At 41.9% G+C, this 71,697-nt stretch overlaps 1 protein-coding gene and 1 long non-coding RNA gene across 3 annotated transcripts; one reads left to right on the forward strand and one right to left on the reverse strand.

Annotated features, from left to right (window-relative positions):
* The first annotated feature begins 386 nt into the window (after positions 1-386).
* On the forward strand, positions 387-23,901 carry HSPH1 (heat shock protein family H (Hsp110) member 1). 2 transcript variants are annotated; one of them, XM_054627692.2, is made up of 18 exons: positions 388-670; positions 1,577-1,634; positions 7,408-7,548; positions 9,190-9,312; positions 10,552-10,651; positions 11,401-11,534; positions 12,015-12,259; positions 13,129-13,357; positions 14,249-14,355; positions 15,587-15,720; positions 17,742-17,947; positions 18,763-18,894; positions 19,643-19,780; positions 20,199-20,324; positions 20,858-20,965; positions 21,073-21,192; positions 22,395-22,556; positions 23,043-23,901. In XM_054627692.2, the coding sequence occupies exons 1-18, from the start codon at positions 564-566 to the stop codon at positions 23,238-23,240; spliced, it is 2,568 nt and encodes an 855-aa protein (XP_054483667.2). In that variant the 5' UTR covers positions 388-563; the 3' UTR covers positions 23,241-23,901. The 2 variants fall into 2 exon arrangements, with proteins under 2 accessions (XP_054483668.2, XP_054483667.2); XM_054627693.2 differs by lacking the exon at positions 18,763-18,894 and having other exon boundaries at positions 387-670.
* Positions 23,902-29,304: 5,403 nt separating this feature from the next.
* On the reverse strand, positions 29,305-52,617 carry LOC143693361 (uncharacterized). The gene is made up of 3 exons (XR_013180945.1): positions 52,400-52,617; positions 31,922-32,010; positions 29,305-30,517 (listed from the first exon to the last, which is right to left on the reverse strand). It is a non-coding gene; the product is annotated as an uncharacterized LOC143693361 (long non-coding RNA).
* Positions 52,618-71,697: the final 19,080 nt, after the last annotated feature.

A 71,697-nucleotide genomic window follows, 5' to 3' on the forward strand; every position in this document is an offset into this window, starting at 1 on the left:
AGACAAAAGCCCTTTGCAGAGAGCCAGTAATGCGTACAATTAGAGTATTTCGCCTGCCAGCGCGGGAGGGAGATACCCACAACAACGTGACAAAGAGCTCCAGAGAGGTTACCCAGTGCACTGAAGTGGGGGCACGGACGGGGAAAGCGGCTCGTATCCCTTTCTCCCGCACATTCCGGGGCCGCGGATCCCCCGCCTTCCCCGGCCCCCGCCCCCGCCACCACCTCCGCACGGCCCCGCCCCGCGCGCCTGGCCCCACCCTCGGGGGGCCGGCGGCGTCCGCGGTCGCCGTGGAAACGGTCTACGTCATCGCGCCCGGCGCCACCGATTGGCGGGAATTGTTCGAGAAGGCAGCCGAGGGCGGAAGCGGAAGCCGCACGTGGAGCCGGTGAGTGGCTGCCGCAGTTTCTGGAAACTTCGCCTCATTGTCATATTTAAAGCGGCGGCGGCGCCGCTGCGTCCCCTCCCCGCCCGCCCGCCCGCGCACGCTACGGGGACCGGCGGCCGCAGCAGTACCAGGAGCGAGCCGGGCAGAGCGGGGGCCTCCCTTTGGCGCCGGGGCCATGGCCGTGGTGGGCTTTGATCTGGGCTTCCAGAGCTGCTACATCGCCGTGGCGCGGGCCGGCGGCATCGAGACCGTCGCCAACGAGTTCAGCGACCGGTGCACGCCGTGAGTGGGGGGGGATGGCGGGCGGGGGCCGGTCCGTGCCCGGCGGAGCGCCCGCCGTGGAGAAGCTGCTGGAAGTTTCGCGGTGGGGCGTGGGGGGGGGGGGTTCCCGCTGTGCGGGGCCAGCGCGTTCCCCGGTACTCGCCGGCTCCGAGGGCTGGCGGGGGGTCGGTACAGGGTGGCGGGGCCGGGCGGCAGCCCTCTGTGTGTCCCTCCGATCCGCTGTGTGCCCCCGTGCTCCCCTTCCCGCCCCAACCCGCTGTGTGCCTCCATCCCCTCAGCCGCTGGATCCCGCTGTGCCCCCCGCCCCGATCCCCGCCCGCGTTGTTCCCCTGTATTCCCCGGTCCCGGCCCGTTCTGTGCCGCGGAGCCGGAGCGCGTCCCGCGGGCAGTGCCCGGGGCTGCGGGGCCGTGCGGAGCCCGCTCGGGCCGTGCTGCGGCGGGCGGGGAGCGCCGGGGGCGGCAGGAGGATCCCCGGGGGGCAGCCCGGGGTAAGTGGGACACGGGCGGACACGCTCCCACTCGTGCTGCGGAGGATGGGCTCTGCCAGCTGCTCCAGGGCAGCTCTCCCTTAGTCAGAGGTTAGATATAGAAAGCCTCTGGCTCCAAGCAAGAGTTAGTTGACAAGTTGGAAGCAGCCATGCACAGACGGGTAGGGTGTAGTCCGGCTGTGAGCTCTGAATTGCGATCATCCTGTTTTACCGTTCGGATAAGCCATTGTGAAAAGTCCTGGACTCGGGCCAAGGCTTTAAGACGGAGAAAAGTCTTCCTCTAGTTTTTTACTACAGGAATGACACTTTGATAGAAAGACTTAAGTGTTTTATCTGCAGTAGTAGAAAACGAATCCGTGACAGTTCTCAGTCGTGTTTGTTGTCAGGACTGAGTTAATTAGCCTGTTGTTCTTTCCAGGTCGGTGGTTTCATTTGGATCCAAAAACAGAGCTATTGGTGTGGCAGCTAAAAACCAGGTAGGTAATTGCCTGCTGCTAACTGTTGAAGTACCCGTGTGTGTAAAGAGAGTTGGCTGTGTGTATTTAAAGCCAAACAGCCTCAGTTTCTTGTTGAGTCTTTTATTTTAGAAATGCTGCACTATGCTGCCAGGCTTTCTTTGGAGAAATGTGGGATGTTTTTGCTAGAATGCTCTCTCCTTCATTAATGTAATACTTTCCAGTGGAATATGTTCATATTCTGACAAGTTAAGGTCACTGGGTTTCTTTTCCTAATGATTGTATACAGGATTTTCCTGGTACTTGAAGGAAAACATTTTAAATTCTGTATATAGTCTCTTAAAATGAGATGTAAGGGGAGAGGTTTGGCTCAGATTCTTAAAGCTATTTAGGGTACCTTACTACCCTTGCATTTGCTGTAAATTAAATGCTGCTGGTTTTGAAGGTGCAAGTCCTTATTTTGGTTTTTTTTGTTGTTTTTGGTTTTGTTGTTTTTTTTTATTATTATTGAGGTGCTTTGAAAGATTGAATGTTTTCTTTATTAAAGTAGTATTTTCAGTTTAGAAGGAGAACTTGATTCCAACAAGTCTCAGAATAACAAACTGTAATGATGAAACAAATCCTTAGGTATTGTGTGTTGTTACATAACTGCTGCTGGGAGATCAAGCATGCAGCCTCGGCTGGCCTGTGCATCTCTCTCATGTAGCAAAGGACTGCAGTGGGTTTCCATGGAGAGAGCACTAAAGGAGACTTTATTCCACTGTAACAGCACTCCTCTTAATTTTAAATAGCCGAAGCAATACAAATACTTCACATGTTAACAAGCACATGCACATTCAGTTACAGGTTAGCATTCGGAGTAATGAAGTAAATACATGTGTTTGTGTTTCTTTCTTAAATTTCATTTCAGCATTGCTGAGTTGACTGCTGACATTGTTGCAAGTCAGAAACTAGTGTGATTCATTAGTGTGCAAAAATGAATTGTTACTCAAAATGAGAAATGATCTGAACCCAATGTACTCTCAAGCATCTTTCAGTATTGTTAGATTGTTCCAGTAGGTGCTGTGGAACAAGAAGTAAGCTGCAAGTGAGGCAGATTCTCTCTTAGATTGCATTTGCAAGTGTGTATTTGCAGTGATGAACACCTGTGACTTCAGACTAACCTGTATGCTGTTACTTGATTGTTTCATGCTTGGCTCTCCTAGAAGTTAAGGCTAAATATTTTTGCCAGGAAAAAAGAATGTAATACTTTAAATGATAAAAGATGACAGATCATTTATTTTTGTAGTTGTAAGTGGTCCAGTTTGGCTGATGATCTGAGATGTGAATTGTTTCTTTTGTAAATGTGAAAGTTTCCTGACATGGGCTACTGAGAGTTACATTTTTGGTGTCTTAGGGTGTAGTAGCTACTTAAATCAAGGAGTACAATGATTGTTTTCATTTGAAAAATAAAAAAAAAAACCAAAAAATCCCACAAAATAAAAAGGAGTTTTGACTGGTGACTTCTACTGTGTGATTTTGTGAGAGAGCTCAAAATACTTTAAGGTGCTGTCTTTAATATTTGAGAAATTGCTACTGGAGCAAATTTTCAGTGAATTTCTGTAACCTTTAGATAAGCATGGCAGCACTGGAGTTGAGAACAGTACATTAGTTAACAGATCATAATTCTCAGCTTTCTTAATTGTGACTAAGCAGGAAGATATTAAAACATGCTACAGACCTAATGGCATACAATTACTCTAAAAATATCTTAAGATTGTTCTCTTAGAAAAGGCTTTGAGGTTAATTCTAAATTAGGCTATAAAAGCTGCCAGAGTGTTTGTGCTTCTCTCCCCACTACATGGTAATAATTCCTGCTGCTACGTTCTTCAGCCATACAGCTGGGAAATACGTAGCATTCAAGCACTCTGAAGTTGTGGCTATACAAATAAATAAAACCATGCTGGGCAACGATCTTCAACATAGGAACCTAACTACTCAATCACATTTAAGTACTGGAATAGTTCCTGGCATGATTTTTGGCCTGTGTTAACTTGTGCTTGTACTATTAATTGCTGAGCACTGTTTGGTGATGAGAATAAACCAAGGATGACTCTCAGCAGGCAGTCCAAGTGTGACATCTTTCCACAGACACAGCTGTCTGAAAGTTACTGATTGTTAGTGGGAGTATGGCCTCCTTTTTTTGTCAGGGAGCTTTTCTGTAGGAGAACTGTCCTAGTTGAGTAGCTTTTTAATAAAGATGTAGCTCAAATTCTTCTGTCTCATGGTGGAAAATTTTTAATGCAACCAGGAATTGATGCTTTTCTTTGAGGGTAGTGAATGCTAGAAATATTCCTTGGTATGCTCAGCATTTGAGTTGCTATCATGCAGTCTGTTGGTGCCTGCCTAAATCTGTTTTGTAGATAATAACACACTTCTATAATTTCTCTCTAATAAAATAGAATTAAGTCTACTCTGAGATACTTGCATTATCTCTTTGGCTGCTCTAGTTGTCTGTTTTCTGTTGTGCTTTGCATTTCTGATAACGAATGCTTCTTTATGTCACTTGTTTGCTCTGGGGAGCTTGCATTGTAGTTTAGCACATAGTTCAAGCTGATGTTAGCAAAAAAAGTTTCAAGTTGTCTAAGCACTGTATTCTTCTTTGGTCTAGTGCAGCAATTTGAGTTGCTGCTAGGTGAGTGTGAACAAGGGAATGAAGTGATTTCAAAGTAGCTCAGGGAGAAAAAAGTAGCTATTGAAATATACGGGGACACTTAAGCTTGACACTTAGTAACTAGGAAAGCCCTTGCTTGTGCTAAATGTAATAATGTTTAAAGTGGAGGTGGTGTGGCTTGGGCTGGAGGGCCAGTTTACAGACAGAGAAGCCAGCTTCATATGTAGTTGCAATCTTTAAACATTTGAATTTGGTCTAAGTTCTGTCACCCAGGGTGGCAGAAGTGAGGTGCAAGGTGAGTGGCTCTGTTTGCCAGCACAATCAGCAGCAGAGTGCTCCAGTGCAGTGCACGGGGGGTTTCCTGAACTGGAGGAGTGTCACGGGGAGACAAGAGCTGCCAGAGGCCTGCAGCTTGAGTGGCAGTGGCTGATGGGACCTGGGTGGGGCCAGGAGCAGCAACAGCCGTTTCCCCCAAATATAAAAGAAGCCCTTAGGGAGCATGGGTGAGCAGGGTGTGGCACAGCAGTGTGCAGGAAGGTGCAGAGGCAGCACCAGCCCAGCCAAGGAGCAGTGGTACCCACCTGGCAGAAAGCCACGGCCTCGCTCAGCTTCACACCCGGCACAGCTGGCACAGCTGCCCAGACAGCTCTGGCAGGGACACACTGGGTGGCACTGCAGGGTGAGCCCTGCTCTCAGTACCAGTAGTGGGTGGCACTTGTAAGCACAGATGTGGGAATGTGCCCAGGTACTCTTCCACTTAGTGAAGAACTCTGGTGGGAGGTGAGTAGGTTGAGGACTATAAGGGAGTGTGAGAGAGAGAGATGATATATTGGAATTGCACCCTGCCTTCCCTGGGACATGCCTGGGAGGCAGACAGGACACACAGAGGATTCCTTTCTCTCTCCTCCACCTGCTGGAAAGCACTGACTTGAAGGGATAGGGAGCAATCTGTCACCAAGGTTAAGTTGGCCTATGTCAAAACTGCTTCCCTGGAGAAAAAGACGACAGTACCATAGGAGACTCCCTTTGGAAGGGAGCAGGAGGCCCAATATGCTGGCAGGAACCACTTCTTAGGAAAGTCTGCTGCCTCTCTGGGGTCCAAGTTCCTACCCTGGTATGGCTGTCAGATAATTATCCATTATTGGTTTCTCAGGTTGGCACTGATGAGGTGACCAGGAAGTCCAAGGGCAATCAGGAGAGATTTCATAGCCTTGGAATGACTGCTTAAGGGATCAGGAGCACAAATAGTGCTATCATGTGTTCTCTATCCTTCCAGTTGCAGGAAATAAAGGAGGAAACAGAAAAAGCCAGCAGACCAATATCTGAGCTTGGTGCCATTGGCAGAATTTGGGGGTTTTGATCATGGGTCAGTTTACATGACAGCAGGACTGCTAGCAACAGGCAGGGTACACCTGTCTCAGAGGGGGAAAAGGATCTTTGCACAGGAGCTAGCAGGGATCACTGAGAGCTTTAAACCAGATTTGGAGGGGGAAAGACATACAACTAAGTTTGCTAGAGATAAGCCTGGGGGGCACCACAGCAGTGTTTGAGAGAGAGTGAGGTCCTTCACTCTGCTGCCTTGGTGGAGATGGGATGGAGATCCATGCAGCAGTGGTGGCACAAGGGTTATTATTGATGTGTTTTAAAGCTGTGGAAGCTCCTGAGAATGGTCACATAGGAGCTGGGGCTTCTCCTCTGCAAAAATGTGGCAGGATCGATAGCCCAGCTGAATTGCCGGCCAGCAGGTATCAATGCCTGCAGCACAGGCCATAAAGAGGAGGAGCTGGACACCACTGTGCAGCAGTAAAACTGACACAGTTGCCATTATGGCAACATGGGAGTATGAGTGGCAGAACTGGGGTGTTACTTCTAACTGGTTTAAAACTGGCTGGTTAACCAGGCCCAGAGTGTTATGGTGAATGGAGTTAAATCTGGCTGGCAGCGTATCACCAATCGTGTCCCCAAGGCTCAGTACTGGGGGCCAGCCCTATCTGGTATTTTATTCAGTGATCTGGAAAAGGGGATCGAGTGCAGCTTCAGTCACTTTGGAGGTGAGGCCATATTGGACTGGAGTGTTGATCTGCTGGAGGGCAGGATGGCTTTACAAAAGAATGTAGACAGGCTGGATTGAAGGGTTGAGGGCCACTGTGTGAGGTTTAACGAGTGCAGTGTCCTGCACTTGAGACACAACAACCTCATGTAACACTACAGGGTGGGAGCAGGGTGGCTGGGGAGCTGCCTGATAGAAAAAGACCTGGGAGTGCTGTTTGGCAGTGGTTGAACATGAGCCTGCTGTGCCCAGGTGGCCAAGAAGGCCAATGGTGCCTTTGCCTGTGTCAGCAGTAGTGTGGCCAGCAGGACCAGGGCAGTGATTGTGCCCCTGCACTTGATACTGGTGAGGCCACACCTCAGATCCTGGGTTCAGTTTTGGGCCCCTCACTACAAGAAGGATGCTGAGGTGCTGGAGTGAATCCAGAAAAGGACAGTGGAGCTGGGGAAGGGTCTGGAGTGCAAGTCTGATGAGGAGCAGCTGAGGGAGCTGGGGGTGTTTAGCCTGGAGAAAAGGAAGCTCAGGTGTGTCCTTATCACTGTCTATAATAACCTAAAAGGAGCACAAAATTGTACCAGGAGAAGTTTAGATTAGCTGTTAGGAAAAGATTTTTTTCACTGAATGGTTTATAAACACCTGAACAGGCTGCCCAGGGAAGTGGTGGGGTCACTGTCCTGGGAGGTATGTAAAAGGTGTGTGGGTGTGGCTTTTGGGGACATTGGTGGACTTGGCTGTGTTAGGTAAATAGCTGGACTTGATCTGAAAGGCCTTTTTCAATTTAAGCAGTTCTATCATTCTAAATTAGTTGACTAAAGTAGTAGACTCTGTTGATCATGTTATTGTTCACTCAGTTGTCTCAAGGTTTCAGAGATAGATAGTTTTATAATCCTTAATAAGTAATGGTCTGTGTCTAACTTATTAATGAGCTGATAAAAAGTACCAGACAGTAATTACCAGTGTTAAGTAAAGCTGTGACAAGGGAGTGAGCAGTAGTCTGAAAACTTGACCTGTGCTTGGGAGCCTACAGAAGAGCACTGAACGTTGCAGGCTGATTAAGAGTGGATTTCTAAGTATCCTGTATTTCTTTACAGCAAATTACTCATGCCCACAACACTGTATCTAACTTCAAGAGATTCCATGGCCGTGCATTTAATGATCCTTTTGTTCAGAAGGAAAAAGAAAAGTTGAGCTATGATTTGGTTCCCATGAAGAATGGTGGAGTTGGAGTGAAGGTAAATCTGCAGTTTGTCTTTCTGGGTTGTATGGGTAAATCTGAAGTCTTACATTTCAGCACCTGAAATGAAAATATGGCTTTCTTTTAATTACCCTAAAGGTAGGTTGTTTTAATCTCTCTGTTAAAGAAGAGCTCTTCTATGAATAGACAGCTTTATCTTTAAATAGTGGATATTAACCTTCAAATTAAGGTTCATTTACAAATAATTGCTGAAATGCAAGTTTCCCTCTTGGCAAATTGCACCTCTAGCTCAAACACACTGGCAGAAAAACTGCTAAGATAATTACAAGGTTGTATGGTTTTACTTCAAAGTATGACTTTCTGCCACTTGTGTGGAATGCATTGCAGCTGACTTATTATGTGTTTTATAAACGCTTTAGAAAATAGTCAGAACTCTTCTTTAGAATGATGGCCTTAAATGAGTGGCAAGTGTGTCTTTAGTGGACTGCCTGGAGTCAGTTACTTGCAAAAAGGTGTTCAAAACCAGTTCCTATCACATTGCAGGTTTGGCTCTTGCTTACATTTCAAGGACTTCACTGATGCAATGTCAGTTTTTCATAGAATAGGTGCAGTTTACATTGTATCCATTTACAGAAATATGTACAATTACTGATAATGAAGCCCTGCTGGCATAACAATCAGTGTTGCTTCACTGTTGAAGACTTTAGCTTGAACTGGTCCCTCACAACTTCAGTATAGATCCTAAGTAGTGAATAGATCACAGAAAAAAAGGGAAGATCCTTTTTCTTTTGCTGTTTGTGATTTGTGAGGTTAACAGATAAATTCAGACAGAAATTATTGGTTTCCTTTAATCTGTGTGTAGGAGTCTTGTACTATGAGAGTCTAGTATTGGGAGAACTCTACTACTTGGTATTTTTCCTTATTTTCTTAGGCTGATTGGAGAACAAATTAGTATTTATTTGTATTTAACTATGGTTAAAAAGTTTTAATAATTGATTCAGTAAAATTCAATAAGACTGGGAGGTTTAGAGAACAATTTTTCTATTAAAACCAAAATGCCTCATTTTTCCCCAAAACATACTGAGTGAATAAAAGTGTTACTTTCAAGCATCAGCTGTAACATATTACTTCACTTCATCATTGTCATGTGTCCTATTGCATGATAAAAATGGTGCTTCAAGAATAATTTTTGCTAAGAGAGCAATAAATAAACTTTTTGTTAAGGTTTATCTTAAGCTTTTAGTTGCTTCATATGCATAGGTGAACTGTTGTTGCACAGTTATTCCTTTCAGAGACGCCTCACATATTTGAGTAGAGGGATAAAAATGCCAAGGAAAAATATATAGCAAGTACTTCTGTACATTTTTTGCATTTGGCATCAGTTTGAAAAATGATGGCTGTTTTTACTTAATGGTGTGCCACATTTTAAACGTGTCATTTTTGGCAATTTCCTTAATCTATGGAGTTGATACAGTTCTTGATGTTTTAAGACAGAATGGAATTATTGCTTCTATAAGCACTCAGCTGGGAAATTAAATTGTAAACTGAAGTTCTATAATGAAATAATGAAGCATGTTGTGATTCATAGAGTATTAGCCAGCAGTGTATCAAAGAACATTAAATGTATGCAATTTTCTATCAGTTGAACTAATGGAATTATTTTACCTATTCTGTCCAGGTCATGTACATGGATGAGGAGCACATCTTCAGTGTGGAACAGATTTCAGCTATGCTGTTGACTAAATTGAAGGAGACTGCAGAGAGTAACCTGAAAAAGCCAGTAACAGACTGTGTTATTTCTGTAAGTAATTGTAGTGCGCAGGAACATTATGTCTTTTAACTTCAGCTATTGAGGGCATTTTGTTTCTATTCATGCAGAGTGAAAAAGAACTCTGTTAAGCACTTACAAAGGGATTAATCCAAACTAGGTTTAGAGCTTCTGACTTAAAGAAATCCCAGGGCTGCTGCCATATTCCAGGCCCTGACTAACTTAATGAACTCATTCTCTTGGAAATGTCTGGTCCTTTGGACCCAAAATGTTTCTGGATCCAGGTATAAATCCTTCTGGAACAGCTTGCTTTCATGACTAAGCATACTAATTACTCATTGAAGTAAATACATATGTTGGTGTTTTTCTTGGATTTAAAACAATTTGATAACAGCTTTGAACAATTTCCTTTGTTTATGAAGATTTGCCCTCTGTCAGCTGAAAATTTTAGTTTCTGCTGTGTTTATCTTCATCCTTTCAGCAAACTTTGTTTTGTTTCTTTCACTGTTATGACTGCACAGAAAATGACCTCAGATCAAGATCAGTCATTCCATTGCAAAGCCCCAGTATAAAATAACACCTGCCTCTCTGTTCTCAATGACTCTGAACAAGTCTGTCTTATGTTGCATCTAGGAATATTTAGCTCTGTTATTATTAGAAATGTTGATTCTCCAGTTGAACCTGGAAAGCTAGTTCTTCATGTGGCCCTGGAGGGGGGACATCAGAAGGCACTGTCCAATGCCAGTGCTAGAGATCTGTAGAAAATTTTCAGCAGCCTATTCCTTCAGAATTTCTTAGCACTTCTTGCCCAAAGTAATTTCTGCCAAAATAGATTCTCTTCATTTGTTATCCCCTATTTCTTTGCATCTCTCACATCTGTAGTATTGCTGTGTGCTTTTAGTTCCCTCTTTCCTTGTTTGGACAGGAGTCTACCTGCTAGCTCTGATTAAGGTATTCCATGTCACTCTCTTCATAATATCCAGTTTCACATTTTGAGCCAGCACTTACTGTTATTAGCATTTGTATACAAATAACTCATTTGTTTCTTGCTAGTGTGTGCTCATGTAAACTAGCTGATGCTGTTTTAATTCCATGTCTGACTAGAATATTTGAAGTGTCAATTCAGTATGGTAGTTGCATTTTAGAGGCTTGCAGTAAGTATCTTCCTCAAAGAGGAGGAATAGATACAATTTTTAAATTAATACTTTCAAATAAGTGGTGTAATGTCTCATTTTCTGGAAATAACTTTGTATTCTCACCTACTTTCTTCAGGTTCCATCATTTTTCACAGATGCTGAAAGGAGGTCCCTTCTGGATGCAGCTCAGATTGTTGGTCTAAATTGTCTTAGATTAATGAATGACATGACAGCAGGTAAGTAGGATAAAATAGCAGTTCCTGCAATTGACAGGCGGGATAGAGGGTCCATTTAATTACTTTAAGAAAAAGGACTGACTTGAAAAGGCAAATATAAGACATAAATATTTGAAAAACTTGTGTTCTTTTCTTGGTTTAATGTCTTCTGTGTGAATGGGTAGATGAGATCAAGCTTAATTGATAATTATTTCCCTGAGCACTTATTTAGGAGTCACTACATGTGCCTGGACTACTTGTTCATTTAGTGTACTGCCCAGATCCACAGTTGCAGGAGTTAGACAGTCCTAAAGGAAGTTCCTTGATTAAACATCAACACATCATAACTTCCAAGGCTTTTTTTTCAGTATAGTCAGGATTTTAAGCAGACACATGGCTCTGCTGACCATTTATACAACACTCAGACAAAACTTCCCAGCTTGGAAGATACTCACTGGAAATACAAAACTGGGTTTGGGTTTTGTTGTTAAGATGTTCTATGTTTTTGATTACTTTGCAAGGCAAAAAGAAACAAGCCCAAACAAATGCTTAGGGAGCATATACATGACTAAGGGAGTAAGTTCTGCTTTTCAGGTCCTACAGCTTAGATTAATGGGACAAAGCTTCCATGAAGATAGTGTATGTTCACAGGTGTATGTCTGGATTTGTCTTTATGCTTTTGATCTTATAGCTTAATGTTCACAGGGTTGTTGTGGTATGCCACTGGAAATTAGAGATTGTGTGGATAATACCTGACACTTCTTTTGCAGTGGCTCTGAATTATGGAATTTATAAACAAGACCTTCCAGCTCCTGAAGAGAAGCCACGGATAGTTGTGTTTGTTGATACGGGACATTCTGCATTTCAAGTATCAGCCTGTGCATTCAACAAGAGTAAACTGAAGGTAGTAAGATTAAATGGAAATAAAAGGGTTTACCAGCAATTAGAATCAAATAGCCTGCCAATCTGCCTTCTTTTTTAAATTCTGAAATAATTTAATGCATGGAAAGTGGCAACGAGTCAAAAGGCAAAGGTTTTCATCAGTGTCCTTCATTTCATTAGAATTGTTTCAAACAGGCTGTAAATTTCTTGCAATACACAAATGTAAGATAACTAATACTAGTGCTATAATTTATTTTGCTTTATCTAAATGAGTGTGTGTATGGATGAAAATTTTGAATACTTAGGATTGTCACTTCGTTACTTAGTCTTATTTCCTCTGTAAAAGTGAAGATCAATTTTTGGCGGATGTGATTGTGCATTGGAAGATAGGCTGACCTGTCCCCAACAGTATTTTGAAGCAAGGACTTGCTGATACTGGAAGACTGCTATTCCCTGTGATTTTATTAGTGTTAAACTAAATAATTGTGTTCTTTTAAACCAGGTACTTGGGACTGCATTTGACCCTTTCCTTGGTGGGAGAAACTTTGATGGAAAGCTGGTAGATTACTTTTGTGCAGAAATAAAATCAAAGTACAAACTAGATCCAAAAACCAAAGTTCGGGCTCTTCTTCGTCTGTATCAGGAATGTGAGAAACTGAAGAAACTGATGAGTTCAAATAGCACAGACATTCCCCTAAATATTGAGTGTTTCATGAATGATACTGATGTATCTGGAAAAATGAACAGGTGAGTTCTGTACCAGACAGGCATTTGCTTTAGTGGCCATTTTTTCAAGCAGTGTTTCTTTCAGTGTTTGAAAGAAACTTAATGTGCTAAAATTAAGTGTAAGTGCCGAATAGCTGTGGCATTTTGTAATGCTAGAATAGCTAAGGCTGGGAAATGGGATGTTCAGCTACCTGAGTAATGTTTCAGTGCAATAAAGCATACATAAAAATTTAGATTCTTTTTGTAGAATATGGTCTTAAAACCATGGATTGATGCTTGCAAACCAGAAGGTTGGTTGCATATTTTGACTTTCTGCATATTTTAGGTAACTTAAATCCCATACTCTCTTAAGATAGGAACAATTTAAGCTTTGTTTCTTTTTTTCTGTTCTTAGTGTACTGTGGAATTGATAGAGAAATGGAGGGCAGAAACAATGCTTAGAGGTGATGAATTGATTATGGTCCAAGTGTAAATGAAGTCTCTCTCTCTTGCACATGTTCACAGGCATGGCTTCATTTGTTCTGTAGCTACTGCTAAGAGTGGTGGGTTGTTTTTCTTCCAGTATTTAGGCAACAGTTTTTCATCATAAAGGAAGTGTCAGTGTTTTCTGATTTATCTGTAACATCTGCTCTGAGGCAAATACATAGCAGCTGCCCAAACAAAACCTTTATCTTATTTAACTACATTGATAGTGGCTTAGGAAAATTTGAAAGCAGCTGTTTGTGTACTACCCTGTCTATGGTTGCCACTTTGGCCTACTCACAGGAGTTTAGCTTTAGATCTCTGCAGTGTAGTTAACCAACCTAGTCAGCATCGGTTTGGAAACAAATACCAGGCAAGGTTCTTGTGGGACAGACATTCTTTAGTTAATTCCATTTTTTTTTTCTTAGGTCACAATTTGAAGAATTGTGTGCTGACCTGCTGCAGAGGATAGAGATGCCTCTGCTTTCATTAATGGAACAAACACAGCTGAAAGTGGAAGATGTAAATGCTGTAGAGATTGTGGGAGGAGCAACCCGTATTCCTGCTGTCAAAGAGAGGATTGCTAAATTCTTTGGCAAGGATGTCAGTACAACACTGAATGCAGATGAAGCCATAGCTAGGGGCTGTGCTCTGCAGGTATAGTACTGGCAGCACTTGATGAAATTAAAAGATGTATTTCTTCCATGAAGAATAGGTCAAGCAGTTATGAAAAATTGTAGAAGTGGTCCATTTTAACGTACTCAAGGGAACATACATGTTCACTAGGTCTTTTTATGGGACTGTACTGTTTAAAAAGATCAGCGTAGTCCTCCCTGCTGCAGTACTCTATTGCAGGGTGCATTCTGTAAGCAGCCCACTCTGCTCTTCAGAAGAACACAATCTAGGGATCTTAATTGCCAAAAATTCAAGTTGTTGTCAAGCTGAAAGTTACTTTTACTCAACAAGATATAAGAAGTATTGATGGAGAGCCCAAACTACTGCAAGTTTGACTTTCCTGGTATCCAGCTTGCCATTAATGTGAAACAGGCTTTATTCTGTCTCCCTCCCATTTTTACTGTTTCCAGCTATATTTTACAAGCAAACCACACATTCTGTATTCTTCCTTTTCTCCTTTAACTTCTTGTCTTATTTCACCCTCTTCTCTTGGACTTGTTTCTTTACTCTGTCTCACTGACAGCTTCCCATTGCCAGCTATCAGTTGTGTTTGGGGAAAGAAGCAAGACCCTTTAGATAAACACTTCTTTTAGGAGTAAGCACTGCAGAATTTCCCTTTTTTATAGTCCTGCTATTTTCTTAGTGTTACCTTTACTCACAAGCTGCAAAAGACCTGCTAACACAGCACATAAACACTTGTGTGTGAGATTTCTCATACTGTGTTGAAATTGAGTATTGAAATAGTCCTGCCTGGTAAAATCAATACAGTTCTCACTTGTTTGAAAATTTTTTGCTGTCATGTGTAGTGGAGTAGAGGAGTTAACCAGCTTTAATGCAAGCTTTTTTGTTGTTTGTTTTTTATTATTTTTTCAGTGTGCCATTCTTTCTCCGGCTTTTAAAGTGAGAGAATTTTCTGTGACAGATGCTACGCCTTTTCCAATATCTCTGCTGTGGAACACAGAAGCAGAGGACACTGAAGGGTAGGTAGCTCAGACTGCCATTCCATGAAGCTTTTGACCTTCATAATTCAGGGGTCATGTTCTTGCTTGCATTTAAACTAGGATTTTGGCATTCACATGCAGAAAACCCATAGGCCATGTACCAGAGATGGTTGACAGAGAAGATCGTGAAGACATAGGTTGAAATTTGAACTGTAATTCCTCATTTGTAAAAACATAAAGATTTTTAAAAAGTAAGTGAAAGAGCTACCAACTAGTATCTTGTCTTGCCTTTATCTGGTTGTCAGGATTAGGAATATAAAATTAGATCAGTGCTTGGGTCCTGGTTCCACTTTGCCTTCTGGCTTTTCATTCTTTACTCAAGGTGTTCCTGACACCTAAGATTCTTGATTTATTAGTAATGTTAGGTACTATGGAAATATTGTGAACTTATATGGATGCTATTTATCTGGCTGCAGGAGGAATTTAACACCTAGCAGAAATTTAACATTTGTAAGAGTGATTTCTTGCTGCAGTCTCATATGACTGACATCTGTTTCTAATTGTGCCATGCCTGTGGGAAATGCAATTGTTTTCTAGGATGTAAAGAGCTCCAAGTTCAACCTGTGGAAAAATCATGGTTCTAGAGGGATCTATTCATACTTTTTTCATGTTCTTTGTAGTTTAGCTTTTTTTTCTTCCTGTCTGTTTTCTGTGGAGGTGCAGGGCCTAATTGTTCTGTCACCTATGAGAGCAGCCTGTGGGTTCATGTTCTAGGTAAAGCTCTCATTTTCTCACATCTAGGTTATTAGATGAGATCTTCCACAGTTAGGAGACAAAGCTTAGTTGGAAATTGGGATCAGGCTGGCATAATAGCGGGCACGCCATAGAACATGAAGTAAAGCTGGTTGTTTTTCTGTCATGTTGAGGAATGAATAATAATCTGGTGTCAGGGCTCTCAACTGAGCCATGCAACGTAAATGAGCAAGGAATTAACAGGGCTATAATTATCCCTTTGAGACTAAGGAAGGGTGCAAATTATGATTCAAAATACACCATTTCAAGCTCTAATAGTGGAATAGGACAAGTTCTCATCACAGTAGAGAACAGTAAATCCTTTTCCTTGCAGTACAGTAGTAAGGTGTCTTTATTGGAATTGTTCAGAAGGGTAAATGTTTCAAAGCATGATATTCCTCTAAAGAGTTCTGACCCTATATCAAAACTTTTCAGCTCAAATACACTGCTAAAAGTGATACTTTTCCCTTAATTACAGAGTTCATGAGGTCTTCAGCAGAAATCATGCAGCACCCTTTTCTAAGGTACTTACATTCTATAGGAAAGGTCCATTTGAGCTAGAAGCTTTTTATTCTGATCCTAATGGAGTCCCATATCCTGAGTCAAAAATTGGTAAGTAGTTGTCCTGGAAATAGTGTTGTCTCCAATAGAACAATTTGAAATCAAAGAGTAACTGTTGTGCAGTATGGTTATGATGTATATATTCAGGCTTTTGTCTCTGAAGGACTCAGAATGTTCCCATTCCTGAGACAACTGAATTGGTATTTTTTATTTTTCTTGCTTATAATGTTGCTTTGGCTGAATGAAGAAATGAGGGGGAACAAATCAATGCCTACAACTAAAATGTGGTTATGACTACTAAAGATAGCTTTTTAACTTTTTAAATCTTCTTTTCTGCTTATCACTGAAGCAAGCTAGGAATAATTGAATAATATCTCCTATATATAAAAAAAAGCATGTCTTGAATAACTAGTTGTTTTTACCTATGCCTTCTGGGACTGACATAATGCTGAGTAACTTCTAATCAAAGCAGTCTGAAATAGTGGCAGCTACAAGACTACAGTATTGATTTGTCTGTGTAACATTTCTAAGCAGTTCTTTCATACTTGTTGACAAATTGCAGCACTTGACAGTGTTGATACTTGCAAAGAGCTTACAACGTGGTTAGTTAGAAAAAGACTGATGGTAAAGACAGGCCAATTAAATAATTGTTCTTGAGTTGTAAGCATGCAATTAAATGTTGTTTGTTTGCATGCCATGTATTTTGAAAAACCAGCACAAGGGAGAGGGGCTTATTACAAGCACAAGTAGTGACAGTACAAGGGGGAATAGCTTTAAAAACTGCAAAAGAGCTGGTTTAGATTAGATATTTGGAGCAAAGTCTTTGCTGTGAGGGTGGTGAGGCACTGGAGTAGGTTTCCCATAGAAGTTGTGGATTCCCCATCCTTGGAGGTATTTAAGACCAGGTTGGATGAGGTCCTGAGCAACCTGGTCCAATGAAAGGCAGGGAGTTTGGAATGTAGTCTTTAAGGTCACTTCCAACCCAGGCCATTCTATGATTCTCTGACTGTATTCTGTAGTTACAGAAACATCACACTGCCTTTTGTGGCTAACTCTTACCATAAAGACTGATGGTGGGGTTTGGCAGTGTTCAATTAATTTGGCTTTGACAAATGAGAAACTGTTTATCTGCTGTTCTGAAAACTGGTAAGAACAGAACTGAAGATCAGATTTGTTTCAACTCAGTTGCCAGTTAATTCTTTGCTCAGAACAGAATTATTGGTATGACTAATGGGTGAAGTAGTAGTTCTAATGAGACTGGCAAAAGAGAGAACAGGTCACACAACTCCAGTATTATTGGATTTATAAGAGAGAGGATTATATTCCATAGCCTGTGAGAAAGGCAGGTAAAGGCTTGTGCATTTGTGATCTAGATCTGTTGCTGAAAGAATGGTGTGTGCAAATATGTATATTTGGCCTGTGAATTTGGGCAGCTTGTACTTTGCAGCTAAGTGAGCATTCTGGTCTCCAGGTCACTCTTTTGGTAATCCATGCATAAGGAAAAATGTCTGCAGTTAATGTCAAGGACATCTGATTGTTCATTTATTGTTGAATTAATTGTCAGTCTATTAGTTTTACAATGCTTGTTTCAAGTATTACAGTAGTTACAGAACAATTAGGTTCTGCCCAAGAATAAAAGGTAATGGCAGACTTGCATGGATGTTAGAAGCTGTAAGGAAAGCCTCTAGAAATACTGCTTCTGTGTTGGGCAGTAACTTGTATTAGAAAGGCACCACTTTATATTGGCATTAGACTAAGCCCTTCAGTAGTTTTCTTTCAGCCCACTAGTAACACAGAGAGCACCAGTTTTGTATTTACTCTGTATTAGTTGTGTCAGGAAAACCTACTCTTCGCTTTATAAGATGAAGGTAGCTGAAAAGCAGTGTACTTTGGTTTTGTTGGGGTTTTTTTTCTGGTAGTACTGATTTAATTTGAGGGACTGTGAGATTAGCATGGAGGCTTCATTAAATATTTAGAAAACAGTTTGTCTATGAAAAAGGGAGATGTTTTCTTGGCTCTGTAATATTACCTACTTAATTCCACTGTGTGAGTTTTGATTCTTTTGGTTTTAGGTAGGTATGTTATCCAGAATGTGGCAGCCCAGAAAGATGGAGAGAAGTCTAAAGTCAAAGTGAAAGTCCGTGTCAATACTCATGGCATTTTCAGTGTGTCCACTGCATCTATGGTAGAACCAGTTAAAAGTGAAGAGTGTGAAGATGTTAGTGTTGAGACTGAAGTGGAAGCTCAGGACCAGAGGTCTATTGAAAACTTCAGTGATGTAAGTTGACCTTTCTTGTGTGTGAATGTCCTTAATGATTGATGAAAGTGTGTTCTGCTGTTACATACTCTGGAAGAAAAATACCTTCCTCTACGGAAGCAAAAGGAGATTAATTTTAAGATGTGTGTAGCTGTCAGGAAATTGTCTTTACAAGAACAGGAGATAATTTGTGGTATCTTGAAAGCGTGTGGATTTCAAAATCAGTTATCGTGCGAAGTGCCAAATAGTGACAGGTTGAGGTTTGAGGGTGGGGTTGCTTACAGCTGCCATAGTTATCCAACTGTTCCAAACAGGAAAACTAGATTTGGATTGTTAATTATCCATGCACTTTGTGTTGAAAGAATTTGTATGTAATGGATTTGTACTGATCCCCTTTGTATCAGTAAAGTTTTTTGAAACTTTTTTTTTGAAAGGGAAAGCTGAATTGTTTTCTACAGCATTAAAGGAGAGGGGAGCACTGGGGAATAATGCACATTGTTATAGTCTACTTGATCTTTTAATAGTTTTGAGGGGGAAAAAGTAAACATTATGACTCAAGAAATTAAAAGCCCCTTTTTGTAAGAGAAAGTGGTAGCACGTGCACACACGCACACAAGTATTGTGCAGCAAGCCTGGCACTGGTAACATTTTCATGAACTCCTTCTGAACTTGCACCCAGTCTGTATCTCCATAGCTGAAGCGTGTGTGTTTCTGCGTGTGCACAGAATGCTGTGTAGGGCACTTTGTACCGTACGTGCGTCAGAAGTGACGTGCCCTATACTTAAATGCAAGTGCACATGCCTTCTACATCCTTTGTGCCTGGGCTTTCATTTCAGAAAAATATCCAGCAAGAGAACAGTGAGGCTGGAACACAGTCCCAGGTACAAACTGATGGTCAGCAAACGTCACAGTCTCCCCCTTCATCAGAACCTCCCTCTGAAGAAAACAAAATCCCAGATGTCAAGAAAGTGAGTGACCCTTTAACTCTGTTGAAAATGTTATCCTATATAATGGCTTTTAAAATGGTAATATATTTCAGGAAAAGTAGGAACTTGGTGTTGGAACCTTTTTCATTTTCACACCTTTACTATAGTGAAAAATAATATCTGTATCTTGTGATGATTTCTGTACAGAGTTTGCAAAAGGATTCCTGCAAGAAGCCTTTCTCTACCACTTCCATGTCTTCTTGCAGTGTTGTACAACTCGTTTATTTGGGTTGCAGACATTTCAATTTAACCAGCAGTTAAAGGCCAAGCTTATTAAGCCTGCTGAGGCAAGCTGGGATCAGGAATTCATAAACCTAAAAGGAAACAATCAGTGTGAAACATTTGTCTGCATGTTATTGATAGTGATTTCATTTTTTTCATCAGTATGAGATGAAAAATGCTTTGGGTTAAAATCTTAAGGCCTATCAGCATCATTAGTGAACTGCTACGTTACACATGAACACTTCTGGAAAATCTGCAAACACAGCATATATCTGAGAAATGTCCTTGCTGCAGCTCAGTGCTTACTGTCTCGAAACAGACTCCAAGGAGACTAGGATAGGAGGTGGAATCCCCAAAAGGAAAGTGCCTCATGAGCATATTTTGAAGATTTTAAAAGAACATAGAAAAACCTTTGTGTGTTCTTCCTCTGAATGTGTCTTTCATCATAGCAGTACTTCATCAGAAAGAAGTCAGGAAAATTATCTTATTTTTCTTCTTTCTAACTCAGACAAATGAGAAGAAAGGTGATCAGCCCCCAGAAGCTAAAAAACCCAAGATAAAAGTGAAGAATGTGGAACTGCCCATTGAAGCTAACTTGGTTTGGCAGTTAGGAAAAGATCTCCTCAATATGTATATTGAAACAGAGGTGAGTTAGTGTGGTTTAGACTGCTTTCTTGTGTGCAGTTATTAACCATTCACCTGCTTCTCAAGGCAACCTCTGTTCTTGTACTGTCACCCTGGAGTGTGGGCTCAATTAACAGTGAGCTAACATACTGTCTGCCTTCTAACACATAACTGACAAATGTTTATCAGAAAGACTGAAATGTCCTTTACAGCAATTACTATTGGAGCACTGATCCATGGAATGGCATCACAGATTCATTTAAACTGTTGTAATCCAGAGAAGTGCAACCCCTTTCTTCAGATGAGTCTACTGCATAATAATGAGAATTTCAACAGTTAGGTGAACAAAGGCCTCTGGGAGACTTTACAGGAGCTGTGCTTTGTAGAATGCTGTTTGAACATTGTTATTTTTTAATTAAAATATTTTCTGTGGTATACAGGGAAAGATGATTATGCAAGATAAACTGGAGAAAGAAAGAAATGATGCAAAGAATGCAGTGGAGGAATATGTATATGAGTTCAGGGACAAGTTGTCTGGACCATATGAAAAGTTTGTTTGTGAAAAGGTAGGTTATGGTTTCAGGAACTTCTTCAAAAATACCAAGTACCTGTTTTGTATACCTTGGTTAAACTTGCTCAAAGCCACCCTAAACGTAGCTGCAAAACCAGAACTTCATTTGAATGATGGCAGTGACTAACTCAGAATAAGCTTAGGTGTAACAAATACATATCCCTGAAAAAAAGTTTTGTCACAAATGGAGTAAAGTTTTGTTTCCAATTGGAACTGGTGACTGGAAGGGGAAACTGTGTTGCTTTATGTGTAACCAAAACCATGAATTAGAGTTACACCCCAAGCATAAGCCTAATCAAAGACAAAAGTCTGTAAATGCTACCTTTGTTGTAGATGTGTGTTTCTTAGTCCAGAAGCTGGCATGGTTTAAGTAACTAAATTAGGCAAAAGCTGCAGTAGAAATTAAATTTTTATAGAGGAGGCTAAGGATTCATGTGTATATTTACCTCTGTTATGTTCCTTCAAGACAAACATGGTTGATTGGTGTGTATTTCAGTGTTTGATGTGTTGAATTATATTGACACACAGGATCTGCAGGGATTCTCTGCCCTCCTAGCAGAGACAGAAGGCTGGCTGTATGAGGAGGGTGAAGATGAAGCAAAGCAGGTGTATGTAGAAAAATTAGAGAATTTAAAGGTAGGCCTGTTAATATGCCCGAAAAGCAAAATTTCCAAAAGACTGTGCTAAACAACATTAATGAATGTTAATGAATCACATAAACATGGAGAAATTGCTTTTTCTAGAAATTAGGTACTCCAATTGAAATGCGCTTCCAAGAAGCAGAGGAACGACCAAAGCTATTACAAGAATTGGGACACAGACTCCAGTATTATGCTACAATAGCTGGGGAATTCAGGAATAAAGTAAGTGGCCTTTTTTTAACCACAGTGCTTCCGTGAGGCTCATTGGCTGGAGGGCTTCAAATGCACTTTCAGATGAGCTGTGAACTACTGCTATATAGGTCACAAATTTAACACCACAAATGTTTCCCAGTACTCAAAAAAAATCTCATGCAGTGTGTCATATCTTCAGTTGCTTGATACTTCTGGATGTTTCCAGGCTGAAGAGGGTGTTCTAATAAAGAGTTTAGACTTGTGGTCTGATTCTTGACCTTTAAAAAACTGATCTGTTATTTAGAAATGCACTCCTCTTCCAGTTCTTTCAGGGACGAGAATTATTGTATGGTGAGCATTAGTGTAAAACCTAGCTGCAGCTAAAGTAAAAACCACAATTTTGTTACATGTGGGTATTTGAGGTTTGGTTTTTTGTGGGGTTTTTGTGTTTGGTTTGTTTTCCATTACTATTTGTAGATTATGTTCTTGATAACTTTGCAGTCTGAAAACTTGCTCCTTGAATTTCAGCTTAAAGAATTTTAATAGGATGGCTCACAACACTCAGACTAATTAATAATAAATAATAATAAATAATAAATAAATCTGAGACTTAACATCAGAAACAATTATGTCTTCACAGCTATAGATAAGAAAATTAAGTGAAATCATAGCAGTAGTAGTGTTGTATGTGAAATAACTAACATCATTGTAAATAGTATATTTAAAAACTTAGCTTTATTTAAGAATTCTAAATACGGATTCATTGGTTGTGTTGCTGTAAGTAGGTCCTTCTCCGGATAGTAGTTAATTGTGTAACTGTAGCATTGTAGGGAATGCTAAAGTTGAAAACTGTGGTCCTTTCCCTGTACATCAGAATCTCAATGTCTAAACTATCTTGGGTGCAGGTAGCTCCTCCAGAACGGGAGGGAACGTTTTTTTTATCAGCTTTGTTAAGAATGTTATATTTTTTGCATGACTTTTTTGTGAAGCTTCTATGCCCTCTGTGAAACAGATTGCTTGTTCATTTGGGTAAAGGAAGCTTTATATTCTCATCTGTATTTCCTGTTGTCTCTTGCTGTAATGGATCTCCCTTGTGGCTAACTTCTATTTGTTTTGACCATTGGAAGAGATTTACAAGTTATAAATAATTGAGATAGACTTGTTGGCATAAATTCATTACATTATTAACACTTGACATTATTAACTAATACAAAATGTTTGTATTTGGACAGGATGAGAAATACATCCATATCGATGAGATGGAAATGATGAAAGTCGAGAAGTGTGTTAGTGAAGTTGTAGAGTGGATGAACAATGCTGTGAGTGCACAGGCTAAGAAGAGCTTAGATCAGGATCCAGCTGTGCATTCAAGTGAAATTAAGGCAAAGCTACAAGTAAGTACCATAAGAAACTACCTTTAGAAGTTGGTGCTAAAAGTAGACTGGTATCTGTGCCTTTTGTCTTTCCCAGTTTCATCGTGCTGCTCTAGTGTTCTTGAAAGGTAGAAAGTACAGAAAGGAGGAGATCCAGCAGAAAGAAGAGGAGCTCTAGTGTACTGTATACAATTCTGTGGAGCTCATTGATATTTTGTCTTTCAGTCACCTTAAAAACTCATGTTGTTTTTCAGTATTCTACTGAGACAAAAGAGTATTGAAAAAAACCAATGTGAAATCCAAAATACTTAGTTGAACTTCGCCCACAGAACATCAGAAAGTATACCAATTTATTTCAGAGTACAATAAGTACTTTACTTTGGTCTCAGGGGAACAAATGCAGAATTTCCAATTTCAAACAGTTTTTTGGACACAGGACTTTTTGCACTAGTGAAGCTGGTGGCTCCTTAATGCACATTCTGCCCACATCTTTTCCATCTTTTTTAGGAGTTAAACAATGTCTGTGAGCCTGTTGTGACACAACCAAAACCAAAAGTTGACTCTCCTAAGGAGGAAAACCCATTAAGTGAGCAGAGTGATTATAAAACTGAAGACATGGGAGATGACAAAAATTCTGAAATGCCTCAGCAAAACGGTGAATGTCATCCAGGTGATCAAAACACCATTAACATGGATCTGGACTAAGCCACTGCACTTGCAGCAAATTATTTCATCCCATGACAGAAGATGTTTTGGCTGTCATATGTGATGGGGGTGGGAATGCATTGTTTTGGAAACTATTTATATTTTTTTTCTTAAGACTTGTCTGGGAATATGTTATGTTGTGGGAGGAAGAATAGTAAAAGTGTTGGTCATGACTATCCTAAAAGGAAAATTGCCTTGGTAACTTTCAGATTCCTGTGGAATTGTGAGTTCATACTAAGCTTCTGTGCAGTATTTAACCATTTGCATCACTAAAGATGAAAAGAAGCCCTTGCTTTGAAATGTACTGCTCCTTTAAAAGGTTGTAATCGAAACACTCGAGGCATTTGTAGATGCCAAGGTAGTTTTCTTTTGTCTGGACATCTAATTGGGTATGTCAGAAAAAGCCAGTGTCTGTCCCCTTCACAAGGACTTTGCAGAAGAACTCCTTCTGTCTGAGGTTTTTGATTGTTGCAGTCCAAAGTACTTATCAGGTAATGAGATGGTGAAATGTGTTAGTAGCATGCAGAAACGCTTACGTTTCATCTCTTGCTAAACAATGCATTTTTCATGTGGGGTACATAAAATGAAGGAAATGCTAATTCTGTTAGTGTTATTGTGAAGCTTTTTAAAGAGCTTTGAAATAAAGTTCATTTTACTGGTATCTCCTGACCTCTTGAGTTTAACTGCTCACAGTACTTCGGCTCCAAGTGTTGCCCTCCTCACAGTGTGACAGGCCATTGCTTTTTGTTCCTGTGCAGGAGTCATAAACACTTAAAACTCACACTTCGCACAGAACCAGTTGTACAGTGAGAAGAATGTAATTTAGCCCCTTAACAAGTAATGCCTCTTTCTTTTCTTTGGCCCAAGTGTTGTAAACACCTGAAAGAACCCGAAAACTTCACAGATGTTAGAGCATAGGACAGTGCTTGTAACTGATGCCTATATAATTTAGGTTACAAGGTGCTTATATAACTTGAATTATAAGATATCCATATAACCTAATGTATATGTATAACCTGATACCAATATAACCTGAATCATAACTTTTATACCTGTGTAACCTGATATAAATAACTTTCTATACAATGTAATGGCTAGTATGTGGTAAACTAGTTGCTTAATGCTGAATAGACAAAAAAGATGGAAAAACTCACCAGGTGGACAGTTTTAGAGATAGATAAGTATACTACTAATGAGAAATTGGCAAATGTAAAGGCAATTAGCCACAAAACAAAGAATTTAGGCCAGTTAAGACCAGACAGACCAAGGAACACTGCAACTACACACGCTCTGAAGACAAGGCTGAAATGTTCAGATGTGAAGACGATCTTGGAAACCTTCATCAAAGACCCCTGAAATGGGGAGGCACAGGTGCAGTGCAAAAGAACTATCTAATAACCATGAGATCATACATGTGATGATGCAGTGACATAGTGATACTAAGCAGTACTTACTCTTTAAGTACACCACAGCACTTGACAAAAGTGGGTGAGGTTGGTGGAGAAATCCCCTTCATCCCCAGTGCTGCAAGAAGCAAATACCTGCTGTGTAGACATTGGTCTGTGGGGATTTATTTCCAGCCTAATGGAACCATTTAACTTAGAAATTTTAATCCATGGTTCAGAGTAAGATGTTAAAACCTGGTTAAATACTGAGGCTAGGCTCTGTTTTTTGTTATAGACTAAACTGAAATAATGATATTTTCAGCCCATTCAAGTTGTTCTGATCAAATCTTAGTAAAGGTTTTAAAAACTAAGAATTCCTCTCAAGTAAATCTCTCTAGTCTATCGGAGAAGATCTTTTTGCATACTTGGTGCAGGGGAGGATGCTCTGTGTTAAACATCAAATTACACTAGGGAATATTAGGCACCTGAAATGCTGTGGGAAGAACTTATCTTGGAAGCATAGTCTGAAGGGTGTTAACTCTGCTGATGCACAGAAGCACAAATTCCATATGTAAGCATGTGGCACCAGATGCTTAAAGATAAGTGTCACTAAATGCAAAAGTGTTTTGGTTTGTTTTTTTAAATAAGGGTTTATTGTGGCTACAGCAGTATTTCATCTGGAGCAACACAACCTAATGGAGAAAAGACAAATTTGTGCAACTAGAGCTACCAAAGAAGGGAGTACAGATGAGAGGACTGGTGCTTTCAAGGGCCAGCTAATCCTATATAAGGCAAGTATTTTTCTTCTAGTTGGTGTTTTTAGCATCAGCCTTCCATAACTCTTCTCACAGCCAGGGGCAGGAGCTCTAATGCAGCGTGTGCAGTTTCCTGCAGTAGTGCCCAGTTTTCTGCTTTGACTATATTGACTGCATATAACCCATTTGATAACTGAGTTATTAAAATGCAGATCACTGTTATTGGCTGCTTTGAGCTGCCTGTTTTTCTCTTCTGCTGATCCATTAGACATAGGTGTACAGTTAGCAACAATAGAAATATTTTGATTTTTTCCTTTTCCTGGTGCTAAGGGAATTGAAGGACCAAACTTCAAAACCATGTCTGAGGTATGGAGAAATATTTCTGTGTTGGTACCAGTAGAGTGGTTTCATCAAGGGTTAACTGTTACTAACAGACTACTGTTTGCTTACATTATTGCTGAAATGGAAATTGACTTATATTGCAAAATCAGTAAGATGCCTTAGGAGAAAGCTTAGCTTAATCAGTGGAAAATTTTGTAGAGGCATTTGAAGTATAATTCTGTCAGAAAAACTAGTCCTGAATCTACAAAAAGCAGCTTTTCTGGTCCTGATGGATTGCCATGTATTGAGTTACCTCTATAGAAGGTACTGAATTTTCCCTCTAACTTTCCTCTAATGAGCCTTCATAAAAAGTCTGCACTGAGAACAGATGGATCTGGGCTGGATTTTTTTCTAGATTTCTGCACTGTTAACTATTTCATACCAGCTAATGGTGTGACAAGTGATGAATCCCTTATGATTAAGTGGCTTATTTAAATCTTTACACTGCTTGTGCTTTACCCTGAGAGAGGGAAGAAGGAAAACAAGAAGAGATCAGTGATACAACTTTACCTTCCCTCCCTTTGCCCCAGTTTAATGACTTTGCTTTCTAATTTTCCTTTTACCAGACACATGGGGAAATCCTGTGTGCCAGCTTCACTTTGATCTCAGTGTCAGTGACAGGGAGGTGAGGAGGTTCAGGATGGCAGCTCCCTTCATGCTGCAACATAGCACAAAAACAGCACCACAAGACAGAGATTACTGGCCAGCTGAATCTCACTAGTACAAGGGTGTAAGGGCCTTAATATTTTACTGACTGAATACTGCACAAAGGTTTGACTGTCCTTTTGGAAGGAGAGAGAAAGATAACTTGATTCCTCTAAAGCAAGTTTTTGCCATTCTTTTCAAAAAGCATTTTTGCTGCTGTGTATTGTTGCATTCACATATGTGTTTCTTAGAGTTCCCAATTTTACCCAAGTCTTTACAGCTGTTTTGCTATAGTGACATTGCTAATAGGGGAGAATTTACATCAGTATTCAGTGTGGTTTTATTTTTGAGGCACGGCCTTTCTCAAGCTGTATTCTGAAATGCTTGAGAGTCCTTTGACATATCAGAGAAAAGTGTCTTATAAGTACAAATGTTTGTTTGTTATTCAGAAAATGTGTGCTGTATACAAAAACCTCAAATGCCCCACTAAAAATGTTTAAGATCATATTAGGGGTAAACACTCAAACTGGACCTAATCAGATTGCCTTTTTGGATCATTATTAACCTTAATTACATATATAAGTATTCCTTAACCACCTTTATCTTCCCAGCATAACAGACTTGTGAGTTAACTCAGTCTTTAAAATTTATAAACTCACAGCACACATCAGGTTGCCTTAAATTTACTCTTTGTCCAATTTGGAGTCTTAGATGGCTAAAATTTATGTAAAATACATGGGACTTGTCATAACTGTTGTATTTCCCTTTGCCATTTTTTTTCCTGAAAGCTTTAGTGGAATGAAGAACTGTGAGATTATGCATAGTCGGAGAAACTGTATTTTTACATGAAATTTTAAAGTATTTTAAGCCAAGAAAAGCTTAGAGCCACAGAAAAGATATGGACAAAATAAGTAAAAAAAAGGGTAAAGTCCTAAAATTTATCTATTGTATAACCTCTTTCACACAGGTTTGATTTAGAGTGTTTTGGCAGACTACCACTACATACACTGGCTACAATTGAAGTCTAAGTGATACATTTTAATTCTTGGTCAGGTACCTTGCCCCTCAGTGAAATATCATTTTATTATTTACTGCTCCCATTTTGTAATAGGTTTGACTTTCCTGAGGGGGTGTGTGGTGCAAATGATAGAGCCCAAATAAGATAATTTCTCTGGAATATCAAATATACTTCTATCATTTATAATAAAGTTCTCAATTATCAGGTTGGCTCTTTATTCGTGTAAATTGGGAGTACTGGTAAACTCTGCAGGTGAAGTCACTGAAGTGGAAGAGTCACTGAGTTGCTAGATTTGAGTGGAGTTTTTAACTTTGTTGTTACAGCTGAGCATGATTGTCAGGGTGTCTACTGCTCTGGTGCAGATAATGTTTGTGTTCCATGCATATATTTATGCTTTGTGCCTCCCTGTGATTAAACCACAGCACAGCTCCTTGGAAAATATTCCAAAAAGAGAGATGTGTTTGTTTGTTCCATGGACCTTGATCAATTCCCCCAAACTGGTATTGATTTCAATGAGTTTTAATTCAGAGGGCTTTCAGCTGACTTTCAAAAGTGGTGAAGGAGACAAAACTGAACAGAACAAACAAGAACTTTAGCATAAAATTTCCATGTTTTGTTATCGTTAAAAAGGCATAGCAGGCATAATAAAACCTCTTAACATTTTAGATTTTGGATTGTCTTATAAACTGGTCTATAGTTACCCTGGCTAAGGGAAGTAAAAATTTTTGCCTATGTATTTCCTCCTCAGAATGAAAGTTGCATAGAAAAAATAGAAAAATCCCAAAGGCACCCCCTTGGGAATGAAGAAACCTTATCCTGTCAGCTGTAGGTCCTAGTGATTTAAAATACAGATGGAGACTAAAGCAGAAGAGACATGAGAAAAGTACAGGTCTAAACAGCAAGAGCAGTGCATGAATCTAAGATGTATGGGCTCACCCACCCATGGCTCCAGCAGGAGATTAGGATTAGGATTAGGAAAGGCCACACTGGCTTCCTGCAGGTTTTCCTTCCCTGTACACCTGCCATGTGCCACTTGCTCAGCCCTTAGCAATCTTACCCCAGTGTTCTCCAGGCAGACTCCAGAGATGAGCTGTGCCCTCCAAAGGCAGGGACAGCAGGACTCCGTCTTTGCACATGGACTCTGGTCTATCAAAGCAGAGGCAGAGCAGCACAGAGATCCACAGGTGCCTACCAGGAGCCCTGTGACAGCATCACTGCCTGGTACTGCCTGCTGTTAGGTCAGAGCTGAGGTTCCCGGGCTGCCAGGGGTGTGGTAGTTAAGTAACTTAGTCACACTGCCATTGAAAAGCAGCTGGCTACAGGCTTGTGTGCTTTGGATATTTCCAGCCCAAACTGAGCTATGCAAGACCATACCTACACAATAAGTGTTCCTGTGTGCTTGCCTGTGATTCCTATTTACAGCAAATCAGGGAATGAATGTGTGACATCCCATACAATTCCCAGTCATACACAAATAGAGGTCAGTAGAGAAGAATGTGTTGATGAATGCCATCTCAAAGAGGCCACGCTTTGTGCAGGGCCAAGCACAAAGCCTGACAAGTGAAAATTGAGTCCTGAGGCCTTCTCAGGACTTTAGCTCCTCAGAGTGACCCTGAGATACATCAGAAAGTCTCTTTTCCTAGCCTGGCACTTGAAGAAGGAGTCAGAGCTCTTCATTTCTTGGTCTCAAGGTTGTTTATTGTTTTTTATCTATAAAATTCTTTCTCCTGGCCTGCCCAGGTCTGCTCAACAAGACAGTCCAAGGCACTCTGCCCGCCTCAGAGGCAGTGTTATCTTTTTATACTAAGAACTACGTGTACAATATTTACAATTACTGTCCAATACCCATCAGCTATGTTAGACAGTGAGCTTCTACTCTAAACCAATCCAAAAGTGCCAGCATCACAGCAGAAGATGGAGACCAAGAAGAAGAAGGAGAAAGGCTGGACACACCCAGATTCCTCCATCTTGGCCCCTGAACCCCCATGCTAAAAACCCCAAAAATCTATTTTTCACCCCGTGATAAATTCACTATCATTCTACTTAAACTTTCGTGGCCTGTAATTCTTCATATAAGGTTGGTAATTGTTTTTTCCAAGGGCTAAATCAAAGGCACAGGGGTCTTGGGCTCTGTGCCAAGGTCTCTGAGTTGAGCCTCTGGGCAGGGGCTTGAGTCCTCCAGGGTAGCCAGAGGAATTTCCTGGGTTCCGACAGGGCCTCAGTAATGCTGTTTCAATGCAACAAAATTTTAAAACAGTTTTCATGCAGAGCATGGAAAAGCCCCACGTGGGTAAATAGCTCCCACTAAACTGCAAGGATGTGAGTGTCATGGGATGTTATGCCAAAATCCTTGCTGAGCTTATGCTCAGTCCTTACCTCCCACTCCATTCAAAGTAGGTTAGTCAGCATTTAGCCAATGGGCCATTAAATTGCTTTACTTGAAATGCTACACAGGGGCAAACTTTGCTATGCTGTAAACAAGCCACTGCAATACCAAGGACAGATTTGTGAGAATGAACAAGAGGAGAAAAGAGATTAATGTGTGGGGAGAAGAAGGGATTTTGATTTGTTTGGTTTATTGTTATACAGGGCAGGACATTGCTCATTTAAATCCTTATTTTCTCTTATCATGTTTGCTCAAATGTGCACACACACATACAAGCTCTCAGACAGTTTATCTAGGTCGGAGCAAGTTGTTCCACATTCATTGTGTGGCTCCTGCTCTGAATTCCCAAGGATGTGACACTTGGTGCTGTCAGCATGCACACATCCATTGCCATCAGTCACATGGAGAAGCTGAGCTTGGGCTGGGATGGACATCCAGGCTGGCTGTGTGATTAATCAGCAATTTACAGTCTGATAGCACAGCCCAGGCTGTTTAATGGACATACACTGCATCATGTGCAAGCCTGTATCAAAACCCAGAGTGGCTGGATGCATGTCAGCAGCAATTTTTCAGAGAGAAAATGCTTTTCCTCCTTCCTTTCACATGTCGCTTGTCTGGAGTTGCACACACAGTGCCAAGCTTGGCTCTATGTGGTGTACACACACTGAGAGGTGTGAAGCCAAGCAGGCTCCAGGAATGGAAGAAACCTGCAGGAAAACAAATGGTGATGGCAAAACCATTTCTCAGTAATGGCAGAATGCAGTAATGGCTGAAATTAGGGTTAGAAGCAGTGATTCCAAACCTCCCTCCACTGATCAGCATGCTTACAAGGTGTTTATTTACTAAATCTCCCTCGCACACTGCCTTTATCAGTCTTACCATCCACCTCAAGTATTCTCTGGGTGCCTTCTAAGAAATTAATTTTTTCATTCAAAACTTTATTATTTAAAAAAAGGAAGGGATTGATAAAATATACATATTTGATGAAAAAACTCTCAACCTTAAAATAGATAAAAGACATTAGAGCAAGTCCTGTTATCTGGGAAAAATCAGAGCTCTCTTGGATCACTGTGTCATGGCAGGGCCAGAGGTCCTGCAGATTTTGCCCCACAGGAGAGGTGTGTGGCACTGTCATGAAATGATGAGATTTGTTTCAAGATACTGCAAAATCAATAATCTGCATCTACATATTCACAAATTAAAAGCAGAGGGACAGGGAAGAATAATTATAACTGCAAACTGAGAAACAATTCACAGTTTTCAAGAAACACATAAGCATAGTCTTTTCTTTTAAAAAGCACCACATACAGCACACAGCTGTAACACATGCTGGGACATGGGCAATATTCTAATGTTAACTCCTGCCTTGAGGCTCCCTGGAAATGAGACTCACTGCTCCAGACCCCAACCCAGCCATGGAAGCCTATAGAAATATTTCTTGGGTACAACCTGTGACTGCAGCTTGGAAAGTAATAGGAAGAAAGAAAACTGTATGTCCACTGCAAGCCTGCTTAAGTGTGAAAAAACATAAGAATTACTCAACTTGCAGCATTCAGAATTACTTTTCTTTAACAAATGATCTTAAATGAATAAAACACATCATGTTGACACAGCAAGATGTCCCCATTACTGTGTTGAAGGTAAAGTAATAAATCTGTTTCTGAAGCAAGTGGTAATGCATTGATAAGCATTTCTTAGAGCTCCCTTCACAGCCTCACAAGGCCACTGCTGGCATCAGATATCACCACTGACAGCTCTCAATAGAGCTGGTCAAAAAAAGCTGGAACGATTTCACACCAGAAAACCTGAGTCAAATGCAAAGCAGTCTTCTTAATGATGGATTTTACTAAGATTTCACTTTAGGGCACAACCTTTGTAGAGTCCAGCAAGCCTCTAAGAGAGGTTGTTTAAGCATTTTCAGAACAAAGCCAGTTTTCTTTTCCTTCAGAAATACACTTCAAATTAGTTTTGTAAGAGAAATATGTGGCAGAAGCAAACATACATGTCAAACCAAATCATTTCAATCTATCTTAAATACTTTTCACAATGTTTGTTTTGCAGAGATTTTTGGAAGCTGGGTGATATTTATTGTTTTCCCAAACAGCACTTGCCTTTTCCACCAGCACAGTCAGTGGGAAGAAGAGTGTGAATTCCATGGCAGTTGCAGCTGGAAGTCAAGATCCAAAGCCCAGAGTCACCTCTGTAACAAAGGGAAGCAAGGAGAGTGAGTGGACGGTGGCTGTCACACAGGATATCTCCTTTGTAGCTGTGGGGCTGGATGGAAGCAGGGAAGAAACACAAAAGAAACAATTCTTTGGCAGGTTCTTCAGCTTGCTCAGACCATACACATAAACCTGACCCTGCCCCAAGCTTGGTGGTGCCTGATTTCCACCTCCCATCTCAGTTCACAGCCATGCAGTTTTAACCTCCTGGCCCTTCCCAGGTTTTTATTATTTCTGTCTCTGAATTTTCCTCCTAGACCTTATGAAAGGCAGTGACTGAGGATCATGCAATGCTCTGATTAAATTAACATCGCAACACAAAAATCTCATTTGCCTGAATTAAATCAAAACCAAGTTTTTATCTGTTGTGCCCTGTGCAATAACTGCCTTACCCTATGCAATAACTTATTTCTCTAATTAAATAATGCACTCAAAATACTGATCCAAGGTGGATCCTTACCATATTGTTCTGCGAAAGGGCTGACATTTCTGAGCATGAATGGACCTCATCTGCCAAATCCTCATCCACAATTCTGCATTCAGAGGACAATAAAACCTCATGGTGTTTCTGCAAAAATGTACAGACACACCCAGCTCTCTGGGCTGATTAGTCAAGCTGGCCTCAACAAAATTGCTTCCATGTTCCAAAGTCAGCCCACAGCCAAGCAACTGGGTGGCTTCTCAGTGGGGCAGAGAGGGCAGATGGACAGTTTAGCACCACTTACCATGGGGAAAGATCCCCAAGGCTTTTGTGTATCTTGGGCACAGTTTTGGTTTCCAGGCCAAAAAGCCAGTTCTACTGGTGGCAGTGATTTTTGGTCCATTTCATTTTTTACCAAGCTCTAAACACCAAGTCTGAGTTTTAATTTAAAACAATTTTACATTATTTTATGCTAATAGATCATATCTTTCTTTCTACTTAGAAAGCACACATTTATTTCCACCCAACAGCTACAGTACACCCAGAAAAACATTCAGGACAGACAGCTCTGGATGTCTTTGATTTACCAACATACTTTTCAGAAATTAGAAAGAGATGTGGTACTTACATATTGTTAATTCAAGTACTCAAACATGAGCAAATTTACCTACTGGTCTCTAAAGGGATGGAATAGTAATAATTTTCCATTCTGGAATTAGTGTTCCTCTTGGAAACTACAGAACATTTTATTGATGCACTTTGTCCTCTGGTTAGCACTTTTGGGCTATGCAAGACTAAATAGTACCAGTTCAGCTGTCTTCAAAGGAAAACAGAAAAAAGAAACAAAGAAAGTTTGGATTTTGGAAAGTAGCACAAACTTTCCACTTAAATGTATAGAATCATAGAGATGTTAAGGTTGGAAGAGACCTTTAAGACCATTGAGTCCAGCTGTTAGCCCAGCAGCACTGTGCTTACCAATAAACCATGTCCCCAAATGCCACATCAACCTGGTTTTTGAATACTTCAGGGATGGTGATTCCACCACTTCCCTGGGCAGCCCGTTTCAATGCCTGACCACTCTTTCAGTGAAGAAATTTTTCCTGATATCCAGTCTGAAACTTCCCATGTGCAATTTGAGACTGTTTCCTCTTGTCCTGTTACTTGTAACCTGGGAGAAGAGACCAGCTCCCACCTGGCTACACCCTCATTTCAAGCAATTGTAGAGAGTGAAAAGGTCTTTTTGAGCGTCCTTTTCTCCAGGATAAACATGCCAAGCTTCCTCAGCAGGTCTCCACAAGCCTTGTGCTCCAGACCCTTCCCCAGCTCTGTTGCCTTTCTCTGGACACGCTCCAGCCCCTCAATGTCCTCGCTGTAGTGAGGGGCCCAGAACTGAGCGCAAGAATTGAGGTGTGGACCCACTGTGCCAAGTCTGGGGGGACCACCACTGCCCTGGTCCTGCTGGCCACTATTGGTGATCCAGGCCAGCATGCCATTGACCTTCTTGGCCACCTGGGCATGTTCTGGCCCATGTCCAGCTGTCACCAGCACCCCCAGGTCCTTTTCCACTGGGCAGATTCCCAGCCACTGCCCCTAGCCTGTAGCACTGCCTGGGGTTGTTGTGATCCAAGTACCAGACCAAGATCTTGGTCTCTCTGAATCTCACACCACTGACCTCAGCCCTTTGATCCAGCCTGTCCAGATCCCTCTGTAGAGCTTTCCTGCCCTCCAGCTGATCAACACTCCCACCCAGCTTGGTGCTGTCTGCAAACTTACTTCCCATCCTCATTCCCATCTTCAAGCCCCAGTTTTGTTTTCTGTTGAACAGCACAGACAATTCATTTTTTCAGAGCTGTGTCTGACTTGCACACACTCTGTGGGTGGGCAGAGCCAGTCATGGACAGCCTCAGCCTGCTCAGCCAGGCTAGGCATCTCCCTCTGCTTGCACCACAGCTCTGCTTGGGTAGATTTCTGCTCTTTTCTTTCCAAAAGCCATAGTACACATTTCTTTCTGAGGCACACAAATGTGACTAATCCCTCAGGAATGTCTCAGAGGAGGAACCTCCCACAGAAAGGCACAGTTACTTGCAGTATAAACTCCCACCAGATGCATCTGACCCTGAGACAAGACTTACACAATGTCAGGGAAAACTTCACTTACTCCTGTTCACCTCTTCATAGGTGCAGTCACAGATCTCATCACACTTCCCTTCTGCAGGAAAAAGAAAAGCCCAATCCACTCTCATATATGTCCTTTAAATGATTTTGAGTTTTCCAGAAATTTGCTAACTGCTTGCCCCTCTTCAGAGTACTCAGACAGTGCCTGTTGTTGTAACCCCCTCTCTCCAGGCCTCCATCTCTGCCTCCTGCAGCCAGCCTAGCACAGGATGCAAACACAACCTTCTCTGCTGCAGGCACCAGCTATAGTGCCTACAGAGGTGTAACCAATATGAAAGGAAATGTATCTTCACCCACTGCTACCAAGTCAAGCAGGTGATTCCTGCCTCTCTGTGAGCATCAGGAGGCTCAAATAACTGCTTTCTTATTTCAAAATCCCACACTTCAGATGCCTTTAATTTTTTTTTTTAATTAAAGAAAGTTTGGACTTAGAAAGGTATATCAAAGGTTCTGCTGAAATTCTCACTGCTTGCCCCTACTTTCATGCAGTGGCTTTCTTTTCTGTTGAACATCATGGAATGTTAGCCAATGCTGGTCAATGCTGGCCAGAGGGTGAATAGGAACTTGGATCTGTTTGTCTGGAGGATACATTAAGCAGGCACTGCTGGGTGGAGAGCTGCCCAGGCCCAGGCTGTGTCTCCCTGGACACTGGGAGTATCACTGGTGGGTATCACTGGTGGGTATCACAGGAGAGGACAACCATCACATAATTTGCAAGACCTGCTCTGTGACTGTGCTCAGAGCACACCCAACCCTCTTCCAGTGGGGGATGGAGACAGTGGTGTTGCTAGCTTGTTTTAAATCTGAGTCCAGTGATTTTCCACAGTCCCTCCTACAGAAACGGCTCCTATTTTTGTGGGAGCTGCTCAGCTGCTTCAGAAGAAGGCTGGAAGTCAAGTCACCTCAAGGCATGGGGCTGAAGCCACCTTGCAGGGATGTGAGACCCCAGTGAGCAGCATGCCAGACCCTCTCTCCTGCTGGCAGTCCTCCAGGGTTAATCTAGTGGAAGCTGCTGTGGCAGTCTCCAGCACAGCTGCTGGCTCTTATTGCCACTTGAGTCATTCACCCAAGGGAAAACCCACAGCAGGCTCTGGACCCACACAGTACGGTGGGAGTGGGAGCAGCATAAATAACAAAGTCGTGTTCCTGGGGGCAGCTGCTGAGAAGATGCAGCTAGAGAGTGGTGTGTTAAATGAGCACAGCCTGTGCCCCCCACGCTCCTGAGGGAGGGGGGGAGAGAAGCAGGGAGGCAAGGAGGGAGGGAGGGAGGGACTGCAGGCCATGCTGCACATGCCCCAAGGAAGACAGGAGCTCGTGTAGCTGCTCAGCAGCAGTTCCCCAATACATCAAGCAAACAGGAGAAAGAAAGACACGGGGCTTCAGTGGCTCTGAAAACGGAGATAAGGGCAATGAGGCTTTCAGTCTTTGCAAGCAATGTGGCTCTTATCTGCCCCTGATATGGCAGGCCTGCTGTCATTTTTGAGTTGTGCTCTCATAGGCCTTGCACCCGGCCGACCACAGGCTTCAGGGGAAAACCACAGTGCAAAAACACCCTCTCTCAGCCCTTCTCCCCAGCTGCCCCTTTTCCTCACTTTTAGAAAGTGAAAAACAAATGTATCCACAGTAACACAAAGGGGTTGCATGCTAGGTGCATAAAAGCAAGCACAGAACTCATCCCTGCTTGTCCTTGTGCAAGCTGAAAGCCAGCAGCTCTGGAAGTCCACAGAGAAAAGAGAAAAGAGAAGGAAGAAAAGCTCAGCCTGCCTGGGGAGGGAGGTGGGAAGTGGAGAAAGAAACACTCTGTTCTTTGGAGCATTTACAAGATAAAACTGCAATGATAACTTCAGCATCTCCGTGTTCTTAAGTGTTTGACTTCAGCTCTGCAAATATTCATCTACTGCCAGCAATGGGCATGTGCTTATTTTTTACAGATTACACAAGTTACAAGTTCCACATTCAGATATCAGACAATTTCCGGAAATCTGCATAGAAAAAAATGGATTGTTGTAGCTTTTACAGACCTCAGCAGTGAATATATATAGTATTTTATACAATCATTTTATGACTATATGATTTAGTATCTTCAGACATGTGAAGGTAAAATATGGGAGCTATATGGCTTCTGAACATGCCTGCACATTGGCTGAAGTTAAGTAAAGAACAGCTTCAGGTTAGACAATTCTTATATAAACCTGTGAGTTTCTTACCATGCCAAGTCAAATGTAATGGTCCCAAGTCTCTCAACACTTGTGTTTTAGAGAATGAAGTTGTGTCGCTTTCCTCAGGAAGGTTTAGCCACTGAAAGAAGGCAGAGGAGCTGCCAGTGTCTGCCTGAAGGAAGCAGCTGGTGAGAAGTGTTCTGTGCCTTCCTTGTGCCCCATCTCTGCCTGCAGCCATCTCCCCATCAAACCCGAAGTCACTCGGGCTCCTGCCATCCCCTCTCTGACTGGGACCCAGCAGATTTGTATCCAGGTTTGCAAGTGCCCTGGGAGCATGCAGCAGTGCTGCAGGACCCTGCACAGAGCTGAAAGACCTGTGCACCTGGGGGGGGGGGGGACCTGTGTGGAAAAAAATGCTGTGGGATTGAAAGTTCAGGGATGAAAAAGAGCTCCAGGCAAGCTCCCACTGAAAAAAAAAAAAAAGTGTTTCTGCAAAACATTTCTTTATAGGAGTGATTTTACTCTGGGATTTGTATGAGCAGAGGAATTGCTGTGTTGATAGCAGAGCTGCTGTGCTGTGCTCTGGCCATGTCTGAAGCAGTGCAACAGAGCCATGGCCCTGAGCTCACATCAGCACAGACACCAGTGACTCCCTCCCTGCACTGGCAGCCAGGCCACCACAGCTGTGTCCCCAGCTCTGTGCTGGCACTCCACAGCCCCTGCCCAGCAAGGCAGGCACTGCCCAGTGCCCTCCTCCTGGCACAAGCAGGCCATAATCCTACTGAGCACAAATGCTTTTATTTCCCTGGGGGTTCTAAATACAGTCTGGTCCCCTACAGCTCTCCTTGGAGGAGCTCTCACAGCCAGCCTCAAGGCATCCCCTTTCCCCTTCCTCTCCTTCATCTGCAGCTCAGCATCAGGACACCAATGGGACACCCTGGAAAAGCCTGGAAACCTCCCTGAGCACAGCCAGGCAGCTGCAGGGCCCAAGCCCCTGCAGTACCAACCACCTTTTGTGAATTCAGCAGTGTGATCCTGAGTCACTACACATTCCTCCTTTTAATTTTAGAAGTAGTTAACTCCTCTCCTTTTTATTATCTCGATGTATTCCTCCTCTCATACCCATAGGATTTCAATTACTGAATTTCCCATCAGCTGGCACAAAAATCTTTTGTCCTTCCCTGATATGTGACCACAGCCTCAGCTTCCTGGCTCTTTTGTTCACCTTTCTTTGAACTTCTTCAATTTTGTTGGTAAGCATTTTCCTAAGAAGCAAGGTGGACTGACTGCAGCTTTGTTGGTGTCTCTGCACATGCAGAACAGGCACAAACTTGCCTTCTGCCAGCAACCCAACAGCTCTGGGCAAGGGGGAGCAGATGGAGACACTGTAGGGACCAAACCTTTCTAGAGAAAAGGTAGAAATTAAGAGAAAAACAAACAAGTCTCTCATCTCATGCCAAAACCAAAATAATTTTCCTACTACAGAGAAAGAGGAGAAAGAAAAGCCCAGAACAGCTAGAAAGCAGAACCAGAGATGGAGCTGAGAGCCTCTCTTGCCCTGTAACCTGGAAGTTGCACAGAAGCAGATATGGTATGTCTGCAACCTGCTGCTACCAACGGGTCCAGAAAACACTGCCACAGAGCAGAAAAATTATCTATAATCTATCTTGAATTAGGCACATTATAACCTTGAATTCTTGTGGGTGGTGAGCAAGTGTATTGTGGATCACTGGTTTTGTATATTATATATTATATATTATATATTATATATTATATATTATATAGTATATAGTATATAGTATATAGTATATAGTATATAGTATATAGTATATAGTATATAGTATTATATTATATATTATATATTATATTGTATTATATTATATTATATTATATTTTTATTATATTTATTGCTGTTAAAATTACTGTTACTATTATCACTTCCTTTTCTGTTTTATTAAACTGTCTTTATCTCAACCCATTAATTTTACTCTTTTTCTCACCCCAGTCCTGCTGGAGGGTCAGTGGGGGAGGATGTGGGAGTGGCCGTATGGCATTGAATTTCCTGCCAAGTCGAACCATGGCATCAGGAAGGTGAACTTTGAGACTGAAAGCAATGGGTGTTCCTGGCCATATCATGAAGTAAAAGTGTAGTTGTGACTGTGCCAGTCTCAGTTCTACAGAAAACTTCATGTGAACCTGCTGCCTGGTGAAAGGAAACCATAGGCAATGTGGTATCAGCCTTGTCTCCAGTTACCACATATAGTTGAAAAAACTCCATAAAATTTTTGACATTTATTGGTTTTGGAGTGTAAATGGACCATTAACCTTGTGCAAATTGTGCTGCAGCAACAATAATATTTAAGTAATTCACAGGGTTGCTGTTAAGTAACACTGTAGTTTGCTTTGAGCTTACTGAAGGGAAGGTGCTATTCTTGCATATTATTTACAAGAAGAGATTTGGGATATCAAAACAACACCTTTTTGTGCTCAGTGCATGGGGATGGAATGGCATAGGGGCCTGAATTGGGAAGAGAAAGACTGAACTCCAGAGGGTTTGGGGTTTACCATGCTCCTCATGAAACCCATGGTGTTTAAGAGGCATTGCTCATGTGGTTAGTCAGCAAAGAGGGTCTGAAACAAAAGGACAGTAGCCTCATCATAATTGTTGTTCTGGATGACAGTAAAGGATAGCTTAAGGGAAAAAAATATGAGAAATGTTGCACTAATAGTTAATTTGCACTATTTCCAACAATTCAGCTAAGCCTAGAGAAAATAAATATATGGGTTTAAAGATGGTTGCTATAGAAACCAGAGGAGATTTTATAGTTGCTTATGAGAGTAAAGAAGGTTCTGATTGATAAGACAATCACATTCAAATAGTCACTATGGAAACCCAAGGTGACCTGGAGGAAACGTGATTCCTCTCATTTTGTTCCTGTGGGCAGATGAAGACAGCCTGGATGGGGGAAGGTCTGGGCTGAGTGATAAAGAACACCACAGCAAGGCAGCACTGACTTCACTGTGGTGCTAGAGGTGCTCAGTGCTTCATATTGCAAAGCTCTGTAAGCACTGACCTCTATATCTGTGAAATAAATTTACTTACTTACCCATAAACAGTGTTTGTTTTTCTTTTTCCCCCTCACTGAAATCAATAAGAACTCTGTAATTGATTTCTTTGGGGGCAAAACAGATTTGAGAGACCTTTCTATGTCTCCAGTGCATCAAAGAAAGGAAGGCCATTGTCACATCTCCTGTGGAGCTCAGGGCTCAGGAGCTACCTGTGCTGTGCAGAAGCAGGGCCACCGAATTGCTGAGCACTTTGCTAACAACACCTTCTCCCAGAAGTAGGACAGAAAAAAACCTGATTATGCAAGCCTTTTTCTTGTAGATAGGTTATTTAAGGATCAAGGTGGGTCAGCCTGCACATGACATAAACCAAAAACTGAGTAGTATCTTTATAATACCTCAGTAACCACTTGCCATTTTCTTCCAATATTCATCTTTTCAGACAGTGATAGAATGTTAATATGAAGGGCAGGTGCTCAGCACTCCTGGACACAGATGAAAACTAAAGTTATCTCAAGAGGTTTTTTTGGTTTTTTTTTTTCCTTTTGTTAAGGCCATAGATATCAGTTCCAGGTATTTGAAATACACCAATTCCTCAGTAAGGATTCACAAGGGGCCAGACCCTGCCTGGTTCCTCTGCCCAAGCTTAGCCACACTCTTCTCCTGTATTACTTAGAAAATCCTTAATTCACACTACGCACATTTGATCAAATCATAAAGATATTAATCATCAGAGATTTTTATCTTTTATCTTAATAATTGTCAGTGAGGTTAAAAGAACTAGCTGTCAGCCTCAGGAAAGCACCAATATTTCTGTAATTTCACCAAGTTTCCAGTGTAAACACGCAGATAGGGAGGAAAAACATATTTTGGAGAAAACCTGAGGACTGAAAGAGTAGAGCACTGAGCAGCACAGCTTCCCTGAAGCTCTCATTCTCCGGGGTTAGCTGCCAAATCTGGTAAAAGTGGTCAGAAAATTCATCCAGCCCAGCTGTCAGATTGCTGACTTTTCTAATAAGCTTTGCTGGGTTTGGAAATTGCCCTCCCATGTAGAAAACCTAGCTGGGTTTGTACATCAGGTAATCCATAATGAAAAAGAAATAAAAAAGAGAGTACTTCTTCAGCTTGCATCATCAAATGAAAAGCTTAAACCTGAGGCTGCTCCTAGAAATGCAGATGGCACTGACAGGCACTGTGCTGGGGCTGGAAGCAGGCAGAAATTGGACACACATTATCTTGAAAGAAATTCCTACTGGTTTTAAACACAAGCAAATTTGTTACCTATTACTAAAACTGTCGACTTGTGGCTGGAAATAGAAATTACTGCTTTAATGTAGACATAATGATTCAGCTACAAGGAAGAGAATGAGATTAATATTGAATAAAAGACGCTCACAGAAAGATGCAGTCTGCCAGGTAAGTTCCTGTTTTGATTTGTGGCCATAGGAAGGAAATACATAGGTGGAATACACAGGTAAATAAAATGTACAAGTTAAGCCCTTTGCACAGAAGAAATGAGTGTAAATGTGTAACCAAGCCTTTTATCCTCAGCACTGCTCTCCATCACCACATGAGAGAGCACCTCTGCTTATGGGGTTTTTCTAAACCATGTAACTCAACCTCTCTGCACCTTTCAGCAATATCAGCTACACTGGGAGAGAGAACAGCTATAGAACAGCTGTTCTGGGAAAATATTCAGGCTGTAAAAGTCTCCCAAAGCACATATGGGAACACAACACTCATCAGTGGGGATAGATAGTGCTTCTTTACCAGTGCGGGATGGGTTGGGAAGATGCTTTTCTGAGAGCTTATTACCCTTTTTCTCTGGGCTGAAGAGGTCTCAGAACACCCCTCCTGGAAGCACACACTCCTCAGTATTCCCTGCAAATCATCCCAACTCGAACTGGCTCCCCTGGGCCTCAGCTACCCCATACCAGAGGCATAACCTGTCCCTTAGAGCTTCCTTCTGTAAGCTCCACTTTAAAACCCATCCAAGGAGATTCTATGACTCATTATCTTCCTCACTCTTTCCAATTTTAAGGAGAGAAAACTCCCAACAACAACACAAACTGCACCAATTATTGTGATAGCAGCAAAGCATCATTTTGAGAAAACAGTTTGTGAAAACATCCAAAATCGTAGGGAGTTGAAATTCTAAAGCTCTCAACATTGTGGGATGTGTCTTACTTTCAGAACCCAATTCTCCATCTCTCTGAAAAGTGACAAGTGGCTGTGAGCCTTGTTGCTGTTCCCTGGTAAATACCATAAACGAACTGACAGATAATGTGGGGCTTCTCCAAGAAATGTGCAAAGGCAGTAAGCACCATCTGCTGGCTTCAGCATGAAAGAAAAAAACCAGGAGTTTTTCATCCAGTTACATGTCTCTTCAGCTCTTCTGCCTCCAGTTTTAGGGCAAATTCAAAGAAACTGATCCCACAACATCAAAAAACCCTACCAGGATGGGTATAACTAACCAGACAAAGACTATCCAGGGAACATCAGTAACCCTGCAGACAGATCAAGGTAAGATAGAACAAAGATAAGAAAGTTAAATGAAGTGAAAATTCACAATAATTTTGTCAGTATTCAAACTGAGCCTTAACTTTTTACCTGGCTTTGCATTGTATTTGAAACACAAAAGCTTACCCCTGTAGAGAATGTGAGCCAAATATAGACACAGCCTTAGAAAAAGAAACAGCCAGGAAATGTTTTGCAAGAAAACCATGTATGTAGATGTGTTTTGCCCCCTCAGTCCCTGATCTCAAGTAAGGATGTGGGGATTTGACACCAATAGAGTGGGGCAGCATTTTGCAGATGGTTAATTCCCATTATAGATATTTGTTACCAAAGGACCAATTAAGCCAGTGAGAGCTGAAGTTTTGCCACTGGTTTGGCAAAACTTCTCAGCAATTTGCAAAAATTGAACCCAGAGTACCAATAAAAGTAAAAATATATGAGGACTGCCAGTTTCCAAATAACCAACAGTGCCAGCCTCAGCCTTTACATTCAGAGCAAGACAGAAGATGCCACATTTCTGGTTAATTCACAGGATAGCCCAGTCCTGCAGCACAGGGGCCCTAGACCATGGCACATGCCTGACAGTGAGCATGTAGTGTCCCTGCCTGTCCCTTGGCTCGACCTGAGTGGCAGTGGCGCCCCTCTGGGGTGAGGTCCCTTGTCCCCCTGCCACAAGGTTTGCACATGCCAGCCAGGCAAGCCGGCAGCAGCTCAGGAGAGATGAAGGGGCATCTGTGTGTATCAGAGGGGTATTCCCCACTCCATCCCTCCTCAGGAGTGCTGGGGTATGTGCTGGGAAGCACTGATGGAGCAAGGCTTGCCCAAATGCACCAGACCAGGCTTTGTCCCGCCTTGCTCACCCTGAGCGCTGCACACCCGGCTTGTTCTGCCAGGCAGGGATAACAGGAACAAGACACCTGTTCTGTTGGCTCTAATCAAGGGATAATTCTTCCTCAGAAGATGCTTCAATTAGCATTTGGAGCTGTTACCTCAGACCACATCTGCCATTTGAAAATGCTGAGTTTTAGTTGTTTTAACCTACTCTAGATTTTGACTCCAAGATGAAGCACAGTGAGCAATCCCATCCTGACTAGATTTGTCCTGACAGGCAGCCATGGAAAATGGGGCCAGTGGGCAGTGGCTGTCCTGTGCTTGCAGAGCAGGAAAATTTAGGAGATGATTTAGTTCTCTGCATTGCTGTGGTCAAGTCAGTGATCTTTGCAACATCACTGCTCTCTGGTTTGATTAAAATGAATGTCTCAGAGTTCCTTGTACCTACAACCTCTGATTTGTTGATGACAATATGAATGACAGGTGTTTGAGGTTTCTCCTCAGCACAACACCCTCAAGCCTCTTACTTTAGTCTTTAATCTGCAAATCAGAGAATTTAATGGTGAATGTTGAATATGTTCGTGTGACCAAAGTCCACTGAGATCGCCTTACTGAGATCATGAGCCATTATTTCAGTGTTAATCCCAGCACTCAGGACATCTAAGGCATCATTAAATACAGCTTAACCATACCAGTATCTTTAAGCACCATTTGTCAGCAAAATCCAGCTTCATTAAAGTCTCTGTTAAAGCCTCCTCATCACTCCCCGACTGCAGCTCCACCACAAAGTGTTCATGCACTGCGAGGTTTATTGCTTTATCATCCCACTAACCCAATCTTTTGTTTGGCAAAGGTCCTACCCTTGCACTTGTTTACAAACAAATAACACTAAGCTTCCCAGGAGCTTAATTGCTTCTCTTTGCAATACTACATCTTAATATGGGCGGTTATTTGTAGGTACTTATTATGTCTCCTTGTAGTACCTGGTAATAAACTGTGGAACACCATGTGCACAATCAGCTGGAACATGGCTTGTTAATTACAAAAGGTGTCATAAAGTACATGTTTCATTTAACAAAATGATTAGTTATAAATATTTTAGTGCAACAGCAGGCTGTCTGGTGTGCCACACGGTAGTTAACAGGGACGTTTTCTTGTATTGGGTCCAACCCTGCTTTTTGTCATTTGAAAGAAAACCCACTTACCCACTGCTCTCCTCAGACAAATGGCCTCCAATTCTCAGAGCAGAAGGCAAAATGCCTTTCTTTGGGAGAGGTAAAACTTTTCCCTCCATCCCCAGTGTAAAGCAGGGAATGGGTAGGCATGAGGAAGCTGGTATTGTCAATCAGTGTCACCTCCCATTTGTACTGAACCTGCCTAAGCGCCAAATATTTTGGATGCAGGCCCTCAAAAGGCATTAGCTGGATTTCACATTCACTCACATCAAGGGCAGCACGCAGCCATACGCTACCATTTAGGTCTGACTTCAAGGTCAATAAACACCCAAGCACATAATGTGAGTAGAGTGATAAAATTAGGACTATAATGAAGAGAGACAAAGTGACCTATTTAATGCTACAGCTTTGTACATTCAACAGCATATTGTGGAGGAACATCACATAAGACCTGAACTGATATCAAGGCCAGGGGGATCCAATAGTGTCACTGTCATGTTTTCTGGAAAAATCCCTTCACCAGGATTTCTCACCTGGGGAGCTGAGAAGCCTCAGAGAAAAAGGAAAACAATATTTTCTCATTTGCTTCTCCTGTGTTTTGCTGCTTTGGAATGTGGTTGGAGATTGTTTATCCAACATGTGAATTGTTTTTACTTATTGGCCAGCTGGGGCCAAGCTGTGTCGGACTCTGAAGAGAGAATCACGAGTTTTCATTAGTATCTTTTAGCCTTCTGTCTGTATCCTTTCTCTATTCCTTAGTATAGTTCAGTATAGTATTCTTTAATATAATATAGATCATAAAATAATAAATTAGCCTTCTAAGAATGGAGTCAGATTCATTATTTCCTTCCTGCCACAGGGGTCCCTGAAAATACCACACAAATAGTGCAAGCATGAACCACTTGCTCTGTTCCCAGAAGGAGTTTGCTGCGCTGTGAAACAGTGAGAACCAACACACACTTTGGCTTCTCCTTGGCAGCCTCCTAAAAAAGCACATGAGGAGTTGCCACCCCCAGGCTCCACGAGTGGGCAAGGTGCTGCTGTCACCTCAGGTCTCTGTGTGTGGCTGTCCCCTCACACAGCTGAGGGGACACCCCAGACACCTTGCAGAGAGGGAAGGCAAACAGAATGTGATCCTCACCAGGCTGAGTGCAGCACAGCAGCTTCCTGTTAAATACAATGGAGAGGGAAGAGATGTCAGATCCACCTGGGATCCGCATCCTGCTTGTTGCTTATGGCATGGACAAAGGAATAATCAAGGGATCATTCCACAGCACCCTTTTCTGGCAGTGGGGCTGACCCTTGCCTCAGGTCTTCACAACATATGGCTGCATTTGGGAGTGTCATGGAAAGGCTCCTGTGGTTTCTAGAAGAGTGTCCAGCAAGTGATTATTGCTGCACAGGGAAAGAAGCAGGGACAGTGATGTGGATCCTGCCTCTGAGCCAATCTGAGCAGGATCAGAAAATCAGGATAATTTTCCAAATATATTGCTCAATTTGTACAAAACCCAAGCAATATGTTGTCTAAAACAGAATGAAAAATTTCATATTACAGGAGAATTTTAATGCGAAATTTGAATCTCATGTAAGACTTCCTCTCTTTGATATATTCCAAACCTTTACTAAAATCCTATTTATGAACTTCTGAGGCTTCAGTTCTTATTCTTGTTTTTGCTTGAAAGACTTGTCCTCCAAGTGAGAAAAATCAAATTACAAGACCCCAAAGCTGTCCCACGTGCACACAAACACACACACTGAATTCTTCCTTTTGCAATGCAGACTTTTCCATGAAAGATTTTTCAACTTGTCTATGACTCTGAAAAGTGTGTATGATACAACTTTGACACAGACATTATGTGAAGAGTAATTATGAATGAATTAGAATTCTTTATTTTCACTGCAGATTTTTACTCAGCTGGAAATAATATGGTTTCACAGTCTTTGTCTTCATGTTGATTTCTGGACAAGTATCAGAATTTTAGTAACTAATTTTTCCCCCTAATATAGATCAGATTAGGGTTCATTTTACATTAAAATGTCATATCTGTCTTGAGAAAGTAAATATGAATGTAGCCAAATTTTGTAATACTGTTTGCAGAGTTATCCTATAGTTTTTATTTAAGGCAAACACCTTACACTCCCACATTCCATAACCATAAACAAGTAACCACTCTGGACATGGAGAGAAAATGTATGTTAAAAATATAACTTTTCCATATTTTTAAATTTAATATTTTTTAATATTCTGGGGTTCAGAGTATTCTGGGCAATTCAGTGTCTTCAGCATTATATGGCTGCTGAAGGATCTCCTGTCCTCAGGATTAGGTGCACAGAACAGAGCTATGCTTTAGCAAATAGCAGTCCTGCTTTTTAGGCTTTTAAAAATTGTAGTTCACAGACAGTGCTGTGTGGACTCATGCACTTCTTTATTACCCACTTGAACTTCTCCATAGGCACTGGCCTAAAGCCTTTTTTTCCCAACTCCTGGGAGTGGAAGACACATTTCTGAGGAAGGTTATTTTGATTTTGCTTAAGAATCATTCATAAATGAGTGTGTTAATGTAAGCTTGCACTTCTGAACAATTCTCTCTAGAAATACAATAATTTGATTAAATCCATCATGAGTTCATGAGTTCATGAGTTATTCCAGTAGTTGATAAATTCCAGCTTTCTATTATCTCAGGATCTTGGCAAGGATCCTCTCACCTCTCAGCAGATCATGGCAACGGGGCTTAATTCCCTTCTTCTTTTAACCTGGCTATACTATTGAATAAAATGAAAACCTGTTTGGCTACTTTTTAGACATCTGGATACAGTGGTATAATTATTGCTTAATAGTGAAGGAAAACAAAAGCCAGGAAAGAAGCCCAGGGCTTTTTCTGCAGTACAAAACAAATTATGATAGTTGCAGGCTCCTTAGAAAGAAATTGTTGAGAAAACCATAGTTTGCAGCTTGTGAAAATTCTATGCAAGTATGGTAAAGTGCTTTAAAGGTGTCTGGTTAAGTTATGGATCTTGTGTACACACGAGTGGGACAATTTTTTCTGGATACCCAGAAAGCCCCTCCTGGGACTTGAGAGCAGCTTTTGAGCAGTGGCTGGCAGGTGGGACATGTCCCCAAGCACCTGGAAGTGCAGAGCAGTGCTCCCACTGCAGCCCCACAGCCCTTTGAAATGTGCAGATGTCCTTGTCAGGACACTCTAAGCTGAAAGTGGCTGACTTGTTCACACCTTTGCGTTCTTCCAACGCCTCTGAAGCTGGCTTTCTGATTTGGGCTGATTTCCTTCCTTCTTGCATACCTTGTTTGGCTTCTGACCTTTCCTCCTCCCTGGTTCCTCGCACTTGCTCCTTTCTCTCATCTCTCTGTCCCACATTTTCCCCATTCAGGTCCTCATTACCACTCTTTTCTCCTTCCTGAGGCCCAGCCTGTTGCAGAGTCCAGTCCACAGAGCAATTTCCATGGAAAAAGTGGAGAAACTGGGTGAGCACTGCATCCTCTTCCCTCAGCCCTGCCCTCTGCCCAGGCTGTGTCACCTCCTCAGGCAGCCCTTGTGTCCTCCTGTCTTTCCTGTCCCCTGTGACCCTCAGGGCAGACTAAACCATGACTCCACGTGCCATTTCTGAGAGATGTGATCATGTCAGGTCACCCAGGGCTGTCTGTTTATTATTTAAAGGGTCACAGCACTGTCACTGTCATATTTTCTGAAAAATCCCTTCACCAGGATTTCTTCTCCTGGGAACCTGAGAAACCTCAGAGAAAAATGGAAACAATAATTATCTGATTTGCTTCTCCTGTGTTTTACTGCTTTGTAATGTGGTTTGGACATTGTTTACCAACTGGTCATTGTTTGATTGGTTTCATATGAACTGTTTTAACTTAATGACCAATCACAGCCAGCTGTGTCAAGGCTCTGGAGAGTCACAAGTTTTTCATTAGTATCTTGTTAAGCCTTCTGTAAGTATCCTTTCTCTAGCATAGTTTTAGTATAGCATTCTTTAATAAAATATAATATCATAAAATAATAAATTAGCCTTCTAAGAACATGGAGTCAGATTCATTTTTCCTTCCTGCCACGGGGCACCCTGAAAGTACCACACAGCCCTATCTCCAGGACTCCACAGCAAGCAATTTGCCAAACTAAAACCTTGCTCTTTTCATTTTTGCCAAAGCTCCCATGCTGGATCAGCATCCTGAGCTGTGCCATAGCTGGGAGCACAGGCAGAGGTTTTGATCACCCCTGCTCTCCCATCACCCACAGCCATGTGGGAATCTCCCAGCACAGCTCCAGCTTTTCCTCTTGCCAACAGTAGCAGGAAAAGGGATGCATTTAGCTGCCTAACTTCAGTTTGGAGGGGGAGCAAAGGAATAGCACTGCCTCTTTGGCAGTATTGCAGCTGCTTTGTGTAGGCTGCCCAGCCTACTCCTGCCTTTCCAGGCAAGTGCCAGCCTTCCTGCTCCAACAGAACAGAACTTTCCCTTTTGACAGCTGCTTTCTCCGTCCCTCCTTGGCCCATTCTGGGCATTTTTTCTCATGCTGTAATAGAGATAGTCATTTTGCTGGCAAAACCATACCTGAAATACAGAATTCAGCCTCTGAAATACTTCAAGACTCATTTTTTGTCCAAAGTTGCAAAGTAACAGAAGAAAGCAAATGTTAAAGACAAAAGTCACCCATGGGGCTGCCAGTCACACCCACAGTGATGCTGTGCAGTACATTGCCCCAGAGCCTGGAGCTTGTGCTTCTAGAAGGGGCAGCTCTGGATTAATCAGCAGACAATTCTTTTCCTCTTAGATTATTTTCTTAAATAAATTTACTATATTTATGCAAGCAAGATCTGATTTATGCATACTCCCCAAATAAGACAATGAGGATGCAACACTTTGAAGGAAGCATCCTATATTTAATCCACTGCTGTCTCCTCATTTCAAGCTGAGTGTCTCCTGATAGCTGCTGGGAGCTCACTACACTCAGAGAAACACAGAATGGGTCAGGCTGGAAGGGACCACAGTGGGACATCTGGTCCAGCCTCCCTGCTCAAGCAGGGCCATTCTGGAGCACATGGCACAGGATTGCATCCAGATGGTTCTTGAATATCTCCAGTGAGGGAGAATCCACAGCCCCTCTGGGCAATCTGCTCCAGTGCTCAGTCACTCTTTAATATGAACATAGCTCCTTGGAAAATCAAATATGATCAGAGAGAAGCGAAATAGTTTCTGTACCCTTGCAGTAACCCAAGGAAAGTGCTTTTGTCTATTTTTCCCTCCCTTTCTTCAGATCAGGGAGATGTGGTGTTTGCTGCAAGTGTTCATGCACTGTTATTCATTCAGGAGAATGACACACAAAACTTTCAAATTTTCACAGAGCTGCTTTCATCAATAATTTACTGCACAAAGAAGCTCCTTGAGCAGTAGTAATTAACACGATGCTAAGATGGTAAGTGATGGGGGCAGAGCAGCACTCTTCTTCATTATCAGTACACACGCTGCAGGTGGCAGCAGCAGGGATTGATCCGGAGCCACGCTGTCACATTTGTAACGTTGTACACACAGCCCAGAGCCAGGATCCAGCTGCTGAAGCAGGACTGGGTAGATCCTGCAGGAGAGGCAGCAGGATGAAAGCAGCAAAAGGGCTGGCCACAGCAGACATTTTTGTATTCTGCACAGGAAACCTTTGGGAAGGGATTTGAGGAGAGCAGGAAGCAAGAGGGGCAATACTGAAAGCAATGGAAATTTGCTCAGCTCTCTTGGCTTTCCAAAGGCAGTCCCAGCAGGATTGTACAGGCATCTCCAAGTGACTGCAAAGCCCAGCCCTGACAGCTCCAGCTGCTGCTCCTGTTAATGTTATCTCTATCTCCCCTGCAGCAGAAGGTTCCAGCCAGACTTGACTTTAACTTTCTTTTCACCCCAGGTTATATCCATCCCAGCCTTGGCTCCTTCTCTTGCTGATGCCCTGAGGAAGAGCTGCTGCCTGGCTCCTTTACCTCTCTTTCTTGCACACCTGACTGCATCAAAGCCAGTTGTTGGCAAGGCAGGGCCCCACACCAGCACCAGCAATGCCTATTCATGCAGCCATCATAATAGGAGCATGCAATCTTAATGTTTATATTAAGAATTTTGCCTCATGAGTAAAAGACAAGTTAAAATTAGAATTCTACCCTCGAATTCCAATGTCTGTTGGTATTCTTTCTCTCTCTCACCCCATCCTGCTTTCATGAAAGTGAATAAATAATTGGCTGAAGAAAGAGATGACATTTCTTTATTCAGAGAGATTTGACTTGTGGAAATCTGTTATTCATGTCATGCACGCTCAGGTCCTGCACACAGCCTCAGCATTGTCATTCCCCAGGAAGCCGCTCATGTCACTGTGTCCTCTGAGAAACCCAGCCTGACTCAGAAGACAAAGCAGCCAACATTCATGGGCAGGAATTTCTTCCAGTTAGTGGTTTCTCCTATGCCTGTCTAGCTGCACTTGCTGCCAGAGGATTCACATCCTCAGTAGCTTTTGTTTTCTTCAAGCAGTCCTGTAGGCTCCAGCATCCCAGCTTCTCTTCCTCAGTGTTACCTCCTGCCCATCCACACATTCTTTCATTTCTCCACCAACACTTGGAGGCTGAGCTCAGTCAGGAAAAACAGAGCTTCTCCTCAACTCCACACTTGGTGGGTTTACTGTTGGTTTGTGGCCTGACTGACACAGGCAAGTGTCCGGGAATGGCTGGCCTGAGCAGCAACCCCCTTTTGGGAAGCTCATACTATGAAAATGAGAGGTTTGATTCCTCTGTCAGATCAGAACTGCTCATTGCAGAGCCAATATCCAGGACTATGTGGAGTTAGAATTGCAGAACCATTTGGATGTTTTTGGCTTGTACTCCATCTTCCATCTGAACAGCCAGCCATGTAATTCAGCATTCCAAACCCATGGTTTTTTCACACATTACTGGTAATTAGGTTCACCCAAACTGCCTGTGACAGCTCTGTGTCTGGCTGTCTGGCTCCTCTTTGCCAAGTCCTATTCACAGAAGAGACATTTAGGAGTTGAGGGATGCACAGTGCAGCATTCATCACACATTTCCTTTCCAGAAGCTCTTTGCAGGCTTGAAGTGAGGCTGAGCACTTGTACTCTCTGATGCATTTACCATGAGAGACAATTCACAGGAGCATGTAGTGACAAGATGAGGGAGAGTGGTTTCAAACTGAAAGAGAGCAGGCTCAGACTAGATATTGGGAAGAAATTATTTACTGTGAGGGTAGTGAGGTACCAGAACAGGTTTCTCAGAGAAGCTGTAGATGCCCCCATCCCTGGAAATGTTTAAGGCCAGGCTGGGTGGAGCTCTGAGCAGCCTGCTAAAGTGTCCCTGCCCTTGAGGGGGGTTGGAACTAGATGATTTTTAAAGCCCCTCCCCAGCCAAGCATTCCGTGTTCACTAAACTTGTTTTATTTGTATCCCCTCCTTTACCATATTCCATAGATTTTCTTGTATGCATGTATTTGATATGTACCTATTGCATACACTTCTGGTGTAAACTCCCATAGTGTAGCTCATCATTTCCTGGCTTTATGGAGTCACTAGCTCAGAGGGAACCTGCTACAGATTCAGGGCTCCCACCTGTCACAACAGCTACTATCAACAGGAGCATGTTACTAGTGAAAGCAAAAGAATGGTGCCCTGCTTGGTGTTTTTCCAGCATATACTCTATCTGCATCTATGAAAAACACAAGTGGAAGCTAAATTAGGGAAAGAAGAGAGCTGTGATACAAACCACAATCCTGAAAAATTCGTTTTCAAGTGACAACAATACTCATGCTGTGAGACTGCAGAAAAGGATCGGCTTTGCCAGAAGAGCTGGTGATTTCTAAAATGTTAGTAATCTAACATGCTGTGTAACTGAGAACAATATGCATGTAGCTCCAATCCCTACAATCAAAAAACAGCTTGTCTCACCCAGGCTCCAGCATGCAGAAAAAGAAAACCCAAACATCCCTGATACACACTTGAGCAGGGATTACAACCAGCAGCACACTTACAGTCCCTGCCTCCTGTAAATCATGCCCCTGAGCATCGTTACAAAATTGTTTGATGGAGCAGTGGTCCATATTCCAGGTCATATGTGAGGCCATCCTGTAGCACAATGTCACAGCTGAGCTTGAATCGGTGAGGGGTGCCTGGTTCATGCATTACAGGGATTTTTTTCTTATCTTTTGTTATCTAGCAGCCACAGAGTGAGAATTATTTCTCCTAACACAGCAGCAGCGGGGGAGGAGGTGGAGGAAGGCTGTACGTGACTGCCACACTGAGTTGTTAGCATGAAATTCATGCATAAGACTACGAGCAGGGCAAAAATCCTTGAGTCCTAAGCTGTTGTCACACAGGCTGGAATTTGTGTCATGTCCACACAGAAGCCAGGTACCAGAGACCTCTGTAAGCCAAACTGAGTGGTACCAGGAGATTTATTTTGTCTTTGACAGTCCGTATTGCCTGAGGTGTTACAAAGAGCTTACAAAATAAAAACAAGGCAAGACTGTGGGGACAAAATAAGGGAGAAGAAAGCTGGTCCAATATTAAACATTTTAGTGTTATGAAGTTAACCAAATAGCACAAAACCCCAGAAGCACCTACTATGAACTGTGTTTGCTGCTACAGTGCTTCAGCAGAAGTAATGGCCTGGAAGGGTGAGGAGAACATTCCCTATCAAGTTAAGCACTGGAGAGCAATTGTTTTGTCCTGTACACATCAGAAATCCTTGCAGATTTAGGATTTTGAGGAGCAGAAAAAGCTACTTGCAAAGTCTCTGCATACTTTTCTTCTGTCCCAGTGCAATACTCTTTGTTTCACAGCTCTTCAGTGTGATCATATGCAACATAATGTTTTCATCTGAATAATTTACAAGCTGAAAGCACTTAAGATGAGTAGGACAACACTTGCAGAGATCACAGATGCAAAAATGGTTTTCACCTGGCAATTGCAAAGTACCTTTTTTTTCGGAACTTAGAGGAAGGTACCTCTTGCAATTAATAGCTAATTTGAATGTAGATAATTTTTGTGAAATAAGAAGTGCATTTTATGCTTTGTTTGGACCTCCAAATCTGCCTTGCTATTTGCTTAAATCTTCAGGGCATGGGAGAAACAGGTGGCAAAATGTAAAATAACTCCAGATCAAGGAGTCAGCATTCATGATAACTTCCAGCAAATGGCAGGAGAATCAGGGGAACTAGGAGAGACACACTGCTGCTGCCCAAATGATCAAAAAGCCACACTATGAATGAGACAGGGAGCACCAGGTACCAGGTGGACTATTTATTTTTGTTTGTTTGGGGGTTTTCTGTTTTGTTTTGTTTTGTTTTTTTGTGGTTTCTTTTTTGTTTGGTTTTTTTTTTTGTTATTTGTTTGTGGTTTTGCTGGTTTTTTATTGTAACAAATTTAAATGCAAGAAGAAAAAAGAATAGGCAATACATATGGGTATTGCCTTATGTACTGTATTTTTTTTATTTAGACATTTTAAAGAATACTAATGGCTTGCTCAAAATTATTTTCTCTGTAGTCTTCATACCATGGGAAGTGAGCAATAGGGATCAGGTAAGCAAAATATCATTGGTACTGCTATCAGCTACTGCTTTGGGAGAGAATATTTTTCTGGGTTTCAGTGTGTGGTTTTGCTTTTTTTTCTTTTTTTTTTTTTTAACAGGGGTTCATATTTTATGAAAAAGAAAAAAAACATATAGTTCAATTTCTGTTACCTAAAGCATCCCTCAGCCAAACTCATACAGAAATGAGAAGGCTTAAAAAACCATTTAAAGTTACAAAATTTCTTTCCAATTGTCAATACAAGAGCTAAATAGATGAATAAAAGGCTTTTGACAAAGCTGTCTTCCAGCTTTATGCACCAGCCCTTGAAAATCTTGACAACACTGTTAATTTTTGTTTCCATCTCTAAGAAAGTTTTTGTTATTATACATGCAATGTATTCAACATTTATCCATTAGTATCAAAGAAAAATTGAATAAAACTCCACTTCTTCCATTGGAAAGCAAGTTCTTTGTCCTTGTACCTAGAAGGAAAAACCTCTAAGCATGATCCAGATTACTTAAAAAAGAAATAAATTTTCAGCCTAAATTATTTGGAAGAAATTATTTTTGATCCAGTGTTATGATTTCTGTAACCTAATTCATGTTGTAGAATAGCTGCCACTGTCAATACCAAATTTATTTTTAGATAATCCAATCATTCTTTAAAAAAAAAATCAGCTAAAGTGACTGAAGTGTAAGAAAATTTTCTCATTTTCCCCTCTGAACAAACAAGATACAAAAATGAATCAAATAAGCAGTGCTTTAAATGTAAAAGATAACAGGTAGAAAAAAAGGCTTGATGGCTGAGACAATTTAATATAATCCTATCTGTTGTATTTTACTTGTAGCTTATAGTTCACTCTGAAAAAAAGATTGTAACTATTTCTCTGTATCACTCCTGCACAGACTGTTATTAGAGCCAAACAGAACAAAACTGCAGAAAAAAGCCTGTAAAAGTGCCTATACTAAAACAGTCTGCTAGTCTCACTTTGAAACAAATGATACCGATAATTTCATGTGCTGTATCATTTGTTCAACATTTTCCCAGCAATGTACAAGTTTATCATGATAAGCAGTGATTTTTATAATAGTATGTTTTATAAGAAAGAGTAAAATTAAAGATTCTTGCCCATAAAATACTGATGTGGTGCTGCATGTACACCTTTCACTGACAAACCCGTAAAAGCACAACTGAAAAAACACAGATTTCCTGTGCAACACTGCCAGACTCTCTCATTTCCAGTAATTCCTCAATGGTTCTCTGTAAGACCAATTTCTCAATGCAAGGAAATTTTATTGGTGAGACTAAACCCCAAAATAACCTAGATTCTTGGAAAAATCATCTGGAGAATGATAATCCTCCTAATGAGACACTTTTTTTATAATTGCTGTTGAATGGTTGTAGAATATTGACTCCTTTAAGAAGAAGACTGTATTAATGGGCATTGGATACTCAACAGTGAAACTGAAGCTGTAAAAGCCCCACGAATGATGACTCACACTTCTGGAGCACTTTGCTGTGAGACTGTGGCTTTCAGGAATTAAAGCACCAATCCAGGCTGCTGCCTTTGTATGCACAGATAAGACTTGATTGCAAGTTTAGGTGTCTTCAAGGAGTGCTCTCAGTTTCAGGATCCAGAAGTGCCCTTAAGGCCTGAGTGCCCATCAAGTCAGAGCCTGGAGTGTGTTGTATTATCTGATGTATTCTGGCCAAAGGCAGAACCTCACCTGACTCTGGTGATGGGAGGCCCAGACCCCTGAGCTCCCGCTCTTCCTCCCCACCGTGTGACTTCAGGAAACAAAATCCATTTAAAAAGTTACTTGCAACTTGCTGTAGCTTAAAACAACTGGCCTGACAAAGCTCTGTGTAACTGCTGCACTATGATGGCAGAATTAAAACACAGCCTGTCAGCTGCACTTCTTTACCACTGCTAACAGAAACAATATTTCAGGATGTGAGGGTGCCACTGCAGAAGATGGAACATAGAAGAGGAAGCTGGGATGAGTGCTGAAGCACAAATTGCATGTTGGTTTGCATGAGTAGAAAATTCCTCTGACCATGCTATTTCTACCCAGCTGCCAAAGACAGGATCCAACTGTGAAAAATGCATGTATTTCATGATTGGCTTTTCGCAAATATTAAAATGAATACTATATGTGTTGTGTAAGAAAGTTATGCTGTGTTAATTCTCTTAAGTAGTGTGTTAAATATAGTTTTAGGTTATAAAAATTGTTAAAATAGAAACTATGCTATGTAGGATACTTTTTTTAAAGAAAGGACTCGCAGCGAGATAGCAGCCACAGGACACCTCAATCTTTCAGAGAAAATGAATTTATTGCCCTCTTAGCAGAAGAAACGAACTTCTTCCCGCCTCGAAGGCACTGTTAGGATTCAGAGGAAGAAGGTGACGATGACCAGACAGAATCCTTTGTTTGAATGGAATTTATGCATCATGTACGAAGTGTATGAATATGCAACAGGCTATTGCTTTTAAGGGTTAATACTCTGTTAACGGGTGTCCTTTTTCGGGCTCGTGCTGCCCAAAAAAGGTACCCGGACGTCCGTAACTCTTTGTATTTGTTTACTCATATTGTCCTAATTCAAATTGTCCAAATTATTATTACTCTAATTATATTGCTATTTTTATAACCATTTTATTACTATTAAACTTTAAAAAATTTAAAAACAAGTGATTGGCATTTTTCACACAACCAAGGGAAGGCAAGGAATTATTTTTCCCCTTGAGACTCCATGATATCATTGCTTGCAAGAAGCTGCTGCTGTGCTCATACCATACAAGGCACAGATATAATGCCTTTTTATCTAAACTTGTACACCACAAAACACATCTATGAAAACAGCAGAGTCTGAAGAGCAAGTGAAAATAGCAATTATAGGTTTAATATAAAAGCATTTAAATATTTCATGACAGATTGAGGGAAAACAAATCAACCTACACCGCTCCAAACAACTCTGTCTCTCTAGCAGGATCCTAATGCCAAAGGTGAGTGATGAAGTACACATTTAGGGGCCGGATTTTCAGAAGTACTAAGAAGCCACAATTTCCATTAAGTCAGAGGTATATATCAGCTTTGAAGATTAAGCTACTTGTATTTAAGAGCTTTAATGGATATTTAGCAACCTAACTTTGTGAAACAAACCTTGAAGGTTTCATTTATATACCTAGGGCAAACGATCCCAGCTTCAGGAAGAGAAAAGCCTGAGCAGCAAGATGATAAAGGTGTAGTTCATCCTCTGACCTGAGCAGGGCCCTCGGCTGCCCCCAGGCATGGGGCTGCCTGCATGCAGGTGTGCAGCTGCAGGGTGCAAGTGGGTGAGCAGGAGAAGGGGCAGGAGAACAGCTCCTCATCAGAGAAGCAGTGACAGCCCTGAGTCTCTGAGCACCTTGCAGCAGAGGTGCTCTGTTTCCCTCTACTGGTAAAATTTTAAGTGATCTTTTAAAAATGATTTCTGCAGGAGGTTTTCAGCTGGAAGTGTCCCAGGGCCACCATGGACTGTTTTGCTTGTGAGAACAACTTCTGTTGTTCTTCCTAAAATTCCCCCTTGGCTGGTGTCCTTCACTGAGCTCTGTCTTACAACCATGTCTGTTTAATGTTGTTGGCTTCAGCGGGGTTGGGCAGGAGTTTAAATTATTGAGAAATATTTCAAGGTGATTTATGGATATTTGGAAAGACTTCATTGATTTCTTAGCTTGAAAGCCATTCCACAACACTGAAAATATTCTAGTCAACTTAAGAAGTCTTTTAATGAATTGCTGCTCTTTGGTTTTGTTCAGAAGCCAGAACAGAGGTTCTGTTGTTGGAAAGCCTCAAGATTATGAGGTGGTAAGAAGATGCAGTAATTGTACACTGAGTGCATTATCCAGGTATTTCAATTGCTCAGTTGAACCACATGGCCCTCAGCTGGCTCCAGTAAGACTTCATGCATGATCCCCTATCTGCAGCTGCCAGAGAAAACATCGGTGTTCACATCCATTAGTGGCCTCTGGAAGTGTGCAAAATTAATTTGAGAAGGAGTTTGCTGAGCTTTCACAGAAAGCATCTTAAAGAGGTGCAGGTTTCCCATCTTACAAACTTCTGCTGCCTTGGAGACTTCCAGGATTTTCCTTCCCTTCCACACAATCTCCCTGATGCCAGAGGTTTCCCATGTATTATCCAAGCAAGTGCAATTTTGGACTGTGATAGCAGTAGCAAGGGTGATGTTTTAAATTGAGAATACACTTCATATGTAAACTTCAGTTTGTAACAAGAACAAATGGAGAATTTTAACTCCAGAAAATTTAACTTATGGCTAAATTTACTCAGATACAGAAATGCCAGCACTGCTCTTGAAACATCCAACCATTCATGCTCAAGTACTACAATTAATTGTGACTGACAGACTGATAGAGCTATTGCACATTTCTTGGCAGTATGTTTTAACCAGCTTGGTTTGGCAAACTGGCAGGTGCCTTGAGTAAAACTGAAGCCAATGCCATACCACCTTGTGGGTCTTGTGGGGAGTAGGAATTCAAATTACAGTTCAAGAAAATTATGGGACAAGGAGAGGAAATTGAGTGCTCTGGGGAAAAGTTATCCTGCAAATGCTTAAATATCCAATTTCAACTTTCCTGATAATTTATGAACATGTTTCTGTTACAGCAGCAGTTGGAGTTTTATGGAGATACATTTATAGCTTTTTTGTGCACACTGAAATGTTAAAAATGTATCATAGGTTTTAGGTTCCACTGATTATTCCAGTTTTCACATCAATTTGTAGTTACTTTATTTTTTCTTTTTGATTTAATTGGGATATATAATTTAGGAGTGCAAATTACCAGCTCAGATGAAACAGCAGTTTAATCTAAAAAAGGAAAGTATTTAGTGGTGAGCAGTGTACTGGAGCTCCAGTGTTGTCCCAGGAAGCCTGCAGCTGAGGGTTGGAAGGTGCAGGCAGGTGGTGCTGGGGTGGGAAGCCTGCAGTCTCCATGAATGCACAGGCATTTTTCCTATCTGGAGTCACTTCTGGAGGCTGTCTGTTGCTTGACAGCAGTCTGGAGCACTGCATTCTTGGAGCTTCGTGAAGGAGCACGGTTACATCTGAGCTACCCCCACTTCAACACCTGATTTTTCTAAAACTCCCCTGTGCCAGGACCTCACTGATCTAACTGTGAGAGCTCCAGTTTCTGGCCTTGCTCATGGTCAGCTTTGATCTATTCACTGATGGCTTGTATTGACCATCTTCAAAGAGGTACTTCTGCACTGCTGAAGCTCAATGGAAATGAATTTTGTCTGCTTGCATTGCTGTCAACACCCCACTTCTGGGATGAGCACACGCGACATGTGCAGTGCCAATGTAGCCAGGAAAGCCAGCACTTCACTGAGGCACTGAATCCAAGCTGTGCTGGAAAGTTGTTAACACTCTATATCAGCCCTGAAACTTCAGAACGTGGTAGAGGAGGAACTTGATAGCAAATAACTGCTTAAATCAGCCTAATCTCTGTTGCTGAAGATAATGGGATTCCAGTGACATTAGTCTGAGATTAGCTGGAAGATCATGGCTGCCTGCAATAACTGTGGGCATAGTTTAGCTTCCTTCTGCACTGTTGTTAATGTGCAGGAAAGTGTGAGATCAGATGGATGAGCTGATCTCTGTTTGATTTGCAGAAGAAGCCATTAGAAGAATAAACAATGATTTCATAGTAAACTGAGCACAATTAACAGGCATTTGGGGACAATAGACATTTTTCCAGAGACACTTCTGAAAGCAGAAAGGGCCACAATGGCAAAATCGCATGATTTAGAAATTCTCTAGGGAGCACAGTGTGAGAAAGAATGGTTCTTTTTGTTAACCCTCGGTAAATGACGAGAAAATGGGCAATTTCAGATCTCGTTGCAATTTGGAAATGAGAAAGCTGAGTGATGCTGGATCATCCATCTCATTACTCACAAATTCTCAGTATTCTATAATATATTTTGCTTGGCTGGAAACCTCCATTTTTGTGCTTTTTCTCCACTGTGATGTTAATGAACATGAATGCTTTAATAATTGCAGGGGGACTGTTACCTTCTTGCCTGATTCTGCTCCTTTTGGGGGTCAAACATTTGCACAATACGATCAAGCCCTATGTAATGAAAATGGGAAAGGAGACATTGAGACTTTTCCATCTAACATGATCTGATCCTAAACATGCCTAAGTAAAGTATCCAGAGCAGGAATCCCCGATGAGAAGTGAGAGACAACGGTGTTTTGAATACACATACAGTAGCTTATAACTTTTTATTTTTCTCCACTCTTTTCTCTTTATTGCTTCTGTGTTTTGGTGCCTGGTGCCTCCATTAAATTATGCAGATTTCTATTAGAACAGGAAAAAGACAATTTGCAGTTAAAATTTGTCTCAGGACATCAAGGCGTGGTGGGTGGATATGACAAGTCATGTGGTCTTGCTCTCAGTTTGGCACTGATTTTCCATGTATCTGTTGTCTCTATTTCAGTGTCTGGAGAAAGGCAGGATTACCTAACCCTGTCTATGAGGTGCTTGGTGCTAATGGGGAGAAAACAAGTAATAGGAGCTAATATCCTCCATTTGTCAGTAACAGTAGAACCATAAAATGAACCAAATGAAGGACTTTTGTTCCCAAGAACTTGAAGGCCTCCTCTGTCATGAAGGGTAGGGCAAAACTCTTACTCTCTTTCATGGTTTGCTATTGAACCTAAACTACTGAATGTCAAAAATAACTTTAAAAATTGACTGAAATACAATTCATTAACTTACTCTTAACTAAGAAAAAAAATGTGGGGGTCTATATGTGAGACAGGAATCTCAGCTCTTATTACAGCTGATGGAGATTATTTGGTACCATCAGCACGGTCTAGACAGTGATTCAAAAGGCCACAGCTGCAACCTCCCTTTTCTGACAGGTAAGTTTTTTGGGTAAGTGCTTGGTGCTGCTGTCAATTGAAAGAATGCAATGGACTTTGGTTCAGGATGGGTAGCAGATGTCCTACAGTCAATTTATCTGCTCATTTGATGAGTTAATTTTTTAATTTCAGCCTGATATGCCATCTAAATATTTTTACACCTTTTAGTCACAATTTCATTTAGTCCATGTTTTCCTCTCCTGCCAATGAAAGTTACACACAAGACAGCTGAGATTTTGCTGTATTCTAGATGTATAACTTATGTTATGTTTCTCCTTTACTCACAAGACCTATCACACAAAAGTGATGCAGATTAATTTGACAGATTGTCCTTGACAAATTCATTTTATCTATTACTCATTTTCATATTTACAAATCGCTAATTTGTTCCAGAAATTTTTTTTCCCAGAATTCAAAGTTTAAAAAACTCTATCCTATTATTCTAACTTTAGCTGGGGTTAATTTTCTTCACAGTATCTGGTATGGAGCTGTGTTTTGTTTTTGTGCTGGAAACAGCATTGATAACATAGGGATGTTTTTGTTATTGCTGAGCAGGGCTTACACAGCCTCCAGGTCTTTTCTGCTCCTTATCCCAACCTTCCAGCGAGTGGGCTGGGAGTGCACAATGGGTTGGGAAAGGCCACAGCTGACCCCAGCTGACCAAGGGGATCTCCCAGAACATGTGGCATCATGCTTAGCACATGAAGCTGGGAGAAAATGAAGGAAGGGGAGGATGTTAAGAGTCATAGCTCTTGTCTTATGCCGCTGTGATGGAGCCTGGCTTTCCTGGAGATGACAGAACACCTCCCTGACCATGGAAAGCAGTGAATTAACTCCTTGTTTTGCTTTGCTTCGCTTGCATGCACAGTTTTTTCTTTATCTAATAAACTGTTTTCATCTTAACCCACCATATTTTATTACTTTTACCATTCAGATTCCCTTCCTCCATTCCACTGTGGTAGTGAGTGAGCAGCTGCTGGGGCTTAGGTGCTGGCTGTGGTTAAACCATGGCCCTTATAATTCTGTGTTCGTTTTCTTTGCCTTTTTCTCTAAATGACAAATACATATAAATCAGGAGCTACTCTACTGAATAAGTATAAATATTCTGTTATAAACCTGTATAAAGTTAGGGGAAGCCAAAACCATTTTCTTGGGGAAGTGGCTGTGCGTGTACCCTGTCATAATTACAGAAACTGAAAAAACTTCACATGAAAAGCAATTTACTGAAAAATCATGATCTGGAATATTTTACAAGAAGCTTTAACATAAATGAATTTGCTATATAATGTGTTAGGAGCAACAAGAAAATGCATAAGCTCAGCTGGCTGCTATCCTACAGGGAATCCTGTAAAGTTTTTAATGGGATCAATGTGAATACAGGGTGCTGGAGGAGCAAAACACAACTGGGCTTTCTTTGCCAGCCATTTTACACAGTTTAATCTTCCAGTTAAAAGCCCATATAGTTTTATTCGCATAGATTGTAGGATGTACCCACAACAAGGTAACTGCTAGAAATACTTTGCTTATGTAATATAAGTTGAATTTGTGCTAAAATCACAATTCAATCCCATGGTGTTTTTGAGACCAGCCATTCCAAGATGGTGCAAAGTAGAAGACGCTGGGTGTTTTTTCACCCTAACTTTGATGGATATTCTTTTATAATTTTCTGTGATTTGAGTAAAACAGCTCAAAGTCTGTACCTAGGAATGTGAGACCTTAGGGACAAATGTTCCATTTCCTCCTTTGCACAGTGGGTCATGGGAACAAGAAGGACTTCTGAGTGTTGCTGTCATCATAATGGGGTGCCAAAGCCTGGCCCCTTCAAAGGGATTCCCTCTGCTCTGCTTGCTCAGAACAGCCTCACAGGCATCACTCACTAGGGTGTATAAACACAGAATGCTGTGTGTTTTCATCTTGGTAGGATCTATGAGAGAGATGTTTCTGCGTTAATTTTTCATAAGGGAAGGCTAAGGAAACAACATTCTCCAGCTCTGGAACTCTCGTGTGGGTGAGACTGCAGCAGTTTTTGTTCATGTATCCCTCCTGCAGAGTTCTCACTACATAGCAGCATGCTGATAGCTTCTTGCAGGTGTACGCAAGAGAGGACAGATTCTTTGAACATTCAAGAAAATTTTATTTATGCTGAATATTACAAAGTATGCTCTTATATGTTTATCATTGTTAACTCATCTTGGGGGGGAAAAATTATAAAATAAAAGCATAAGAATATAGAGAAAATATTATCTTTTTTTTTTTTTCTTCAGACCACAGGAGTGTTTGTCACCATGGAGATCCTCCTGTTTTCTTCAAGAGTGATTCAAATCTTACAGATGGAGCATATGTGACAGCAGCAAAACAAAATCACCAAGAATTCACATTAAACATTTCAGAAAGAGGATTTGAACACCAACCAACATCCACAGACTGTTCATGCAGAAAAAAATTGTGCTTCCAATTTTTTTCTTCCTAATATTAAATAACTGAAAATTTTCTTTCTAATACTAAATAACTGAAAATTTTATTTCTAAACATAGCTGAATTTTAAGGAACTTGTGATACATGAGCTGAAGGCTGGAGTACTTCACTATGACGTTGTGGTTTTATACAAAGAGCTACTCTTTCTAAGAGCAAAATACCTTAAGGACATAATGAAGCTAAAACTCCTTGGAAAGCTTGGTTTTAGTATTGCTTATGTAAGCAGAGTTTTTAACTGAAGGCAACCAGACCATGCATGAGATGGGGCCGAGAGCAGGACAAGATGCCCCTGCGGCAGCTGGGGGCACTGGGCACGGGGAAGCTGCAGTGGGCTCTGCTCCAAAGCACTGGCAGCTCCAAAATCATGTCCTGATGGCCAAGAACAAATCTACAACTCCAGGAGCACCTCTGGGAAGGAAGAAGAACTGGATACATTCCTATTGTCCTGCCTCCTGCAGCATATCAGACTGTGTCGCTCCACTTTAGTCACTGCTCAGCCTGCAGAAATATATTTTTAAATGAGCGTGGAAGGCATTGCAATGACAACCAAGGACAAACTAAATTAGTCTGAAAATGCATGGCAGACTTTCTCCCTAGCCTGCCTTTCTGCCATGCTGCCCACCTGACTTTCTGATCTGTGGCTAAGGTAAACCTGAGCCCTCCTGTTCATTATTTCCTCCACCAGGGTTGCTGCGAGGCCAAACTGAGGGCTTAGCTCTGGTACTGCCACTAGTGCCACAGGGCAATGAGGGCAGCACAGGGAAAGTGCTGCTCAATTCAGGGCAGAAAAGAGCCCACTGTGCCTTCCAGGTCAGAACTGCTGCTCTTACTCAGATTCCTGAAGAGAGGAACATCCTTCCTATCAAACATCACCATGTGTTGGTGGAGAGGGGGAGAAAGTGCAGTCACACAATGTTAATCAGAGCAGTGCTGCAGTTCTAAGAGACATAAATCTGTGTTTAAATGGCCCAATAATAAACCAAAACTCCTGCAGCCATTGCACAAGGAATAGAAGCAGTGTCCACCCACCCTGGTGAGAGTGCACACTTTTCATGTGACGGGGTTTGCTGTCAGCCACTGTACTTCATGCCAGAAAAGGCATTGTTTGTCCTTCCACAACACATCAGAAGACTGGTTGAAGCATAAAGTCAGATCAAATATCCTGATGGGCTCAGGTTAATGTAATAGAAGGGACACTGGGTATTTAGCCTTATTCAGGATCAGATTTGTCCTGCTGGACCATGTAGCATTAACCAGTGAGGAAGTGAAAGAATAATAGCAAGATCTACTGTCCCAGTCCTAGGGGAAGCCTGGGCAAATTCATGGTCCATGGAGCTAGGCAGCCTCACAGAGAACAGAGGAGTGTAGGGCATCATTCAAGTGGGACAGGTTTTTCTGCAATGGCTTTACTCGAGGAATATCCAGGACAGAGCCCAGATGCTGAGATTGGGCTCTGCTTGGGTTTTTTCCCCTCTTCTTCCTCGCTTATTTTCATGATAATGAAAAGGAAATGTTCAAGATATTTCCATTATCAGTGAACAAAACAATTTTTTAGAGAAACTGAATGGCTTTGAATTCACAGTGTTGAAAGCAATCTACTGACAATGCAGGAAACTTGAGCTAAAAACTTAGCAACATTTGTAGCATACATACATTTTGAAAAAATGTGAACAAAAAAACAATCACTGCAGTTAAGAGATGTTTTATGAAAGTCGTCAGACCAAACCAATGCTTTCTCTATTTTATAGAGGTATCTCATGAAAGTCAGCAGTCAGGTTGTACTGGACATGGTAAGTGAAACTTAACATATCTTTCATGAGTCCAAGATTTTTTTGTGCTTTGCTCATTGTGTTGAAATACTTCAATAGAAAAAAAAGTATCAACATGATAGTTCTATCTGACACGTAGTGAAAGCATGTAAAAGAAAATATAGTGTTTCTTTTACTGGAAGTGAGCCCCCTTACAATCAGTTTGCATAAGTTTATTTGTGTTGATGATACTCCCTGGTCTGTTGCAGCCAGCGTTCTGCCCTTGCAGGCCCCAGAAATGCACTGTCTACAGCATGTCACCTTCAGGAGTACTTTGAAAAGATTTGCATGAGCTAGGTTCAAAATCACTTGGCCTACTTTTTCTCACTACCTTTTCTGAAAAATTCTTACAGGATCCTTCTTCTGTCCTCAGATATCCAGCCAGGATTCTTTGGGAGCCAGTTTTCCATTTAGAAGAGCCCTTCTCTCTCTTTGTGTTTATACCATGTACTTGTTTTGTTTCAGATGTTGCCTGAAGCTAATCTGTGGGTATTGTACACTTTATTCCAGACAGTTTCTCAACACAGGCCTATAAATGGGTGTTAGTTTTGGATGCTATACATGGGTAGTCTCTAGTCTTTATCCTGTACTGATTGTAAATAGCTCCCTTTGCTCTAAGAGCTTTTTGCCATGTTTTTTGTTTTGTTGTTCTGTTTCTAACTTACTTTGATATTTGTCAATGCTTGCTTCTTCCCAGTACTTCTTAACCAAGAAGAAATGGCATGTTTTGTTGTCCATGTTTTCTTTTCACTCACAATAGGCTCTTTCCTTGTTCCTGGTGGTTATTTTTAAATTATAACTTTTCATCCTGTTGACCATGGTGATCTTCCTTGTGCTTAGAACAAAAACTCATCATAGTTAATGCTCACAGTTTTTATTTCTTTAGAGTAAAGATACTGCCAGCCTTTTCCACAGTCAAGACCTTTAGTACTTAAATGCATTAATTAACTCCTCATTTTATCAAAACTTATCCTGCTGGAATTAGCGGCACTACTTGTGTTCACACACCCCAAAATTCCAGCTGTATCAGTTCAAAGCTATTTGCCCTGCCCAGGTATTCTGAAAGGTCCCTCCTATTTTCAAAATCTTTGTGTTATAGAAAAAAATATGTTGACAAGCACATCTTGGAAAATAACACACCTGAGTGTTGTTAGCATTTTCTCAAGGGACTATCTCTTAAAACTGAGAGTTGTGGGAGACAGTGATTTCAGCTGCCCTGTTGTGGCCTAAAGTAGAGTAAGAGCCCTTAGTAACCTCAAGAATTGTTAAACCGTAATATCCTATTTCTGCCTAAACTCTGCTCCTATTGCCCGTGTGAATATTTTAATTCTTTCTCAGAAACCTGGAGCAGTTTGGGCTCTATCACTTTGTTTATCACCCTGCAGAGAGTGCTGGGATTTAAGAGGGGTATGTACATTAAAGGCTTTGTTGTCCTGACGCTGCTCTTCCAGCTGAGATTGAAGACATTGCAATGACACCTACTGACTTCTTTGCACAGATCCCCATCTCAGGCCAGTCAGGAATGACCCTTCCTAGAAACATCCTCATGGGAGCTGTTTCTAGCTGACTTCAGTAAGGGGAGCACTTCATCTGCTGGCTTTTCCCTACCCTGCCCTCTTTTTTCTAGGACACTAAGATCCTCAGCACTTTCTTGTGTAATAGCCAGGCCATTTCCCAGTTTTCCACCTCTGAGTGCAGCTTACCAATAAAAAGCCACAATCTTGGTGATCAATCTTAGCTGCTAAACCTGACATCGAAGATAAAACCGTGGACAAGCATTTAATTAATTACTGAAATATTTTGGTTTTAGAGCTCCTTAGGGCATGAAGATTGTGAGGCATCTTCCAATCTCTTCTGCTGGCTAACTTGTATTAAAATTCCTGGTGTGCATGGTGTTCAATTTCAAGATACAACAGGCGAGCAGCCACAGGAGATAGGGGTATGAGCAGGAGAGAGTGTTCTGAGTGCAGGCAGGATGGGAACTGGCTTGGGGTCAGCAGCAGCAGTGGGGTTCACACATGGGCAGGCTGAGGGCAAACTTTGGCTGCTGGGGCATAGGCAGCAGGGATGAGAGATGCAGACCAGCAGTACAGGAGGCTGATGTCTGCAGACTGAGGCTGCTGAATCATGGTTCCCACTAAAATCTTCCAAGCAAAAAGGATGTTCATGGGATCTAGACAGCTTTATGATGGGGAAGTGCAGACACAGGCACATAAGGGGTTGTCTTCCTCTTCTCACACCCTGCCCTCAGACATTCCCAGGGGGCACCAGCTCTCAAAGCTCCGCTGCTCCAAAGTTGACCTGAAAGATGACTTTTGGGTGTTTTTCTATCAACAATATGCAAAAGGGGCTGAGGAAATGGAAGCAGAAATCCTCCTAGTCCATTGGCTGCTTTAGGCTGAAGCTGTACCAGTGAAGCCCAGGCTCTGAGAGTTAGGAGGGCCTGGCTATTTCGGGACGTGTGCTGGTAGGTGGGTCTGGAGAGGCAGGGACCTCCTCGTGTAGGGCCCTTCATCTCCTGGGATCACTGAGATGGGTATTTCCCAGCAGGAGGGTACTGGCTTGGGAAATGTCTGTCTGTCTGGTTTCCTCTCTTTTGCAGATGCCATCTCTGTGTCCAGTATCCCAACCCAGCCATGACCAGGCAGCCCCAAGATTACTGTCACCTATGGCTGAGGCTCATGCACGGCCAGTGTCCCAAGGAGCCCATGCTGGTGGCATGTGCATGAGCACACACTCCTGTGAGCTCTGTTTTTAGGACAAGCTGCAGCTCCCTCTCCATTGCCAGGGCTCTCAGCTCCTTGGGTAGGCGGCAGTGACAGCTGTGCTGCCTGAGTCATTCCCTGTGGGCATTAACTGGGCTCTGCTGCACTGCCCAGCCCCCACAGAGCAGCAGCCCCGGTGAAGACCCCAAAGGTGGGGGTTCCAGATAAGCAGAAGCCAGTGGATCCTGCTGCCATTCTGAGAAGGGGCTGGCACAATCGTCCTGCAGGCAGAGCAGCAGCAGAGTCCACAGCCAGGCTGGGCACGCAGGCAATGTGGTTGCTCTTGGGAAAGATGGATGTTGCCACAGGTTATGTGAGTCAACTGGTACTGAGAGGTGGCTGTGTTCTGAGTGGTGGGCAAGGCATGAAATAAGGACAGTCTGCACCACACAAACCATTTTCAGCCAGGACTACAGCCTGAAAGATCTGCTGATAATCAAACCAAATGTTCAGCATAGCTGTCAAAGAAAAAACACAAGGTACCATTAGGAGAAAGCAGTGAAACAGTTCATCAGTGGGAGAGTCTCTCTCAGTGACTTATTTTCATACCATGATCAGACTTTTAAAAAAACAGTAGAATTAAACTGGCACTTGAAGCTGCTCTCTTGAGACTTTATTTGAATGTAATATAGTTCAACTATTGTGCATTTGAAGTTCCCATGCTAATATACAATCTGTGGAGACTTATAATGTGTGTTGGTTGAAATCTGAGCTAAATTAATAAAATCTTTTCATTTAAAAAAAAAAACAAAACGAGAGAGATAATCTATTTGGCTGCAAGTGCCTCAAGGAATATTGAGCAGAAAAGAGATAGAATAACTGGGGAGTGATTTGAAAGCAACCCTCACAGCCAATCGCTCAGAGCTAGTGCCAGGAAATAAGGGAAACCTTCTTTTATTAAACATGATTGCTGTGACCTTCTCTGGTTAACCTACAGAGGGGAAAATGAGCTATACACTGTGCGTGATTTCTTTTCTTACAGCTGGGCTGCATTTCAGGGACTCTGTGGAAGCTGGGAAGTTTATTTCTATTTATTTTTGCCTCATTTTTGCTCAAAAGAGTGAAACGTCTTCTAGGGCTGCACATTTCTCTTTGAGCACTGTGACTGTGACTGTGAGCCCCGCTGTCACCTTCCCTGTGAGCATCACAGCCGTGCACATCCCTGGCTCCCTCCTCCCAGGTATGGACAGCCAGGCCCTGCCATGGCCACTGGGCACTGTCCTCCTCTCAGTGCAGAGGTGGGAGCTGTACCTGGCTCTTGAGGGAGGGCTGGTAAGGTAAGCTTTCTCTTTTCCTTCTTCTGAGGCAAGCTCCCCTGGGGATTGCATAAACGAGATGGAGAGCAGCAAGCTGACATACTGATGTGCAGCAGAGTCAAGAGAGCCCCTTTGTGCCTGGGATACTCATGAGCAGAGCTCCAGAAAGGTCCCTCGCTGGGGCACCACAGGGACAAAGCACAGGCCAGCGGTAAGAGCTGAAGGACAAGGAGAGTGCAGTCGTGGGTGTGCTTGTGTATTCTCACCAGCCTCTGAGGTTTTTGCAGGGCTACGCTAATGTATGCAGCAAAATCAAGAGCGTAAGAAAATTCCCACAGAATTCAGACTCGGTGAGCTAATTATGGATTAGGTCATTTTCTATGTGCCTTCCAAGATGACTGCACATACCTAATTAAGTTGCCTAGTGTATTTTGTTTAGCCCAAATGGTGATGGAGGAGGAAGGTTATTGGTCTGGTATCCGGGGTATTGGCAGGGTTGACTTTAATGTGAACTGGAATTAAGCAGGCTTTCAGTTTCCAAGGAATAAAGTTAAGAACAAGGCTCAGTCACACAATTACTTTAAGGAACAGTGAAATCACATAAAAACATTTTCTGAAATCATAAGATTCCACTGATTCATCTTTCTGTGTCATTCCTTGGCTTCGGCTCTCACTTCAGGAAAAATATGCATTTGACTTTATTTTAAAACAAGGTTATTTAAAGAATACAACAATCATAGAATGTTTGAGGATGGAAGGCACCTGGAGATTATCCATCTTGAGTCCTTGCCTTGCTCAGGCAAGACCATTAGAGGTGGCTGCCCAGGACCACATCCAGATGGATTTTGAATACCTCCAGGGACAGTGACTACATAACCTCTCAGAGTAACCTGTTCCAGTGTTGGATAATTGTTGTAGGGTAAAAAAATATTTTTCTGTATTTCAAGTTGTTCACATTACTTCCCAACCATTCATTTAGCACCAATAAGAAAAGTCTGTCTCTGTCTTCTTCACTGTCTCCCAACCTTAGGTAAACATTTATAAGGCCCCCCTGAGTCTTCCCTTCTCTGGGCTGAACAGTCCCAGGTCCTTCCGCATTTCCTCATATGTCAGGGGCTCCAATCCCTTAATTACCTCCATGGTCCTTCGAGGGACTCTGTCCAGTATGTCCACTTATCTCTTGTACTGAGGATCCCAGACTGGGACACAGCAGCCAAGATGTGTCTCACCATGGCTAAGCAGATGGGAATGTTCACCTCCATAGCCCTACTAGGGACACTCTTCCTAATGCAGCCCAGGAGGAGGTTGGCCAACTCTCTCACAAGGATACACCCTGACTTATGGTAGGCTAGGACCCTCAAGTCCCAGGGCCATTATTCCTGCCAAGAGGCAAAGCTTGACACTCCTCTTTGCTGAACTTGGTGAGATCCCTGCCCCTGAACTTGGTGAGATCCATTTCTTCATCTCTTGGGGTCCCCCTGAATGGCAGCACAGACAGCTGGTGCATCAAACCCTCATTCCCATTCTGTATCCTCTGTCCCATAACCAAGATCATTAATGAAATTGTATTGGACCCAGTAGGGACCCTGGGGTACTGCACTAGGCCCTGGCCTCTGACAGGACTTCATGTCATCAATTACATTCCTCTGAACTCAGCATTCCTCTGAGTTCAGCTGGCTTTCAGTCCAGCTCAGCACACACATACTTAGCTTGAACTTCCTCAGTTGATCTGTGGAGAAGAACTTGACTAAAATCAGGGTAAACAAAGACCACTGCTCTCTGCTCATCCACTAGTCATCTCATCTTAAAATGCTCTTCGGCTAGCCAAACATGATTTCACCCTCATAACCCTCATAAATCATGCCGACTTCTTACAGTCATGGTTTTCTTCTTCATAGATTTGGAATTAGTTTCCAGGATTATTTGCTCCTTTATCTTCTCAGATGTTAATGTGAGGCTAACCAGCCTGTGGTTCCCCAGACTTTTTCCTTGCTCTTCTTGAAGGTAGGAGTCATATTTGCTTTCTCCCTATCCTTAGCTACTTCCCCTGGTCACCAGAACCTTTCAAGTATACTTAAGAGTGGCCTTGTAGCTACATTAGCCAGCTCCCTCAGCACTTATGGGTGCCTCCCATCAGTCCCACAGACTTCTATATGTCTAGTTGATTTAAATTCAATTCAGTTCCCTAAACTGTGCCTCCTCCAGAGAGAGTAACTCTTCTTTGCTCCAGACATTCCCAGGAGTCTCAAGAGCCTGGGACTGCTGAAGGAAAGCTGTACTGGAATGACAGTATCAGACGGGTATGTCAGCATCTTTCATGTCCATTGTCACCAGGTGCCCTTCCCACTTCAGCAGCAGACCCACAGTTTCCCCTTTGCTGCCACCTCCCAGTGGCATTTTTCCTGTCCATCCACATGCCTACCCTTTTACCATGAGATGTGCAATGACCACTGCCCCAGGAGAGGCACATGACCATCACAATTCCATCAGGAAGAGAGAGAATTCAGCCAGGCATAGTCAGCCCTACAATACC

The sequence above is a fragment of the Agelaius phoeniceus genome, chromosome 2 (genome assembly GCF_051311805.1).
Source record: "Agelaius phoeniceus isolate bAgePho1 chromosome 2, bAgePho1.hap1, whole genome shotgun sequence".
Lineage (NCBI taxonomy): Eukaryota > Metazoa > Chordata > Aves > Passeriformes > Icteridae > Agelaius > Agelaius phoeniceus.

Bases quoted from the DNA above. Each gene is read 5' to 3' on its own strand.
- HSPH1 (XM_054627692.2), top strand. From the start codon at position 564: ATGGCCGTGGTGGGCTTTGATCTGGGCTTCCAGAGCTGCTACATCGCC. The intron at 15,721-17,741 runs GTAAGTAGTTGT...TTTTGGTTTTAG, and splicing joins ATATCCTGAGTCAAAAATTG to GTAGGTATGTTATCCAGAAT. The intron at 21,193-22,394 runs GTAAGTGGCCTT...GTATTTGGACAG, and splicing joins CTGGGGAATTCAGGAATAAA to GATGAGAAATACATCCATAT.